Here is a 55,734-nt window from a genome sequence, read left to right as displayed (position 1 = left end):
ATTAATATCTCTTGCCATATATATATATATATATATGAAAAATTGACTCAAAATGGATGATAGACCTACTTGTCAGCTTAAGAAAATTCTAGAAGAAAACATATGGAAACCTGTTCTTATTTTGTGTTAGGCCACATTGTCTTAGATACAAGTCTTATCAAGGGCTGTTATCCAGCATATATAGAGAGAGGACTTTCAAAACTCAATATTAAGAATACAAACAACCGAGTTAAAAATAGACAAAATATTAGAACAGATACTTCACCAACAAAGATACATGGATAGGAAATAAGCACATGAACACATGTTCAACATCCCTGGTCATTAGGAAAAGACAACTAAAAACCACAAATCAGTACCACTGCACATCTATTAGAATGGCTAAAATGTAAAAAGTGTCTCCATTACAAGTGTGGGCTAGCATTTGAAGGAAGTGGAACCGTCATACCAATGATAGGAATGTAAAATGAGCAACCATTTTGGAAAACTGTTTTTGCAGTTTATTACAGTTAAATATACACCTACCATATGACTCAGCCTTTCCATTCCTAGATATTTACCCAAACCAAATGAAAGCATACATCCACACAAAACTTATACATAGAAGGCCATAATGGCTTTATTTGTAAGGGCCAAAAATGAGAAACATCCGAAATGTCCATCAGCAGGTGAAGGGATAGGTAAGCTGTTGTACATCTACACAATGGAACACTGTCTGCAATAAACAGTAATGAACTATCGATGCATGCTACAACACGGATGAATTTCAAAATAATTATTTTGATTGAAGGAAGCCAGACCAAAACAAGTTCATATTGTGATATGTGTGTGTGAGTGTGTGTGACAATCATCAGTAATGCACAATTCTAGAAAATGTAAAATAATCTAATATATGATAGAAAGCAGATCAATGTTTATTTCTGGTGATGGGAAAGGAAGTGTCAGAGAGAATCGAGAGGAGGTGTTGCAAGGTGCGTGAGGAAATGCTTCTTATCTTAATTGTGAAGATAATTTCATGGGTCATATGTGAAAACATATCAAATTGTGTACTTTAAATATGTAAATATGTACATTTTGTTGTATGTCAGTTATACCTCAATAAAGCTTTAAAAAAATCAAACAAACAGAAAGGATAATAGTCTCATTGACCTGTGGGACAATATCAAGTTACTAAACCTACATGTAATTGGTGTACCTGAAGAAAAAAGAGGGAGAGTGGAACACAAAAATATTTGGAGATGTAATGGTAGAAAATGTTACAAATATGAAACAAACCATAAACTCAGAGCTCCAAGAAGATCTTTAAATACCAAACTGGAAACAGAATGAAAGGCTTGCCAAGGCCCACCATAAACTAATAGCTTTAAAAACAAAAATAAAAAGATTAAAAAAAAAAGCAGGCTAGGAAAAAAAGATACATTACAGAAAGGGGAACAAAGGTAAAAATGACTTCTGTCTTTTTGCCTGCAAAAATAAAATATCTCAAGCAAGCAGGACATTATTGTATAAATTGCAGTTTGTCTTTAATGCAGGTTTTGTTTTGTTTTTAACAATTTAGGTGTTTTTTTTTTAAACATATTTATTTTAAGTGTGTTTTTCCAGGACCCATCAGCTCCAAGTCAAGTAGTTATTTCAATCTAGTTGTGGAAGGCGCAGCTCACAGTGGCCTATGTGGCATTGAACCGGCAACCTTGTTGCCAAGAGTACCAGAGCTAACCAACTGAGCTAACGGGCCACCTCTAATGCAAGTTTTAATAACAATTAATTTGGTCTACATGTGTTAACCTGTTCTGTGAATTTAGGAAGTCACAGAAAAATGTAAAGTGCATGGTGCCATTTTTTGACAATGTTACAAAGAAAACCAACTCAGAAAAATGTCAATCTGTTTATACAGATTTGCATGAGCTTCAGAAAAGTATAAAACATAAACCCAGATGATTTTGTTCTCTGTAACCTCTGGGGTCTGGGACTGGTGGAAGTTGTGATAATATGGAGTAGATAGATCATCACCATTATTCCTACATCTGTGCACTCTTCCACCTGTTTTAACAGCATGGGTTCATTTGGTAATATTTATAGATTCTGATAAACCAAAAGAGAGAAGCTTAGTGTAGAATAACATAGTGGTCACCAGGATCAACTCTGGAACAAGACTGCCTTTCCTCAAATCGAATTCCAGACTCTGCCACTTATACTATGTGAGACCTTGGCAGGTTATTTAAATACTTGGCTACCAATGTGATCCCAGGTGTAAAATGGAGGTTATAATAAGGCCCATTTCATAAATTGTTATAAGATTAAATGGTTTAATGATCAATTTCCTGGCAACTATTTAAATGTGTGTGTGTGTGTGTGTGTGTGTGTGTGTGTGTGTGTGTGAGAGAGAGAGAGAGAGAGAGAGAGAGAGAGAGAGAGAGAGAGAGAGAAGGGGGGGAGAGGGAGAGAATTGATGCATAAATTAAATATAAATCAAACTCAAATATGACAGACCTTTCAGAAGTTAGTGGAATAACGAAAAAGGTTCTGAACTAGATTCCAGGATTAATCTTCTAGTGGCCCAGCCTACATCTAGTGGCCCTGTGGTTAACATTATTAAGAGATTCAGTAAAAGGTAAAAGACTCATTGCTTTTCAAAGCAAAAAATATTTGATTAGGATTCCAGAAGTGTATGTAAATGATTATGAATCTGGTTAGAAGAGGATGTAGAAAGAAGGAAGGTTGAGGGAAAGACAGGCATGGCAATATCCTCATTTTACAAAAAGTCAAGGTAAATTTAGGTATATGTAAGAAAATGAGGGATAAGTATATTATTTAAAGTTACAAGAATCACCAATAGAGCAACTAAAAATCAAAAGAAAGTATAAAATCTGAGCGAAAGAAAGTGAGGGCAGATTGAAGATGCTATGAGTTAAATTTTCCTCTCTAAGCAGAATGTGGTCACTTGATGATGTCTGAATTTGATGAATTATGGAAACAACAGATTAAGCACTTTATTTATATGTAGGAAGGTAACTGGCAGAACAATGCAAACAGGAATTATGAAAATGGTCTACCCTGTGAAGCACAACTGGGGAGTGGGAAGTAATGGGGTCTGGACCTTTGCTTTTATCATAAACTCCTTGGATCTTTCTGGTGAGCACTATTTTATTTACATGCGCATGAGTTCCTTTCATTTTCAGTAAGAACAGTTCTTTTGGAGAATGGTTTTTAAAAGATGATGTGTATGGGAGGAGGTGCCAAGGTTAATCACCAAGACTTTATTTTACCGCATGGAAGGCGATTTCATTTAGTATGCAGAGTGAAAACTTCAATTGCTCAGCAACTGACAGTACTGAAGATAAGCCACTCACACCTCAAGACCCACGAACGTGTCACAATACTGTCATGAATGTTCCAGAGACATTATGGAGACGTCAGAATGCATTCAGTATCCTGCAGCAAAGAAGTTGAAGAAGTGCATCACCTCACAGAAATTTATCTCCAAAACGACCCCAAAAGGGTGCTTGAAGGGATGAATAGCAGTTGAACGAAAATTCACTCCTGGCTCAATCCTCCATTTTGTTGACATAGTACTATTATCAAATCTGCTGGGTGGTTTTCTTGAGTATAGAAAATGGCATACTTTCATGTGTTGACTTGCAAGATCCTTGGACCTCAGGGAACATAAATAAATGGATCATAAAAAGGTTCTAAGGTCAGAAGAACTAAAGGAAAGCTGAATGAGGGTGTAAGCTAAGCGAGTTAGGGCTGGAAAATCAGGCAGTTGCTTAGAGTAAAATCCAGCCAAAAACTGGGATGTAACCCAGAGGATCAGACTCCCTGATCATCCCAAAAGTGAACTGGCACTTTGCTCCTGGTTAGAGAGAAAATGCCAGGCTTCCTTGGGCACCAGAAAGGAAAGACACTGGGCTTTGAAAACCCAGCTGAACAAGAATTCCTCAGGACACAGGGAAATGACATTAATATGGAGTCACTGAAGGCCTCCCAGGCACTGTGAAAAACATTTACCATACGTTCTCAATTCTTTTCATCCTTAAACGAATGTCCCTTTGTACAGATGAGGACTCCAAAGCTAAAGAAACAAACAAAAAAACTAAAGCAACTTGACCAAGGTAAGCACAGCCAGTAAGTTATGGCCTGGCTATAGGGGCATATCTATAGGGATATTTTTATAAGACCATGTCTGTAATTTGCCTAAGACTATGACAAAGAAAGGTGTTAGTTAAAACTTGAAGCATAAGAATTGGTTCCCAGAGAGAAAAGTATCTGCAATGCTATGTAAAAACCATCAGTGGAGGCAGCTCTTTGTTCTTGTTTCCTAAGCAGGGTTGGGGTAAAAGTACTTGTTATAAAGATAATTCCTAAGGACCTTAATAGAATTTCTGAAATTCAAACTCAAAGCACATACTGAGGCTTAGGGTCGTTAAGTGTTCTGCTCTGGAATTCTGTCCACATATCCGTTTGACTCCAAGGCCCATCTTTGAGGAATTTAAACCCAGGAATTTAGGAATGTGCAAGAACTGCTGAGAGTATAGACTTCTTCATTTTTCACAACTATTCTAAGTGCTAATATCACCAATTAGGTTCCTTTTGTGGACCATGTCTTCTGAGACTCGAGGAGCAAAAGGTCAAAGAAATTTTCAATCTCAGGGAACAAGACGGAGAGAGAAAAAGAAATTAGAGGCAAATCAAGGACTTGCTTGTCTCCTGCCTTTAATCACACCCAGAGTGACCTAAGTGTGTGCCCTCTGGAGTGGGGGGAAAGAAGAGAATGGGATTGGGGGTGGTAGCTATATTTTGTATTGTTTTAGCACCATAAATATCTAAACATCTGAAGTAAAAGTAGGACAAATATTATTTTTGTTGTTCATTCTGAGGGATGTGTACTTGGGTACGTGTTCTGTGATTTGCTGTAATTTTCTGTATGTTTAAAAACCTGTTCGTGATTTTAAAAGGATGGAGAAAGACGGTTTCAGATAGGTGGAAGACATCAGGAAAGGTTAAGCTTGGATCCTGGAGTAGGCAGAGTATTCTAAGAAGGCCCACAATGACCAGGAGGATATAGAAAGTTGAGAATGGTGAAGTTGGCAAGGGCCACGTCATGCAGTTCATTATATGTAAGGAGCTTGCACTTTACTCAAAGTGAATGGGGAGCCCTTCCTTCTGGGCTTTTGTGTAGGGGAAGCAAAAGGCACCACCCATTTTCAGAAAGATCACTCTGGCTACTGACTGTAGAAGGGAGTTTGGTGGAAGCGGATGACCACTTAGGAGGCTATGGCAGGAACCCATGAGAGACATAATGGTGGACTCCACTGGAGTTAGAGATTCAAGTGGTGTTTGGGAGGTTGGGTGGACAGGAATTGCTGAAGGATGACATGGTGGCCAGAGGAAGATGGAGTGGGAGAGGAAAGAAATAAGGGTACTTCTCCATTTTTATTTCACTTGAATACCTGGATGGATGGTGATGCTATTCATCGAGAAGGAGAAGACTTCTGTGGTAGGAGCAAAGTTAGGGAGAGTAGAAGGCAGGAAGTGAAAGAAGCTGAGTTTTAATTTTGCCTTTTAAGGACGAAGGCCTGAGACATCCAGGTGGAGATGTCAAACAAGTAGACAAATAAGTGTGAGATCACAACCTCATATTTGTTTTCCACCCACAAAAGTGGGACCATACACTGTTCCCTTGTATGCAATCTGCTTTTTTCATTTAATAATAGCGTATTTTGGAGGTTCCCCTAAATCAACCATATGAACATAACTCTTGCTTGTTAATGGTTGCATGATAATCCATGGAATGGCTGCACCACAATGTCTCCAGTCGTTTTCCAACTGATGAGTGCTTGCTTTGTGTCCTAGTTTGTGCAATACAAATCCTCCTGTGATAAACATGCTGGAGCAAATGTACTGATATCCTGGGTTCTTGTGTCTATAGGCCGAATTCCCACTCCTTCTTTGCCCCACATATCTGTCCCCAAAGGACCATTCTCTAAATGTGTCATATTTGTTCAAGACAATGTCATCATCACTGTTAATGTAAAATAACAGAGGCACATCCAAACACTTTACAATCCTCACTGAATAAAAGCCTAACGCTACTCTTTTGTTGGCCTTCATGCCATAATTATTTTCTTTTGGGGGAATTTGGGGGAACAGTGTGAATTGACAATTTCCCTATTCTAAGATACAGTTATGCGTTCATTCTCTATTCCCCTGAGCATCCTTCCTACAATTATGTCAACGAGAAATTCATGGAAAGAGACTTCTTTATGTAGATTCTCTTTTTCAGCATTTTGATTCATTTTTGCATAGAGAGTCGATCTGTCTCTCTCCCCATTCATACCTCCCACCCCCTATCTTCTTCCATTGTTTTCTACTCTTTTCACCTGCTCTCTGAACACTATCTCCACTCCTTTCTATTTCTTCCTTTTGCTATGAAGAAGAGCGTGGGCCATATTGGAATGGAAGACGAATACCCGTTCCAAACACTCTTTGAATGTCTCCGTATCTGAACCTATCTCTTTTTAAAGCTCCACTGAGAAATGAACAGAAAGATAAGTCCAAAGTTACAAAGTCTTTATTGTCCCATTTTAAACCAACACCCATGTACGTGCAGCCAGGAGCACTGAAGGGAGGACCGAGTCAGGACACTGGGGCTGGACCATGGTTTAGGGCTGGTCCTTCTCAGTCTCTTCTGCTGTCATGTCTCAGGGAATAGCCCTGCAACTTCTGACTGTACTCTTGTTAGGAGATACTGCCTTGTCTCATGGCTTTAAATACCATCTGCATCCTGTTGGCTCGATAATTCTGTTTCTCCAGCCTACATGAATGACATATAGACTTCAGACACTTAATATGTGCAAATAGGAGCTCTTGACACTCACCCCCAACTGTCTTCTTTCCCCACACCCACTGCCCATACTGTCTGTGACCATACATAACATCTCCATGATCAAGACTTGCAAGAATATACTCACAAGTAATCATTCACTTATTAATTTTGTTCACTGACTGCCTTCAATCCATCAGCAAGTGATACGTTTTCTCTTCCTGAAGTGTCATGTGGACCCAGGCACTATTCTCCAAATTCATACTGCCATCTCTCAACTGCAAGAGGATCCAAATTGGTGTCCCTACTTTCCTTTGTATCCTGCCCACTTACAGTATGTTCCACAAACAGCAGCCAGAGAGAAATTCTTGAATATAATTAGATCATGACACTCCCTTGATTCCATACTTCCTCTGGCTCCCCAGAGCACTTGGAGTAAAAACCAAACTCTTTATCATAGCTCCTTCCCACCAGCACCTTCCCCTCTCTCACTGGCTCCAGTCACACTGGCATCCTTTCTGTCTGTCTGGTGCCCCTCTTTTCTGCCACAATGCCAGGGGAGTTACACTGCTCTCCACTGGGCAGGTTTTCCCCTGGTTCCTACCAGAACTGGCCACTTATCATTGTCCTCAGAAAGGCCATCCCTGAAGTTCACCACTTCTCTTGGGTTCTAGGTAATATGTACCAAATCATCTTATTTATTTCTTTGAGGGAATTTGTAGGAACCTTTAAGTGCTTCCATATTTTCTGACTTGTTTATTGTCTATCTTCTCTACCCGAAAATATGCTCCTTGAGTGCAGTGACTCAAGGAGCCTAGAAGAATGCCTGGAATCATTGAGTGAATGAAATGAATAATACTTCCTCCCATAAGAAAGGGACCTGTCCCTTCTGGAGCTAGGAGGAAGAGAGAATAAGTGCTAGGCATATAGAATTCCGTACCACCTAATGCCCTCCACCAACATTTCTGTTATTTGTATGGGTACCCTGAGCTTTCGTAGAGGGAGACATTCTGAAGGGGGGCACTATGCTTTGATCGTTTTGTATATCTGACCCCACAGCCCACAGTTAAATGCCTGGCTCATAGTAAATGTGAAACCCCTATTTGTGGAAGGAAAGGAAGATCAGAGGGAAAGGTTGTTCTGAGTCTTCACAGGAACTGGTCATATTGGACTGCCTTCTTTATGTTCTATCAACTCTCAGTTGCAGATGAGGGGCACTCATGCATTTATATGTGTATTGATGAGATTCCCCACAGTTTTGTTGAGATATAATTGACATATAACATTATATAATGTTAAGGTGTACAACATAATGATTTGATACATGTATATATTGTGAAATGACTACCAGAATCAGTTTAGTTAACATTCATCACCTCACATAGTTATACATTTCGCCCCTATGATGAGAACTTTTAAGATCTACTCTCTTAATCTGTTTTTGCAGATGACATGATTCTTATATAGAAAACCCTAAAGACTCCACCAAAAAGCTTTTAGAAACAATAAATGAACACAGTAAAGTTGCCGGCTACAAAATCAATGTACAAAAGTCCATTGCATTCCATGTTCATGGATTGGAAGAATCAACACAGTTAAAATGGCCATATTACCCAAAGCAATATACAGATTTAATGCAATCCCCATTAAAATTCCAATGGCATTTTTAAAAGAAATACAACAAAAAAATCATCAGATTTGTATGGAACCACAAAAGACCCCAAGTAGCCAAAGCAATCCTAAGAAAAAAGAACAATGCTGGAGGTATCACACTCCCTGACTTCAGCTTGTACTACAGAGCAACAATAAGTAAAACAGTATGGTATTGGCAGAAAAACAGACACACAGACGAATGGAATAGAATTGAAAACCCAGAACTAAACCCACATAGATATGGACAGATAATTTTTGACAAAGAAGCCAAAAACATACAATGGAGAAAAGACAGCCTCTTCAATAAATGGTGTTGGGAGAACTGGAAAGTCATGTGCAACAGAATGAAACTAGACTGATATCTGTCATGGTGTACCTAAATTAACTCAAAATGGATCAAAGACCTAAACATAAGACCTGACACAATAAACTGCATAGAAGAAAACACGGGTACTAAACTTATGGACCTTGGGTTCAAAGAGCATTTTATGAATTTGGCCTCAAAGGCAAGGAAAGTAAAAGCTAAAATGAATAAATGTCACTATACCAAACTAAAAATCTTCTGCACAGCAAAAGAAACCATCAATAAAACAAAGAGGCAACCAACTGAATGGGAGAGGCTATTTGCAAAGAATGCCTCTGATAAGGGGCTAATATACAAAATATATAAGAAACTCATAGAACTCAACAACAAAAAGAAACAGTCCAATTGAAAAATGGGCAGAGGACCTGAAGATACATTTCTCCAAAGAGGACACACAAATGGCAAATAGACATATGAAAAAATGCTCAACATCACTAATCATCAGAGAAATGCAAATAAAACCCACAATGAGATATCACCTCACCCCAGTTAGAATGGCTATCATCAACAAGACAAATAATAACAAATGTTGGAGAGGCTGTGGAGAAAAAGGAACCCTCATACATGTTGGTGGGAATGCAGACTGGTGCAGCCGTTATGGAAGGCAGTGTGGAGGTTCCTCAAAAAATTACGAATAGAATTACCATATGACCCAGCAATCCCTCTGCTGGGTATCTACCCAAAAAATCTGAAAACATTTATCTGTAAAGATATATGTGCTCCAATGTTCATTGCAGCTTTGTTTACAGTGGCCAAGACATGGAAACAACCAAAGTGTCCTTCAATAGATGATTGGGTTAAGAAGTTGTGGTATATATACACCATGGAATACTATTCCGCGGTAAGAAAAGATGAAATAGGACCATTTGTGACAATATAGATAGACCTTGAGATTATTATGGTAAGTGAAATAAGTTAGAAAAAGTTGAGAACCATATGACTTCACTCATATGTGAGATATAAAACTGAAAACAAAGAAACAAGACAAACAAATAAACAAAAACTCATAGGCACAGACAACAGTTTAGTGGTTACCAGAGGATAAGGGGGGAGGGGTGATAGTAGAAGAGAGTAAAGGGTGTCAAATATATGATGATGGAAAGAGAACTGACTCTGGGTGGTGAGCACACAATGTGAGATATAGATGATGTATTACAGCATTGTACACTTGAAACTTATGCAATTTTAGTAACCATTGTCACCCCAATAAATTTAATTTAAAAAAAAAAAGATCTACTCTCTTAGGTGCTTGCTGTGCTGATGTTCAATTTATACTCTTTCTACAGATCTGATCATACCGATTCTCTCTTTGACCGTGTTGAATGGTGCCAGTTGGTTTGGATATAGTGTCAAAGCACCTTACCTTGCTTTTCAGGGCCCCACACCTTTCTGTGCCTTGTCCTGCCATATGCTCTTGGAGACCATGAGTTCTGTTAACTCCAGGTTATTAGGCATGACTAGAAGTGACCATGTGTGCAAGCATGCCACAGGGCCCTGGACACAGACTCATCCCTCTCTCTGGAATGCCTTCCCTTTTGCCTCAATATGGTGGACTCATTGTTCAGAGCTCACCTTGGGGTTTCATCTTATATGCAGTCTCAGTTGATTACTACCTGGGAGAGTTAGTGCCTGATTTCTCCTTTCTGGAGATAGTGGGAATCTAGTGTCTGTTACGTTGTACTCCAATCGTTGCTCATTACTTAGCCCTGTGCTGCCTTTATGCTCCCACAATGCACAGTGTTCACCTGTATTTACTCCACTGCACAGTTCCAACGGAGCAACACTCATTGCTCACTTAGCACATTGCGTATCCCTTAGGCTCCGGTGCCAAGTACTTGATAAAGCTTACATAAATGTTAGCTGGTGAACAGGGATCAGGCATTTAATTGTAGAGAGATTTCAGGTTTTGTTTTTGTTTTGAATATGGATGTGCATTTCTTGGTTGACGTTGGGAACCTCAGCACCTTGAAGGTACAGCCAGGCCATGGCGTAGCCCTTGGTTCTGCTTTCGTGATGGTATCCTTGAGGATGGAAGTAGAGATGGGGTACTGTTAATTCCTCTACTTCCAGGCTGCATATATTGAGGTGATTGGGAAGAGCTGGAGGGCTCGAGAACCCCAGGTCCATAGTTTGGAGTAGGGACAGGGTTTGCAGCCCAGAGTGGGACTTCACAAAGCGAGGGTCAGAATTAGTTTGTGTTCTGCTGCCTCCCCGACCCATTTTTGTGGGGATTGGCAGCAGCTCCATAAATACTTGTGGCATGGCATGATGAATAAGTGAATACGTGATCTTGTGTTCACATTCCCTGTTTTGCAAGTGTTGCGGAGGAGGAAAAAAGCTGGAAAAGGGGAAGAGATCTCTGTGAAAATGGGTCAGGAGGCTGCCAGAGGAGTTTGCCCCAACTGTGGCTCAGAACAGGAGTTGTTCCGTTTAGTGGTCCTGATGTAGGAGGGTGTGCTCGTTGAGGTGGGGAGAGCCCGTGGCTGAGCGCAAAGCCTTTGGCTCTGCTTCGCTTCGGCCGGGGCGAGCGCCTCGTCCACGGCCGCCACCCACCGTGTCTGGCATCGGTCGTTAAGATTTGATCACGTAGGCGCCCTATGGGTAGAGGAGCGAGGAAACGCAACTCCCCCCACTGGAGCCGTCCCCACTGCGTGCACAGTGGAGCCCTTTCCCCGCTTCGTCCTCACAAATCTCTAGGCGACCTGAGCCACTGAGGACTCACACTCCAGTCCCCAACACCCCCGCCCACGCCCCGCCCGCGCCCACCCCAGCCTCCCGCTCCCGCCCCCTCCCACCGCCCACGGCCCCGCAGCCCCGCAGCAGCCACAGGGGGAACCAAAGAGACAGAAGCCTTCCCAGCTGCCCGGACCACAGACGCCAACACCCCCTGCCCCCCACCACACGCCGCCCGCGCCCCGCACGCTAGCCCACGACTGAGCGGCGGCGGCGGCGGCGGCGGCGGCGGGCTGCGGCGACTCGCACAGGCGCGCTCCTGGCCTCGCTCGTCATCCCAGGTGACTGGGACTCGCCAGATCGCCTGGCCTCGGGCCCCCCGCCCCAGCGCCCGCTCGCGCCCCCGGCCGGGGTTCCGGCGCCCACCCGGCCTGCTGCCCTCTCCCGCCTGTCGGCCCCTCAGCTTGCAGGAAGGGAGGTCGCGGCAGCGGCCCGGCGGCACCGGCGACCGTGGCGACAGCGGCGACAGCGGCTGCGGCGGCGGCGGCTGCGGCGGCGGCGGCGGAGGCTGCGGCGGCGACCGTGGCCGAGGCGGTGGCGGAGGCCTCCGTGGCGGAGGCGGAAGCGGAGGTGGAGACTGAGGTGGAGGCCGAGGCCGCGGTAGACGACGCAGTGGCGGAGGCCACCCTGGCGGCAGCGGCCGTGGCGGGGGCAGAGGCCAGCGCGGCCCAGCCCGCCGCGGCCGGAGCGGCAGAGGCTGCGGCGCCCCCCTCGGAGGAGGACGACGGTGCGGACGCGGACGCGGACGCGGACGCGGAGGTGGAGGTGGCAGCGGCCGTGGCGGCGGCCACCGCGGATGCGGGTGCGGGTGCGGGTGCGGGTGCGGACGCGGACGCGGAGGCGGACGCGGACGCGGACACGGGCGGCGGTTCCGACGGGAGCCCAGACTTTCCCATGGCCTCGCTGTACGTGGGGGACCTGCACCCGGAGGTGACAGAGGCGATGCTGTACGAGAAGTTCAGCCCGGCGGGGCCCATTCTGTCCATCCGCATCTGCAGGGACAAGATCACCCGCCGCTCCTTGGGCTACGCGTACGTCAACTACCAGCAGCCGCTGGACGCCAAGCGGGCCCTGGAGACCCTGAACTTCGATGTCATCAAGGGCAGGCCGGTGCGCATTATGTGGTCCCAGCGGGACCCGTCGCTGCGCAAGAGCGGGGTGGGCAATGTCTTCATCAAGAACCTGGGCAAGACCATCGACAACAAGGCGCTGTACAACATCTTCTCGGCGTTCGGCAACATTCTCTCCTGCAAAGTGGCCTGCGACGAAAAGGGGCCCAAGGGCTACGGTTTCGTGCACTTCCAGAAACAGGAGTCCGCCGAGCGCGCCATCGATGCCATGAACGGCATGTTCCTGAACTACCGCAAAATTTTCGTCGGCAGGTTCAAGTCGCACAAAGAACGAGAGGCCGAGAGGGGGGCCTGGGCCAGGCAGTCCACCAGTGCTGACGTCAAGAATTTCCAGGAAGACACCGACGACGGGGCCACCTTGCGATGAAGACGGCCCAGGAGCGAGCCAGCCAGCAGAGCCAAACCTTGGCTCCCACCCGGTTTACAAGCCCCTCTTTTTGCCCCCCTAACCCAACCAGCAGTGTATTGTATTGGGAGTGCAGGTCTCTCTCTCGGTCTCTGTCTCTGTCTCTCTCTTGCCCTCTGTTCCCCTACCCTCCCCCCTCTGTCTCCTCTCTCCCCCGCCCTCTCCCCTCTGTCTCCTCTCTCCCCTCCCTCTCCCCTGCCCTTCTCCCCTCCCTCCCCATCTCTCTCCCCTCTGCCCTGCCCCCTCTTCTCCCTCCCCCTCCCCTATCCTTCTGCCCTGCCCCCCTCCCCGCCCTCCCCCCTCTCCCCTCTCCCCGCTCCCTCTGCCCTGCCCCGCTCCCGTGTCCCTCTCCCCTCTGTCTCTCCTCTCCCCTCTCCCCTGCCCTTCTCCCCTCCCCCCTTTCCTCCTCCCCCCCCCCACACACCCACCAAGGGCGTTGTGAATAATCTTGCTCATCTGTACCACTTGATAAATTAGAGGTTGCCTCTTCTCCTTGCGGTTTGGTTTAAAAAAGCACTTTCTTTCTCTCTTTGTTTACTGCACAGGTGATACAATTTCATGGTAGACACATCAGAAAGGAGAAGGAAATCAGATGAGGGGAAACAACCAACAGAGTAATTGCTCCCCATGATCCTGCTACCCAGAGAGAGAACCACTTTTACCTTTTGGTGTGCTGTTTTTCCAGGCTCTCTTCTCTCCCTCCCTCTCCCTCCCTTCCTCAGCCCCCACCCCGGCCCCAGCCCCACCTCCCCTTTTAACAGAATGGTTCATGTATGTGGGGTTTCTTAACCTGCTTTTTCAGAAACTAAAACCAAACAAAAACCAATCCACTGAACTTCTTTCCGTGTTATTCAACAGGCTCCCCCAACGTCATCTTCAGTGCCTGCAGAGTGTCTCCATGGACCTTAACATTTCTGTAACCATTCCCGCCTTGTGGGACATTCAGGTGGTGCCTAGGTCGTTCCCTATGTCTAAGCCCAACACCGCGTGCTCTGATGAGTGAACCCTTCCCTGTCCAGCCAAATCTTCGCTAGCATAGCAGATGGTCATCCAAACTGTGGACTTGCAGGGTCCACATATGGACACACCTTAAAGACTTTCCCTGTGTGTTGCCGAATGGCCCCTTCATAACTATTGTACCAGTTTGCATTCATGCCAGCCAGCACAGCTACTAAAAGACAGTATGCCCATTCCCCCTGCATAGTCTCCTGGTCCCTGTAATTTGGTGTGCTGTGTGCTGTGTGCTGTGTGCTGTGTGCTGTGGTGTGTGTGTGTGTGTGTGTGTGTGTGTGTGTGTGTGTGTTGGCCAGCCTGATGGGCTACAAAGGGCATTTTGCTGTCCTTGATTGTTTTGCTGGATTGAAATACTCTTTATCACCTCCCTCCCCTGTGCACACTTCCTGCCCTTCTCCTCCTCCCACCCCCCACCCCACCCCACCGTCAGAAAAATAACAGCTTCATTGCAGGAAAAAAATAAAAAATAAAATCACAAAGCAGACAAGTTAACAGAAGAAAATTAATGTCACCAGTCATCGATCCTAATGACCACTCATACCTTCCTGAAATCATTTCCGTCTGCACCTGCCCAGTGTTTTTCATGTGACAGATACGTGAATTCTGATGTATATACTGTTTCAATATCTGCTTTTTCACACATAAATATATAACATAGATACAGATGTATAGTTAGATATTCTTGAACTTCCTTTCATGTCATTAAATATTCTTCTAAAATAGTTTCCATGGCTGTTTAGTGTTCCAGTGGATGGCCTGACACAGGAACAGATAGGGGTATGTGTGCACCCCTATGTGTATTCAGATCCGTAGCCCTATGGGGCTGTTTCTTTTCACTGCTTCCTCATGGTTGAACATCTGGGTGGTTTCTGGTTTTTCTTTTTCTTTTTTTCTTTCTGTTCTTATCCAAACCCAAACTGCTAATAATATCATAGTGCACGAACCTTGCTTACATTCAGCATTCTTTCCTGAACAGACATTGCTAACAGAAGAATTGAGCGGTCCAAGGATATGGAAGGTTTGGCAGGGAAGTGTATTAATAAATGGCCATATAGAATGATAAGTTTATCTTTGTAATATGCACCAGCATTCAACAGGACCCAGTTTTATCTGGGAAAGAGGAGCTTTTTTGTTTCATTTATTTTAAACATTTTATACAACTTGTACATGATTATAATAGAAAATATTTTTACGAACTTGTTAATGTAACAAAATAAAGTCAATATCCTAATACCATTCCTAACACCACTACTTGACAAAATACATTTTTAATGAATAGATATCTACATACCTTCATATTTGTAATGAACTATGTGTTGTTTCACTTTACCAGTCCTGTGGCACCACATTTCTAAATCCCTAAATATATTGTTTTAATTACATTGTTTCATAATATTCCACCACAGAGATGAGCTATAATTTCTACCAGCAAGTTTCCTAGTGGTATGTTTAAAATTGTTCTGACTTTTTACATGTAAGATCAATTCTATGATGAACAGCTTTGTACCTGAATGTCTTGGAACATTTTATTGCTTTCTATTCCTTACTGTTGTAATTTCAGGATGATAGTTGTGGACGTGCCAAATATTTTTCTTGGTCTGTTGCCAAATGTTTCTCCCTTAAAGTTTATATCAAGCAGTAGTTTAGAAGAGTGCACACATCCCTGCCCAGCTTTTTTAATTGTTCAAAATAATTTTCAAGTTTTGTGAAATTGAAATGGTTTAAACATTTTTTTTTTAAAGATTTTATTGGGGAAGGGGAACAGGACTTTATTGGGGAACAGTGTGTACTTCCAGGACTTTTTTTTCCAAGTAAAGTTGTTGTCAAGTTGTTGTCCTTTCACTCTTAGTTGTGGAGGGCGCAGCTCAGCTCCAGGTCCAGTTGCTGTTTTCTAGTTGCAGGGGGTGCTGCCCACCATCCCTTGCGGGATTTGAACAGGCAGCTTGTGGTTGAGAGCCCACTGGCCCATGTGGGAATTGAACCGGCAGCCTTCGGAGTTGGGAGCACGAAGCTCCAACCGCCTGAGCCACCGGGCTGGTCCCTAAACATTTTTTATTATTTCATTTTCAAGTACATTTTTAAATGAGATCAAACACATTAAAATATAGATAAGAAGTACTTCAGATATATTATTTTTTTACCTTTGCAAGCTTTCATTATCGTAAGCATTTCAAACAATAATAGATTCATACTGAATATATTTTATCCCATAATTTGCTGTTCAATATATTGTAAACATACCTAAAACATCTATGGCTATTCAGGTTTCTTCTACAACTCACCCTCATTGTCTAGGACTGGAATTTTTTTATCGAGTGTCCCCATTTTGGATATTAAAATAGTTACTATGTTTTCCCCATTAAACTGAACTCTATGGTGAATAATTTTGCAGTTGAATTGTTTTTCCCCCAGGGAAAAGCATTCCATGTTCTTTTTCCCAGCACAGGTGTGAGTTAACACTTAAAAATCAAGACAAGGGTCAGAAATGTTTATTTTAAAAGAAGAAAAAGGACTGACCATCTTTAAGGAACCATTTAGAATTAAAAGACATTTTTACAAACTCTATAAATGTAAGAAAACAAAGTCCCTGCCTTGGTAGAAGAAAGAAGCTTATGCATATTCTTTAAGACTGTTAATGTAGGTCCTCCTTTGACATCAAGGTGGCTTTGATGATTTGGCAAAGACTGAAAGACATACTTGTTTTTAGGATTTATGCTTGTAAGCTATGGATTGCTGTTTATGCACAGAAATTATATATTTAAATTTGTTATATTTGTGTATCCCATTACATAAGGGATTCAAAAGTAACCTCCTATGCATAAGGGTGGATAGCCATTGGCAGTCCAACTTCAGCGCAAGAAAGGATCTGGCCTCACCTTTGATCTAATCAAGATAAAATCTGTCTCATCAACTACTGCGAAATTGAGCTGAAGTAGTGAGGGGGTGGGAAAGAAAAGTGAGGGCAGAGGAGAGAGGAGAAAGGGGTGGGGGGAGAGGAGAGAGAGAGAGAGAGAGAGAGAGAGAGAGAGAGAGAGAGAGAGAGAGATAACTAGGAGAAACCACTGTCAGAGTAGTAATGTAGTAATACCTGGAAAAAGCCATTTAACAGCTATCACTGTAGGAATCCAACTAAGTACAAATACAATGAAGATTATCCTGAGAATATGTAATAAGAGCAATTTCAGATAAAGAGGAAAAAATGTTGTAAGAAATGTTATCCTCGTAATTAAGGTCAGAGAGTACAACAGAATTAAAATAAAAATTAACATTTTTTGAGCACCAATATGTAAAACAATTGCATATATTATGGTTTTTAATCCTTGCAGAAGTAGGTATTTAGCAAGCAGGTGACTGTTTGCTAAAGTATAAGATTTAAATAGCATCTAGTGTCTCATAGCATAATACTAAAAATGTCCGGGATATAATAAAAAATCAGTCATCATATCAAGAAGCAAAAACTCACAACTTGGATGAGCAAAAACAATGAACAGATGCCAACACAAACATGAATCAGTCAGATGTTGGAATTGGCTGGTAAGGATTTTAAAGCAGCCAGCATTAAATGCTGCAGCAAGCAATTATGAACACTTTTGACACACATGAATCATAGAAATAAAAGTAATAAAAATGAACCAAACAGAAATTATAAAATTGAAAAAATAAAATAGCTTATTTTAAAATGCACTGGATGGGTTCAATAGCACAATGCAGATGGCAGGAAAGAATCAGTGAACTTAAACACAAATAGAATCGACCCAAGCTGAACAACATAGAGAAAATGCACAGAAAAAAATAAGAACCATGACACCTGTGACAATAATAAAAGAACTAACATTCATGTCATCCAGGTCCCAGAAAGGAGAATGAATGTGGAGCTACAAAAATATTCAAAGCAATAACAGCCGGAAATTTTCAAAATCTGGTGAAATGCACAAAGCTACAGAGCTCGTGTGATTCTGCATTCTGTTTTTGCACCTGCCAGTGAGTCTAATTATTTGAAATATAAAGTTTTTAAAAAGAGAATTACATTTAATGACCTCACATCTTCTGTTTGTGATCATTTGGGGATATAAAGTTATAAAGGAGTAGCTATAATTTATTTATTAAGTCCCTATTATGTACCATGTGCATTATATTGCAATTTTATCCCCGTAATAATCCTAAGGACTGATGACGATGATTACAATAATAATCAATTAATGCTTTAGGGCTTAACATGTGCCAGGTGTTGTGCAAAGTGCTTGACAGTCATCACAATGGATCATCAAAACAATCTTATCTTCTACTAATTATCTCCGTTGTACAGATAGGAAACTGCTAACAAGTGGGGTTTATTATTAGGTTGTTGCAAAAGTAATTGTGGTTTAAAAGGTTAAAAATAATTGCAAAAACCGCAATTACTTTTGTGCCAACCTAATAGTTTGACCCAAGTCACATCATATACAAGTTTCACAATAGGGACAAGAACCCAGAGAAAAAATAGAAGTTTAAAAAACAATAAATTTGAATTAAATCTATGATTATGTGAGAAAGGATAGATCACATTAGCAAAGTGGAAGTTATAGAATATTTAAGAGAAAATGAGATTTAATTCCAAGACTTTCACATTGTTAAGCTGCAATGGGAAGTTTTCTTCAAAGGTTCAGCCTAGTTCTATGACCATATATTCTAAGTCAATGAGATAACAGTCCTCGCTAAGGAATATAAGTTAATATCTCTTCCTATGCCAGTACCAAGCAGCTTTAATATGGGACGAGACATTTTACTATTCAGCAAACCAGCAACATCATTCAGTTTCTCCAAAGCCAGCACACTCATAGTGTGATGAAAAGAGCACAAGCAATGAGACCAGATCAGATTTCTCCCTCTACTAGTTGAATCACAATGTCTGTATCTCAGATTTCTCACCTGAAACATGAAGATAACTACCTGATCCGAACTCTAGTGACAACTCAATGCTGAAATGTCCTACAAATATCATGTTAACTTACAGTAAGAGTATGCAAGTTTAATACCATGAAATGCAAGTGTCTTAAATTGGCTGATATGTGTCTTGGCCAGCAAAATCACCTTTTCAATTCCTCTAAGCTGTAAAATAAAAAGTACTTCATCATAGTGAGGATGGGAACACATCACAAACCACTCCCTTTTCCCTTATCTATAGGAATCCTGGCAAACTAGGTGATATTTTGGACAACAAAGATTATTGTCTAAATATAATTTCCATGTATTACTGGCATATTCTGCATTAAAACATGCACATACACCCACACACTACCAGTTTTTATTACCTCCTTTCATCTTGATAGCTGATGGAGAAATATTAAATGATAAATCACTCCATATTAGTTCTATCTGTTGTGAATCTCTCTGACCATGAACTTCCTCTCACTCTGGATCATCCAGTCATGTGTATGTGCGCACGTGCATGTGCATACATGCCTGAGAGCATGTTAAGTGTGAAATAGAAAAATTAATTAAGATCAGTCACCTTTTAGCATTTGCGTGAAGTTCCCTTGTGAAATTTTTATTTCAGCACCATTCTTACCAAATAAGACTGCCTGGAAAGCTTTCTTCTCATGGCCAAGTGATACTCTCAAAATGCAGAACCTTTTGTATGAGGTTTAAATTAATACATGGATTCTTTCATTTACAAAGGCAGTGGGTTACAACTAGATTATTAACATATCATTGACTGATCTCTTCTTCCATATACACCTACCCTAGTAACTAACAGAAGTGCTCAGTACGTGTCAGAACCAATGATATGCCTTTTACATACACCACTTCTTACATACTTGTACGTACCTGCATTTATATACACTCGAGCTCCAAATCTGGCCATGGCCCAAGGTGGCATTGTAATTCATCAACCAAAAGGATATCTATTCTATAGGTATTTGAAATTTGAGCCACCACAAGGCTGAACTCATCCAAAACGTCCCACACTGTCATTTCTGGGACTCTCCCCACGCCATCTATTTCAGTGTTTCTTTCCCAGGTGTCAAACCAAATGCTAACTAGGCCAGGACGCTCCCTTTATGCTGCCACCTATCCTTCCGTTCCCTCTGGGTACCTCCACGTTAGCAGACAGACAAGCTCACTTTGACTTCAACGTGGGCGAAAGGGCCTCCACTCCAGCCTACTTCGAAGCCACTTACCACACCAGACCACCTCGGCCAGAATTGCCTTCTTTCTTACTGGTCACAAGTACCCTTGCACATAGAATATGGTTTCATAAAGTAGCAGAACCTGAAAAACGATCACTTATTCTTTTGATTGGCATGTGCACGCACGCACACATACAGGCACACACGCACGCACATGCACACAAAGGCCAAAGAGACTTACACACTAGATGCCTCTTTGACCATCCAACCTCGCCTCCCCTTCTACCCGACCCTCTACTCACACGCGCACATGCCCTGGGAGAGAAGTTAGACAAGAGTTGGTGTCCTTTATGATGAGTGACACCTCCCACCCCCCACACTCCCATCCCACTTCACCCTTCCCACCACACGTGTGAGCACACGCAGACACCAACATACACACACACAGCCAGTAGGAGTGTGGAGATGTGTGCACATGCAGAATGGGGCTGAGTGGTTACCCATTGGCTGTATGACCTGGAGAGCTTTTATTGTCTTAAAACACCCTGAGAGTAGATCAAGAAATAGATCATCAGTGTGATTAAAAAAAAAAAAAAAACGGGCAGAGATCCTTTTAGACATTCTTTTCTCTTTCATTTTAAAAAACTGTATTATTTGGCAAAGAATTCAGAGAAAATACATTTCAGAAATGTGTTTCATGAAAAAGTATTCTTTATATTTCTTTTTAAAAGATTCTCTGTTTTAAAATAATCAACTACATGTTGCATGTATCTTTTTGCTAACTGAAAAATCAAACCTGTTGTGTACTTATGGATGATACATAATTTCATGTGATTTTTATTTTCTATGTTATATTTTTCTTTGCTTTCCAAATATTTGAATTTAACGATACATTTATTGGCCAGTGAACAAACGGCCTGGCATGTGTACTGAGCTTGGCATACACAGCTCCAAGGCTAATGGATGCACTGGGGGTGGGGGTGAGGAAGTAACAGCATAGTCACTATATTTTCCTCTTCATTAACCAGGCTTGTCAGTACTTTAAGTACTGTTGCTGTCCTTCTTAATACTTGCAAAAATCTTGGAAATTCTGTTGTTAAAATACAAAGTATGAGCTTTCACTTTTTGGGAATTAGAAACAAATTAGGGGGACAGCTATTAATAATTTAATAAGAATTTACTGCACCCTTATTGTAAAGCAGACAGTTTTGAGTATTTTACAGTTATAAACTTAATAAAAATAATAAAGATAGATACACCTAGATAGCACTTGCGTACCAGGCATATTTATAAGTACTTTATATAAACAAATTCAATCTTCATAATAATCTATGAGGTAGGGCACAATTATTACCATATTTTTCCAGATAAGAAACAGACACATAAAGTAACTTGCATAAGGTTACCCAACTAATAAATTACAAAATTGGCATTTGAATCCAAGCAACCTGGCTTCAAAGATTAACCACTCTGCCATATGATATATAAATTGTATTATAAATAATAAAATTGACATTATAAATTATGTATCCCCAACTGGAATTATATTTACATATTTAGTATATTCCCTAAAAATATCAAAATTCTAGCAAAGCCCAACAATCACCTCAACAACCCCTCCAGGACTGTATGAAGGGTAAATTTTTTAAAGAACAATTACAAAAAGAACTAAGGTGAAACTCTATTTTGAGTCACAGTTGTGCCCTAAACCCTAGTATGGGCCTCTGTGGTATGTGGACTGAAGTTAATGACCTACCCTTAAGGCCTAAAGGGTCTTTACACTAGTCTAAACTCAAATGTACCTCCATCCCACCACAAGCTATGGGAGAAATGGCAGCCTCAAACTTCATTCCTGAGAAGGGGTAAAAGACAAACATAAAAAGCAATCCCTGACATCAGGAAGTGGGCCTGATATTCACAGCTAGGCCATGCTTTTATCCTACTAGACATAAACCATCTCATAGAACGGCAACCTCAGACAAAGTTACTCTGGGAATACAATAAAATGAGACAAAGCAAGGCTAGTTAATTTTGCCTAAGCATAGACAAAAGCAAGGTCCCTATGCCACCCACAGAATACTAAACACCCCTGCCATTCTACCTAAATTGAGTGGCTTTCTACTAATTATTACAGCCTTATTCTTGTTCCAGTCTTTCCTCCCTATAAATAAGATTTATTGAACTACCAATTATAAAATTTTCCCTATATAGAGCAAACCTCCACTTTGTTAGACCCTCCACCAAATCACACAACCAAAACCCAAATCCTGCAATATGTTTTCTAACACCCACTTACTGATAACATGTAGCATTTCCGCATGATGCATGTTCTCCTCACAGCAATGATGAAAACCCAACTTGTTCAACTATGGGTATGTCCCTGGTGGTCTTTCGCTGGAGGTCACCGACATGAGAGATACAGCAAAGGGGACTGGCCTGCCCTTACAGAGAGCCCAGAAGCAGTTTTACTGCTCTGTGTCATGAAGGCAAGAGAAAGGGGCAGGAGGGAGAGATACAGCCATGTTCCTGACTTTTTAATGCACAGCAACAGTAACCACAATTAAAAGGGGCCTAATCTTTCTGTGTGAGAGAGGTTGGAGGGGCAGAGTGAATCAGGAATGTAATAGAGGTCAACATTTATGGTGATGAAGAGTGTGAAAAAGTCTACATTTATCAAGTATTCATTGAAGTGTTTCCATATTTAGGTTCCCCTATAATAGTAAGTTGTGTTTGTTTCCCTATACACTATCAACTCTTGCAACCCCAGAGAAAAGCAAGTGCACATCTACCATTGTACTTGGGAGAAACACACCATAAAAAGGAGGGACCTGTCCAGACAGGAAGAGGAAAGAAAAAACCCATGCCTTCCTCTGCAGTTGATTGTAGAGATATGAGACAGAGGTAAGAAAAGCAGGCAGTGTTATCAACGTACGTCTTTGAGCTCAAATCTGAAGGAGGAAGCATGTTCAATAGTGGAAGAGTAAGTCACGAGCAGAGGAGCTTTTGTCCCACTTTCATTTAATAATTCTGTAGGATCACAACCACCTGGGATGGAAGAGTGGGTGCCAGGCAGCCATAACGAGACAGAGTTATCACTTCCCAGCCACTCTCAGCTCTCACAAGGCATTATTAAAAAGATTAAGAAGTTCCCTGTTGTCCTACGGGGATACATGTGACATTCACAGTCTGCTCAAGGGGAAAGCCAAATCTCTGGGTTTCCACACACAAGGAAGGCAAAGTCAGCTCTGGGACAAGACAGTTCTCTGACCAACCACATCCCATTGTCCCCAGTCAGTGTACCCCCCTCAATGTCATAAAGGAATATAAGCCCCTGTACATTCCAGATAACATTGTAGAAGGGTAGGGAAATCTGAAATACAGACTAATGCACAGGAGCTTGTTATTTATACAGAATATTTAAATTACTAAATAGCAATGAGTTTACTGGATTGATTCAATTTGAGGTTTTTGTTTCCCCACAATCTTGGACAGTGGAGGTGGGCCCAGGATTGAGATTAGATCAGTTATAAACAATAAAGTTATACTTTCTTTGCACATCTAAGTATAGTGTTAGCAAATTTGCATCATATGTACACATAGAAAAACAATAGTAAAAGTAAATCAAAGCATTAACAGTGCTTTGGGGAGTGGAAATACGGATTTTAGTTTTAATTAATGTATTTTTTAATATTTTCCAAATGTCTTCCAATGAACATATTACTTTTATAAACGGAAAAAGAGATCAGTTTTAAAACATGAAACACTGTGAAATTTTTATTCATTTTATTTTTAAATGAAAGAACGTGAAAAATCTTTTCAAAATGGTAAAGTGATTACTTTCAATGAATGACTAAATGTACTATAGGAAAAGAAAAATTGTATACTGTAATTACTGCTTACACAATTACACAGAACAATATGTGGCAATCTTTTGAAAATACTGTAATAAATACTTCACTGATAAACAATAACTTCAGTATAAGTAAGTTGCATTACTTATTATGATCACATAACATAAGAGCATATGAACAAGCTGTTATTAACAATAAATTTGGTTTTGCCTGAAATTCTCAACATATGCAGGCTTCCTCTTAAGCATTCAAGTTTTAAATTGTACTGCATTTTTATTACAAAATGAAGCAGGTACAACAAAATGAAACCCACTACCTAAAGGACTAAGAAAACAAAACTACACAACAACAACAAAAAACCTTGGGTGGGTTCTCCAAGATTTTCTTTTCAAATAAATATTGATCTCATTTATCAGTTTGGATAATTTTCAGGTTAATAGCTACATAAAAAAAGGACTTCAGAAGGATTCAAGCACACCACAATATATTATTACGTCTTAAACCACAGTCTACATTTTTTTAAAGCATTCTACTACTACTAAAATGCAAGGTCAAATGAATTAGTATTTGAACTTCTCTTACATTTCTGAGCCATATGCTTTCACTAACACTAAGAAAATTCAGAACACAAGACTAGTTAACTTCTTTTGAGTAACTAGATCTAGGGCTGTTAATTTCAGGGCCATGTACACCCTGCTTTAGCGATCAATGTCTTCTACTATTGCCTCAAGATTTTTGCAACAGGCTTTAACCTCCTCAATTGCAGCCATCCAGTTATCGTAAATAATTTTGTCATAAATTGCATCATTAACTTCCCTAACTACCCCCTCCTGCTGAGATTCAAGTGCATCACCTGAGAAAAATAACACTGACCTTGGGATTATGTAAGTACGTAAATTGTGACCAAGTAAAAAATCATCATTTCCATCCTTTCCATTTAAGTTGATTCCATAAGGAGTAAAGAAATTGAAGAATGAATCCTTGGGGAAATCTTCGGTCACAGTTCGGATTGTTCCCCAGATCCGGTGTTTCTGCTTCTTCTTGATGGTTTTCAAAGTGACGTTTTTTCCTTCATTCCAATCTATGTCACAGCCTGTGCAATACTCAATTGCAGTTCCCCTGTAGGGGTGAGGATCAAAATATGCCAGCCTTGACTTCAGCACATAGGTCTTTGTCAACAGCTCATTTTTGAAATATACATTGGGATTGAAGTGAAATTCTAATGTGAAACTGAGAGGCTCACCAGGATCTGAAAGCTTCACTTTAATATCCGTCAGGAGCTTCAGAATAGGCTCATCATATTTCTTAATCAAAGGAGTGAGTGTGTCAACATTTTTTAAGACAGTCAGCCAAAAATCAGGAATTCCTTTAGGATCTTCTTCTTCTTTATTATCTTCTCCAGCAGCCTCAATGTCATCGTCATGGCCGTCGTCGTCGTCGTCGTCCTCGTCTTCAACAGCGTAATCATAATAATCGTCCTCGTAACCGGTATCCTCATCCATGCATTCATGTACCAGACCCTTCTTATTACCACACATCTCTTCCTCATCATACATCTCCTCGTCGTCAGAGTCCTCAGAGTCTGATTTATATTCACATTCCTCTTTTGTAGGTTCATAGATTGCATTGATGATCTGACGTCTTTTTTCCAATAAGGGTTGATACATTTCAGCAAACTTTCTTTCAATTCCATGAAATTCCCTCAGGAATTTGGATTCTAGATTTGCCACTCTAGTTTGAAGCTTTTTAAGGGCTAACACACGCAACTTCACTTTCACAGGTAGACTTTCAACGAAGTCCGTATCTAAAAGATAACCGATAAGTCCTCTTGGACGGTCTGATCCTGAGTCCTCATCAGCATCTTCACCTTTTTCCCCGCCTTCCCCAGACCCAGCGGCGGCTCCTTCGCCGCAGTCCGCTATTTTCCCCGGCCCCTCCATCATCATCTTATTACCAATCTCTTCTTGGCTGGATTCTAACAGTTCCTTGTGGTCGGCTGACTCGGCCATTTTTCGAAGGACAGTACACGCGTTTAAGTTGGCTATCGCCAAGATCAGATCTGACCGCCACAGGGAGACTCACTGGAATATCAGAAGCGGCGGCGCCTGAGGCAGAGGCGGAACGAGCGGCGGCAGCCAGACTGCAGAGATGAAGGCGGTGCTGAGGATGTGAGAACCGGACAGAGGCAGCGGTACCCCAAGCTGAGATGCACAGGATGGTGATGGGCGCTGTGGCCGGTCCTGCAGGAGCGGGCCACAGACTGCAGACATCCGCAGTGGTTACACCTCCGCAAGCAGGGGCTGGTGACAAAAACAAAAAACAAAACAAAACAAAAACAACAAAAAAACGGTGCTGCAATATGATTACGCAGCTGCCTCTTCTTGGCTAAATTTTTCTTGGTGCCAATAGCTTCCTGCGTCACTCCCTCCCTCCCCCCACAACTCTGCTCTAATCTCATTTGCTGGGCTGTAGTAATTGACAAACCCTGAGCCAATAAATTATTAGATTATCAATTTTCTAACTCCACTCACCTTCCCAGAATATGGCTGATTCATTCACCTCCCACTTATCCTCCACCATCCCCCGAATTTTCTAGAAACCCAGATTTTCTTAGTTTATACGTTCAATTTTTAACTACATTATACTTTTATCATTTCAAAAGAGCTAAGAGAAAATTGTAACTAAAATGTCAGACAAGGAGAGACGAAAGGCATCCACCCATCCTAAATCTGTCCATTTCATTTTAGCTCTGGTCTCTGGGACTGAGAGTGCTGGTTGCTGGAGGAACTCATAAAGAGAGACTAGAACGAAAACACTGAAAAATTAGCAATGCTAGTCTCAGGGTGGTATAACTAGCAGTGATTTAAATATATGTATTCTGTTTTCTGCATTTTCACATGCTATATGATAAGTGAGCAGTACTTGTAGATTGAGAAATTCTTGAAACATTTCTCCGGGTGAATGGTGAAGCAGTGCTGGAGGACGTTAGATGACCATTAGGGTGAAAGAGGTCCTTGTATGAAGAGCCAAAGTGCTGTATGACAACTGAGCACAACAAAAAAGTGAACAATAAAAATAAATACACACAATAAAAGTTAAAAAGTGAAGACAATAAACCAGTTCCCTGGCTTATCAGTAACCCAGTCTTTAACACTGACTTGCCACTTCACCTTTCTCGATGCAGGCTTTAAAGTTCAAAGACATTTTAAAAAGAAAGACTCAAATATAAAGTAACACTTCTTTTAAAATTCATAACACTTGCTTGACACTTGAATTACTGAAAATAATCTAAATCTCAGCATTAAAGTCATAACTAAATATATGATGGAGTACTCATAGCGCGGAATACTATGCAGTCATTACAAAATTTCCTCTGAATAGGAATCATTGGTGATGTTTATTTTATCCACATTTCCAATGCTGATTATTGATTAATTAATTTTTAAAACTTTATTATTTTCCAGATTTAAACAATAATTTATGTTGTTAGTATCACAGAAATAAATACTGTTTACGTATTACTGTATTTCTTTTCAAAAGATTTTTATTAAAATATAGCTAAAATATGTTTCAGATGTACATCATAGTTATTCAACAGTACTATACCACCAGCACTATACATAATTATTACCATATTTTTGATTATATTCCCTATGCTGTATGTTACATCTCCAAGAATTACTTGTTTTATACCTGGAACTTTGGACCTCTTATTCCCCTTTATCTCTCCCCCTTTTTAATTTTTCAATTACAGTTGACATTCAATATTATTTTATATTAATTTCAGGTGTACAGCATAGTGCTTAGACATTTATATAATTTAAGGAGTGACTCTCCTGACTAGTCTAGTACACACCTAGCACTATACATAGTTATTACCATATTATTGACTATATTCCCTATGCTTTACTTTATACTTCCATGACTATTTTGTAACTACCAATTTGTACTTTTTTAAAAAAATTTATTGGGGTGACAATTATTAGTAAAATTACATAGATTTCAGGTGTACAATTCTATATTACATCATCTATAAATCCCATTGTCTGTTCACCACCCAGAGTCAATTCTCCTTCCATCACCATATATTTGATCCCCCTTACCCTCATCTCCCACCCCCATCCCCCTTACCCTCTGGTAACAACGAAACTATTGTCTGTGTCTATGAGTTTTTGTTTCTCATTTGTTTGTCTTGTTCTCTTGTTGTTTTTGGTTTATATACCACATATCAGTGAAATCATATGGTTCTCTGCTTTTTCTGTCTCACTTATTTCGCTTAGCATCATACTCTCAAGATCCATCCATGTTGTCACAAATGTCCCTATATCATCTTTTCTTACCGCCAAATAGTATTCCATTGTGTATATATACCACAACTTCTTTATCCATTCATCTATCGAAGGACATTTTGGTTGTTTCCATGTCTTGGCCACCGTAAACAAAGCTGCAATGAACATTGGAGCACACGTGTCTTTATGGATAAATGTTTTCAGATTTTTTGGTAGATACCCAGGAGAGGGATTGCTGGGTCATGTGGTAATTCTATTCGTAATTTTTTGAGGAACCTCTACACTGCCTTGCATAGCGGCTGCACCAGTCTGCATTCCCACCAACAGTGTATGAGGCTTCCTTTTTTCTCCACAGCCTCTCCAACACTTGTTACTATTTGTCTTGTTGATGATAGCCATTCTGACTGGGGTGAGGTGATATCTCATTGTGGTTTTTATTTGCATTTCTCTGGTGATTAGTGATGTTGAGCATTTTTTTATATGTCTATTTGCCATTTGTATGTCCTCTTTGGAGAAATGTCTCTTCAGGTCCTCTGTCCATTTTTCAATTGGGTTGTTTGTTTTTTTGTTGTTGAGTTTCATGAGTTCCTTGTATATTTTGGATATTAGCCCCTTATCGGAGGCACTGTTTGCAAAAATCTCCCATTCAGTTGGTTGCCTCTTTATTTTGTCGATGGTTTCTTTTGCTGTGCAGAAGCTTTTAAGTTTCATATAGTCCCATTCGTTTATTTTAGCTTTTACTTCCATTGCCTTTGGAGTCAAATTCATAAAATGCTCTTTGAACCCAAGGTCCATAAGTTTAGTACCTATGTTTTCTTCTATGCAGTTTATTGTGTCAGGTCTTATGCTTAAGTCTTGATCCATTTTGAATTAATTTTGGTACATGGTGACAAATAGCAGTCCAGTTTCATTCTTTTGCATATGGCTTTCCAATTATCCCAGCACCATTTATTGAAGAGGCTGTCTTTCCTCCATTGTATGTTTTTAGCTTCTTTGTCAAAAATTATCTGTCCATATTTATGTGGTTTTATTTCTGGGTTCTCAATTCTATTCTATTGGTCTATGTGTCTGTTTTTCTGCCAATACCATGCTGTTTTGATTATTGTTATCCTGTAGTACAAGCTAAAGTCAGGGAGTGTGATACCTCCAGTATTGTTCATTTTTTCTTAAAATTGCTTTGGCTATTCGGGATCTCTTGTGGTTCCAAACAAATCTGGTGATTTTGTGTTCTATTTCTTTAAAAAATGCCATTGGGATTATGATGGGGATTGCATTAAATCTGTATGTTGCTTTGGGTAATATGGCCATTTTAACTATGTTGATTCTTCCAATCCATGAGCACGGAGTGTCTTTCCATTTCTTTGTGTCTTCTTCAATTTCTTTCAAAAATGTCTTACAGTTTTCAGCGTATAGGTCCTTCACATTCTTGGTTAAGTTTATTCCTAGGTATTTTATTCTTTTTCTTGCAATTGCAAAAGGAATTGTTTTTTGTATTTCTTTTTCTGAGATCTCATCGTTATTATATAGGAATGCAATGGACTTTTGTACGTTGATTTTGTAGCCAGCAACTTTACTATATTCGTCGATTGTTTCTAATAGCTTTTTGGTGGAGTCTTTAGGGTTTTCTATATATAGCATCATGTCATCTGCAAAGAGTGACAATTTAACTTCTTCATTCCCAATTTGGATGCCTTTTATTTCTTTCTCTTGCCTGATTGCTCTGGCAAGGACTTCCAACACTATGTTGAAAAGCAGAGGTGATAGGGGACAGCCCTGTCATGTTCCTGAACATAGAGCAAAGGGCTTCAGTTTTTCACCATTAATTATGAGATTAGCTGAGGGCTTGTCATATATGGCCTTTATTATGTTAAGGTATTTCCATTCTATACCTATTTTATTAAGTGTTTTAATCATAAGTGGACTGTTGTATCTTGTCAAATGCTTTTTCTGCATCAATTGATATAATCATATGACTTTTGTCCTTTATTTTGTTTACGTGATGTATCACATTGATGGATTAGCGGATGTTGAACCATCCTTGTACCCTGGGGATGAACCCCACTTGGTTGTGATGAATAATCTTTTTAATGCATTGTTGTAGTTCGATTTGCTAGAATTTTGTTTAGAATTTTTGCATCTGAATTCATCAGAGATATTGGTCTGTAGTTTTCTTTTTCTGTGTTGTCCTTACCAGGTTTTGGTATCAGGGTAATGTTGGCCTCATAAAATGAGTCAGGAAGTACTGTCTCTTCTTCAGTTTTTTGGAAGAGTTTGAGCAGGATTGGTATTAGATCCTCTTTGAAGGTTTGGTAGAATTCACTAGTGAAGCCATCTGGTCCCGGACTTTTGCTTTTAGGAAGGTTTTGGATGACTGATTCAATTTCGTTACTGGTGATCGGTCTGTTTAGATTTTCCAGTTCTTCATGGCTCAGCCTTGGAAGGCTATATGTTTCTAAGAACTTGTCCATTTCTTCTAGGTTATTGAATTTGGTGGCATATAGTCCTTCGTAGTATTCTTGGATGATCCTTTGTATTTCTGTGGTGTCCGTGATAACTTCCCCTTTTTCATTTCTGATTTTGTTAATTAGTGTCTTCTCTCTTTTTATCTTAGTGAGTCTAGCCAAGGGTTTGTCAATTTTGTTAATCTTTTCAAAGAACCAGGTCTTTGTCACATTAATTTTTTCTATTGTCGTTTTGTTCTCTATTTCATTTAGTTCTGCTCTGATTTTTATTATTTCCTTTCTTCTTCTGACCTTGGGTTTCACTTGTTCTTCTTTTTCTAGTTCTTTAAGGTGTAACATGAGGTTATTTATTTGGGATTTTTCTTGTTTCTTGAGATAGGCCTATAATGATATAAATTTCCCTCTTAAAACTGCTTTCGCTGCATCCCAAAATTTTGGTAGGATGAATTTTCATTCACTTGTTTCTATGTATCTTTTGATCTCTCCTCTAATTTCTTCTTTGACCCAGTCTTTCTTTAAAAGTATGTTGTTTAATCTCCATATATTTGTGTTTTTTCCTGCTTTCTTTTTGCAGCTGATATCCAATTTCAAAGCCTTTTGATCAGAGAATATGCTTGGTATGATTTCAATCTTCTTAAATTTGCTGAGGCTGATTTTATGTTCCAATATATGGTCTCTCCTTGAGAATGTTCCATGTACACTAGAAAAGAATGTATAGTCTGATGTTTTAGGATGAAGGGCTCTATATATGTCAATTATGTCCATTTCATCTAATGTGTCATTTAGGGCTGCTATTTCGTTCTTTATTTTCTGTTTGGATGATCTATCCATAGCTGTCAATGATGTATTTAAGTCCCCTAGTATAATTGTGTTTTGGTCAATTTCTCCCTTTAGTTCTGTTAGTAGTTGCTTGGTATATTTCGGTGCTCCCTGATTGGGGTATAAAATTGATGACTTGTATGTCTTCTTGTTGTATATACCATTATGAAATGTCCATCTTTGTCTCTTGCTATCTTTTTCACCCTGAAGTCTGTTTCATCTGATATCATTATGGCTACACCTGATTATCTCTGGGTACCATTTGCTTGAGTGTCAATTTCCACCCTTTCACTTTGAGTCTGTGCTTGTCCTTGTAGCTGAGATGTGTCTCTTGGAGACAGCATATGGTTGGGTTTAGTTTTTGGATCCAATCTGCTACTCTGTGCCTTTTTATTGGTGAGTTCAGTCCATTTACATTTAGGGTGATTATTGATATGTGAGGATTTCCTGTCATTCTATCTTTAGTTTTCTGGTAAGGCTGTGTCTCCATTGTTTCTTTGCCTTTTGTTGTTGTCTATTATTTCTGTGTGGTGGTATTCCTATGATGTTTCCCTCTGTTTCTTCTTTTATTACAGTATATATTTCAGTTCTGGATTTTTTTTTGAGTGGCTACCGTTAAGTTTATGTAAAAGAAAGTTTGATATCTAGAGTATTCATTTTCTTCAGCACGCTTACTTTCTGCCATTCCCATATTCTGGTTCAGGCCTTTACTCTCCCCCTTTTTATGTTTTGGTTGCCACAAATTGTCCCTGTTGATGGTGGTCGAATAGCCTCCTTTAGTATTTCTTGTAGTGCAGGTCGTATATTTGAAAATGCCCTCAGCTTCTGTATGTCTGGAAAGGTCTTTATTCCTCCTTCATATCTAAAGGATATCTTTGCTGGATACATTATTCCTGGCTCGTAATTTCTCTCTTTCAATAGTTTGAATATTTGGTTCCACTCCCTCCTGGCTTGTAGAGCTTTCTGCTGAAAAATCTGATGATAATCTAATGGGCTTTCCTTTGTAGGTTACCGTCTTCTTTTCCCTGGCTGCCTTGAGGATTCTTTCTTTGTCGTTGATTTTAGACAGCTTCAATACAATGTGCCTTGCAGAAGGCCTGTTGGGATTGAGGTAATTAGGTGTTCTAGTTGCTTCTTGGATTCGAGGATCCAGTTCTGTCCACAGGTTTGGGAAGTTCTCATCAACAATTTGTTTGAATATATTCTCTGTTCCCTTCTCTCTTCTCCTTCTGGTATGCCCATTATTCTTATATTGCTCTTTCTGATGGAGTCAGAAGGTTCTTGTAGAGTTCTTTCATTTCTTTTACGTCTCACGTCTCTTTCTTCTTCCATCTGTGTAATTTCCAGGTTTCTATCTTCAACGTCACTGATTCTTACCTCCATCTGGTCAACTCTACAACCTAAGCTGCTTATTTCATTCTTAATTTCTTCTACTGAGTTCTTAATCTCAAGAAATTCTATTTGTTTCTTTTTAAAATTTCGATCTCTTTTGTAAAATGCTCATGTTGTTCTTTGATTGTGTTTCTGAGTTCATTAAACTGCCTTTCTGTGTTTTCTTGCATCCCGTTGAATTTTTTCAGAACTGCAATCTTGAATTCTCTGTCATTTAAGTCACATATTTCCATATGTTTAAGTTGGTTTTCTGGAGACTTTTCACTTTCTTTCTGAGCTGTCTTGTTGCCTTGGTTATTCATGGCAATTAATGATTTATTATTTCTCTTTCTAGACATCTACAGGAGTGGCTTCTGCAACAGGTTGATAGGAAGAGGTCTTTCTTTTGTTTTCCAGTACTTGTTGGTAGAATGTTTTATTTTCTCTCCGACTGCAGCCTTTTTTTCTCTCTCACATGGTAGTGCTATGTTTTCTCTGCACTATTCCAGCTTCTCACACAATGGGGGATTCCCTGGGAGACGGGCTTCTCCTCTGTTAATAGTTTGCCTGGGTCACAGGGCGCAGTGCCCGTGTGGGTATGCAGAGAGCGTTTGAAGTTCCAAAGCTCTTCCTGCACCAGATTCAGAGCCCGTATGTTTCAGCAGTTCTGTTTACTCCTGCAGGGATCCGCCCAGATAGGTGGGGCCAGGGGCGAGGTGAGTTGTGAGAGGTGGCCCAGAGCAATGGCGGTGACCACCACCACAGCCGGTCCTGCTTCCACAGCTCCCTCCCCTTTGCCGGAACTAGTTGGGCTGCGAATCTGTGTCTGCGGTCCACAGTTCTCAGAACAGCAAGTATTCTGTTCTTTTGATCTTACACTGCTACTGTTCCGCTTCTAGCACCGGGCAGGTGGGGGCAGGGCGAGCTCTGGGAGGGTAGGGAGGGGGCGGCTAGTCTCAGTGCCTAAGGCTTCCGTTCTCTGCTCGGCAGTGAGGGCTTAAACCACCATTTTCAGCCTTCTTCCCCTCAGTCTTTTCTCCGAGGTCCCTGCTGTGAGCGTTGGGTTCAGCCGTGTTATATGCTGCCCCCTCAGCCCTGTGGGCCATAAGCGGAGCCCTAGCCGTCCGAGTGCTTCCCTCTCCCACAGCTGCGGTAGTTCCGGGATGCAGCAAGCTCGGAGCACTGAGCTAGGTCTGTGTCCTGCGCCCGTCCGCGCGGCTCCGTCTCCGCGCTTCTCCCTTCCCTCCTTCCCCGCTCGTGCGATTCGCCCACCTTTTGGTGAATTTAGTAGTGGGCCTCTTCGTCTTGCCTGTCTGCTGTGCAGGGAGTCCTTTGTGGAGTTATTGTTGTTCGATTAGTTGTAAATTCCAGGGGAGCTTTACAGAGGCTCACTCATGCCGCCATTTTGATGACGTCTCTTTCTCCTTTTTAATGCACAAGTTTGTAGCTATATATTTCCCTCTGTTTATTATTGCTTTTTATACTGCTTTTATTGCATCCCATCAGTTTTGGCAAGTTCTGTTTTCATTTTCATTCATCTCAAAGTATTTCTAACTTTCCTTGTGATTCTTATTTGACCCACTGGTTATTTATAAGTGTGTGGTTTAATTTCCACATATTTGTAAACTTTTCAAATTCCCTTCTATTATTGAGTTTTTATTTTCATTCTATTGCAGTCAGATAACATACTTTATTATTTCAATCTTTTAAAATTTATTGAGACATGTTTTAGCCTAACATATAATCTATCCTGTAGAATGTCCCATATACACCTGAGAATATGTACTTTGCTGTTATGTGGAGTATTTTATAGATGTCTATTAGGTCTAGTTGTTTTATAGCATTATTCTTCTCTTCTGTGGTCTTTTGATTCTTTTATTTATTATTGAAAGTGGAGTATTGCATTCTTAGACTATTATTGTTGAATTGTCTATTTCTTCCTTCAATTCAGTCTGTTGGTTCACATATTTTGGGACCCTGATGTTAGAGCATATATGCTTATATTTTTTATCCCTCCTGACTAAATGATCATTTATCATTATAAAATCTCTCTTTGTCTCTAGTAACATTTTTTTCTCTTAAAGTCTATTTTGTATGATGTTGTTGTAGACACTCCAGTTCTGATTGTTGTTTATCTGATATATCTTTTTTAAATTAAAGTTTATTGGGGTGACAATTGCTAGTAAAGTTACATAGATTTCAGGTGTACAATTCTGTATTACATCATCTATAAATCACATTGTGTGTTCACCACCCAGAGTCATTTCTCCTTCCATCACCATATATTTGATCCCCTTTACCCTCATCTACTACTCCCCTCCCCCCAATGTATCTTTTTATCCTTTTACTTTCAACTTATTTGTATATTTAAAACAAAAGTTTTTATTCTATACATAGCATGTAGTGTTGTTTTTTAACCATTCTTTCAATCTCTATCTTTTAATTGGAGAATTTAATCTGTTTTATGCACTTACTGTATTACTTGTAAGGAGGGACTTATTGCTGCTATTTATCATTCCTTTTTAGCTCCTCATTCCCTATATTACTGCTTTTTTTGTCTTACATATTTTCTACTTTACCAATGCAATTCCCTCATCATTTCTTTCACTATGTTTTTGAGGGTTTTTTCTTAGTAATTAGGTAGTTTCTTATAATTACCATATGACCCAGCACCTGTACTCAGGCGTTTTTCCCAGAGAAATTAATACTTATGTTTACACAAAATCTTGTGGATAAATATTTTTATCAGCTATATGTGTAACAGTAAAAAACTGGACACAGCACAAATGTCTGTTCAACAAATGAATGGTAAACAAACTATGGCACATACCGTATATGTCATGTATTGCTATTCATTGAAAAAAAGAAAAACTCTTGTTGCACACATTATCTTGATTGAATCTTCAGAGAATTATGCTTAGTTAAAATAAAAATGTCTAATTCCCAAAACTTATCTAGAGGAGGATATCATTTATATGACATTTTTGAAATGATCACATTTAGAAATGAAGGTCAGATTAGTGGTCCCAATAGTGCAGGGAGAGTTAATGGGAGAAAGATAGGTGTGGTATAGAAGGGTTACATGTAGGGTTCTTGTGGTTATGGAACTGCTCAAGGTCTTGACTATGATACTTAATAACACAACCCACACAGGAGATAAAATTTTATGGAACACAACACACATACACACAAATGAGTACAAATAAAAGGGGAAATTTGAATGTTTGGTAGATTGCATCAATTTCTATATCTTGGTTGTGATATTGTACTACAATTATGCAAAATATTACTATTGAGGGAAATTGGGCAAAATGTCCATGGAATCTCTATATTATTTTTTACCACCACATGTGAATTTAAAATTAACTCAATGAAAATTTCAATAGTACTCTGAATATACAGTTACCATATGACCCACCAACTGTACTCTTAGACATTCACCCCAGAGAAATTATAATTTATGTTTACACAATAATGTCCATAGCAACTATTATTTGTAGTAGTAAAAAACTGGAAACAACCTAGGTATTCTTCAATGTGTAAATGGTTAAAGAAACAATGACACATCCATAACTTGGAGTAATGACTGAGCAATTAAAAGGAATTATTAATATATGCAATAATTTGGATGAATTTGAGGGAAGTATGCTGAGTGAAATAAGCCAGTCCCAAAAGCTCACATACTGTATGATTCCATTTACACAGCATTTCAAAATGACCAAGTTGTTGAGATGGAGAGCAGATTAATATTTGCCAGGGGATAGGGACATGGTTCTGGTGGCAAAGGAGTGAATTAAAAGATGACAACATGAGGGGTCTTTGTAGTGATGGAACTACTGTGGAGGTGTATACATGAATCTATATGTGTGATAAAATTGCTACCTAAATACACACATATACACAAATGAATACAAACATAACATAGGAAATGTGAATAAGATTGGTAGATTATGTCTATGTCAATATTCAGATTCTGATAATGTACTACAGTTTTTCCAGATCTTACAATTTGGGGAAAGTAAGTAAATGGTACTTGGGATCTCTCTGTATTATTTTTTACAACTTCATGTGAATTTAAAATTGTCTTGAAATAAAATTTTTAAAAAACAAGACTTTAAAAGATGAAGTTGATCTGCATGTAACTTATGTGTCCACGAAAACAAAGTCTAAACCTCTTAGAGATGGTAAAATCCAGTATACAACAATATCTCATTCACAAAACCAGCATCTATTTTTTTTACAGTTGATTGTGGTTTTACTGTTTTGGAATGTGATGAATTTTATTTGGTTTGCCATTAGAATGAAAAATATTTTAAATTGAGGTGAGGCCCGATATAGTTTCAAGGGAATAAAAGCAACTCTCTTAATAAATGAGTGAGCTTAAGTCTAGATAAGAACTCCTGTTTATGTCTACCTCATGTTACAGATACTTTAGGCTAAGACTGAGTATAAAAATCCAACTGTCTTAGTTTCAGGTTGCATATGAAGTTCCATGTCAGTTCCACGTTGTGTCACAGATCCAAATGAAGATTGAGCTTTGGATGGAGTTGTAATAGATTGAGCTTGGGATGGAATTGTAGTATATTGGCCTTGCGATGAAGTTGTAGTAGGTTGATCTTGGGATGGAGCTGTAGTAGGTTGACCTTGGGATGGAGTTGTAGTAAACTGACCTTGGGAAAAGGCAATTTTAGCCCCAGAAGCAGCTTCTAGGGATTCATGTGTAACCATTTTAGAGGGAGCTGAAGATTCACCCATGTTAGCTATTGGTAGAATCTGGAGTTCATCTGTATTAGTTACATCATGAATGTGAGATCTTACTGAATCTGTCACAGATTGATCCTTGGTCCTTCCTGAATAATATACGGAAGAGGAACCCCAGGGCTCAACCATACCAGTTGGTAAAGGAACCCATTTGCTATCAGTAATGTGCGGATCTAAAAGTTCCATTGTATTGACTGCTAGGGAATCCTGGGACTCAGCTATTCTATTAGTGGGTTTACCTGTTGAAAAGGTGCTCCAGGGTCCCACTGTATCATGTGAAGGGAAAGTACTTTGGAGAGCACTAGCTGTATAAACAGTATGTTGAACCCAATATCCGCCTGTATTTGTAATGGGTTGAGCCCAAGATTGAGCTGTATTGTCCATCAGGGAACTGAAGTGTCTAGCTGTATTAGCAGTTGTTTGAGCCCAAGATCCAGTTGTAATAGTCCCGTTGGAACCCTGGGGTTCAACTTCATAATCTCCAGAAGGACTCATGATTTGATCCAAAGATTTAGCTCTATCAGCCACTGGGTAATCCCAGTGTTCAGCTCTCTTAGCCTTAGAAGGATCATATGATAAGGCTCTGTCAAAAATAGTTTGAGCTGAAGAAGGCTCAGTTGTTTTAGCTACTAGGGAATTCCATGGATCACCTGTGTGAGGTGAAGGGGAATCCTGATATTGAGCTGAATTATCTCTAGGATATTCTCGTGGTCTGACAACAGCAATTGTGGTCCACAATTGTTCCGCTGGAAAGTTTGTATCTTGGGGGACGTGGCTTTTTTCAGGGAAAAACTTAGAACTATCAGAAAAAGTGTCTGCACCATTGTAGTTAAGGAATGTTGGAGAAGAATTTTTGAGATGTTTGGTTTGTGGAGAAATCCCTAAGCTCCCCTCCAAAGGCTGTATAGAGGACCTATGTGAGGCCAGGTTCAGAATGTAGTTGTGGCCCTGCCTGTCTTGAGGAACATTCTCACTCCCAGGAGAAGTCTTGCAATGTAGGGATGTAGTAAGATTCAATTGCTTCTTGGATGCCTTGATAAACTGTTTCATCCAGGTAAAGTAGGGGGTTGTCCTGATGACAATTGTGGGGTCATAACATATATTTGAGGTCTCATGTATCAGGCCCATCAGTTCCCAGTGGTTCTTTAGAAGACATAAGACAGGACTAGCTTGTTGTACCTGAACAAGGAAACCAAGAAATTAAATTTTATACACACACACACACACACACATATATATATATACTTTTATAATACTTATAATAAATATTGTAATTTATTATATATATATAAGCTATGCAGTCTATGTGCATACAGCTCATACACTCTATGAAAGATGGAAATAAATGTAATATGATGTCTATTGTCAAGGATCTCTCAAAGGTTAACAATTTAAGATATGGGCACAAATAATTGAAACAGAGATGATAAAGGGAGAATATAGGAAGTGCTAGGACTATTTAGATGAAACAGGTTTTCATACTTTCACAGCTAACTACCTAATAAGCATTTCAGTTAGATGTCTATGAGTCATCTCAAACTTAGTATTTAAGAAGAACAAAAAACAGAACCCCTGATCTTCTTCATACAAAATCTTCCCTACACCTTGCTCTTCCGTTAATGTCCACTCCATACACCCAACAGCTCAAGTCAAAAACCTGGAAGTCATCCTTGATGCTTCCTCTTCTTTCACCCTCTGCCACCAGTCCATCAGCAAACAATTTCCTGTGTTATTTTCAGTATTTTTTTTCCAAGATGCTATTCAGGACTGCTGGTGCTGCTACCACATATAGTCTTTTTATGAAAAGTCACACTTCTTGTTCCCCTTCAATCTAATCTTAGTGTAACATTAGAATTATCCTGTTAAGAGACGTCATCAAAATGGCGGCATGAGTGAGCCTCTGTAAAGCTCCCCTGGAATTTACAACTAATCGAACAACAATAACTCCACAAAGGACTCCCTGCACAGCAGACAGGCAAGACGAAGAGGCCCACTACTAAATTCACCAAAAGGTGGGCGAATCGCACGAGCGGGGAAGGAGGGAAGGGAGAAGCGCGGAGACGGAGCCGCGCGGGCGGGCGCAGGACGCAGACCTGGCTCAGTGCTCCGAGCTTGCTGCATCCCGGAGCTACCGCAGCTGTGGGAGAGGGAAGCACTCGGACGGCTAGGGCTCCGCTTATGGCCCACAGGGCTGAGGGGGCAGCATATAACACGGCTGAACCCAACGCTCACAGCAGGGACCTCGGAGAAAAGACTGAGGGGAAGAAGGCTGAAAATGGTGGTTTAAGCCCTCACTGCCGAGCAGAGAACGGAAGCCTTAGGCACTGAGACTAGCCGCCCCCTCCCTACCCTCCCAGAGCTCGCCCTGCCCCCACCTGCCCGGTGCTAGAAGCGGAACAGTAGCAGTGTAAGATCAAAAGAACAGAATACTTGCTGTTCTGAGAACTGTGGACCGCAGACACAGATTCGCAGCCCAACTAGTTCCGGCAAAGGGGAGGGAGCTGTGGAAGCAGGACCGGCTGTGGTGGTGGTCACCGCCATTGCTCTGGGCCACCTCTCACAACTCACCTCGCCCCTGGCCCCACCTATCTGGGCGGATCCCTGCAGGAGTAAACAGAACTGCTGAAACATACGGGCTCTGAATCTGGTGCAGGAAGAGCTTTGGAACTTCAAACGCTCTCTGCATACCCACACGGGCACTGCGCCCTGTGACCCAGGCAAACTATTAACAGAGGAGAAGCCCGTCTCCCAGGGAATCCCCCCATTGTGTGAGAAGCTGGAATAGTGCAGAGAAAACATAGCACTACCATGTGAGAGAGAAAAAAAAGGCTGCAGTCGGAGAGAAAATAAAACATTCTACCAACAAGTACTGGAAAACAAAAGAAAGACCTCTTCCTATCAACCTGTTGCAGAAGCCACTCCTGTAGATGTCTAGGAAGAGAAATAATAAATCAGCAATTGCCATGAATAACCAAGGCAACAAGACAGCTCAGAAAGAAAGTGAAAAGTCTCCAGAAAAGGAACTTAAACATATGGAAATATGTGACTTAAATGACAGAGAATTCAAGATTGCAGTTCTGAAAAAACTCAACGAGATGCAAGAAAACACAGAAAGGCAGTTTAATGAACTCAGAAACACAATCAAAGAAAAACATGAGCATTTTACAAAAGAGATCGAAATTTTAAAAAGAAACAAATAGAATTTCTTGAGATTAAGAACTCAGTAGAAGAAATTAAGAATGAAATAACCAGCTTAGGTAGTAGAGTTGACCAGATGGAGGAAAGAATCAGTGACATCGAAGATAGAAACCTGGAAATTACACAGATGGAAGAAGAAAGAGACTTGAGACTTAAAAGAAATGAAAGAACTCTACAAGAACCTTCTGACTCCATCAGAAAGAGCAATATAAGAATAATGGGCATACCAGAAAGAGAGAAGGGAACAGAGAATATATTCAAACAAATTGTTGATGAGAACTTCCCAAACTTGTGGACAGAACTGGATCCTCGAATCCAAGAAGCAACTAGAACACTTAATTACCTCAATCCCAACAGGCCTTCTCCAAGGCACATTGTATTGAAGCTGTCTAAAATCAACGACAAAGAAAGAATCCTCAAGGCAGCCAGGGAAAAGAAGACGGTAACCTACAAAGGAAAGCCCATTAGATTATCATCCGATTTTTCAGCAGAAGCTCTACAAGCCAGGAGGGAGTGGAACCAAATATTCAAACTATTGAAAGAGAGAAATTACGAGCCAGGAATAATGTATCCAGCAAAGATATCCTTTAGATATGAAGGAGGAATAAAGACCTTTCCAGACATACAGAAGCTGAGGGCATTTTCAAATATACGACCTGCACTACAAGAAATACTAAAGGAGGCTATTCGACCACCATCAACAGGGACAATTTGTGGCAACCAAAACATAAAAAGGGGGAGAGTAAAGGCCTGAACCGAAATATGGGAATGGAGAAAGTAAGCGTGCTGAAGAAAATGGAATACTCTAGATATCAAACTTTCTTTTACATAAACTTAAGGGTAGCCACTCAAAAAAAAAATCCAGAACTGAAATATATACTGTAATAAAAGAAGAAACAGAGGGAAACATCATGGAATACCACCACACAGAAATAATAGACAACAACAAAAAGGCAAAGAAACAATGGAGACACAGCCTTACCAGAAAACTAAAGATAGAATGACAGGAAATCCTCACATATCAATAATCACCCTAAATGTAAATGGACTGAACTCACCAATAAAAAGGCACAGAGTAGCAGATTGGATCCAAAAACTAAACCCAACCATATGCTGTCTCCAAGAGACACATCTCAGCTACAAGGACAAGCACAGACTCAAAGTGAAAGGGTGGAAATTGACACTCCAAGCAAATGGTACCCAGAGAAAATCAGGTGTAGCCATAATGATATCAGATGAAACAGACTTCAGGGTGAAAAAGATAGCAAGAGACAAAGATGGACATTTCATAATGGTATATACAACAAGAAGACATACAAGTCATCAATTTTATACCCCCAATCAGGGAGCACCGAAATATACCAAGCAACTACTAACAGAACTAAAGGGAGAAATTGACCAAAACACAATTATACTAGGGGACTTAAATACATCATTGACAGCTATGGATAGATCATCCAAACAGAAAATAAAGAACGAAATAGCAGCCCTAAATGACACATTAGATGAAATGGACATAATTGACATATATAGAGCCCTTCATCCTAAAACATCAGACTATACATTCTTTTCTAGTGTACATGGAACATTCTCAAGGAGAGACCATATATTGGAACATAAAATCAGCCTCAGCAAATTTAAGAAGATTGAAATCATACCAAGCATATTCTCTGATCAAAAGGCTTTGAAATTGGATATCAACTGCAAAAAGAAAGCAGGAAAAAACACAAATACATGGAGATTAAACAACATACTTTTAAAGAACAACTGGGTCAAAGAAGAAATTAGAGGAGAGATCAAAAGATACATAGAAACAAGTGAATGAAAATTCATCCTACCAAAATTTTGGGGATGCAGCGAAAGCAGTTTTAAGAGGGAAATTTATATCATTACAGGCCTATCTCAAGAAACAAGAAAAATCCCAAATAAATAACCTCATGTTACACCTTAAAGAACTAGAAAAAGAAGAACAAGTGAAACCCAAGGTCAGAAGAAGAAAGGAAATAACAAAAATCAGAGCAGAACTAAATGAAATAGAGAACAAAAGGACAATAGAAAAAATTAATGTGACAAAGAGCTGGTTCTTTGAAAAGATTAACAAAATTGACAAACCCTTGGCTAGACTCACTAAGATAAAAAGAGAGAAGACACTAATTAACAAAATCAGAAATGAAAAAGGGGAAGTTATCACGGACACCACAGAAATACAAAGGATCATCCAGGAATACTACGAAGGACTATATGCCACCAAATTCAATAACCTAGAAGAAATGGACAAGTTCTTAGAAACATATAGCCTTCCAAGGCTGAGCCATGAAGAACTGGAAAATCTAAACAGACCGATCACCAGTAACGAAATTGAATCAGTCATCCAAAACCTTCCCAAAAGCAAAAGTCCGGGACCAGATGGCTTCACTAGTGAATTCTACCAAACCTTCAAAGAGGATCTAATACCAATCCTGCTCAAACTCTTCCAAAAAACTGAAGAAGAGACAGTACTTCCTGACTCATTTTATGAGGCCAACATTACCCTGATACCAAAACCTGGTAAGGACAACACAGAAAAAGAAAACTACAGACCAATATCTCTGATGAATTCAGATGCAAAAATCCTAAACAAAATCCTAGCAAATCAAATACAACAATGCATTAAAAAGATTATTCATCACGACCAAGTGGGGTTCATCCCCGGGGCACAAGGATGGTTCAACATCCGCAAATCCATCAATGTGATACATCACATAAACAAAATAAAGGACAAAAATCATATGGTTATATCAACTGATGCAGAAAAAGCATTTGACAAGATACAACGTCCACTTATGATTAAAACACTTAATAAAATAGGTATAGAATGAAAATACCTTAACGTAATAAAGGCCATGTATGGACAAGCCCTCAGCTAATCTCATAATTAATGGTGAAAAACTGAAACCCTTTGCTCTACATTCAGGAACACGACAGGGCTGTCCCCTATCACCTCTGCTTTTCAACATAGTGTTGGAAGTCCTTGCCAGAGCAATCAGGCAAGAGAAAGAAATAAAAGGCATCCAAATTGGGAATGAAGAAGTTAAATTGTCACTCTTTGCAGATGACATGATGCTATATATAGAAAACCCTAAAGACTCCACCAAAAAGCTATTAGAAACAATCGACGAATATAGTAAAGTTGCTGGCTACAAAATCAACGTACAAAAGTCCATTGCATTCCTATATAATAACGATGAGATCTCAGAAAAAGAAATACAAAAAACAATTCCTTTTGCAATTGCAAGAAAAAGAATAAAATACCTAGGAATAAACTTAACCAAGAATGTGAAGGACCTATACGCTGAAAACTGTAAGACATTTTTGAAAGAAATTGAAGAAGACACAAAGAAATGGAAAGACACTCCGTGCTCATGGATTGGAAGAATCAACATAGTTAAAATGGCCATATTACCCAAAGCAACATACAGATTTAATGCAATCCCCATCATAATCCCAATGGCATTTTTTAAAGAAATAGAACACAAAATCACCAGATTTGTTTGGAACCACAAGAGACCCCGAATAGCCAAAGCAATCTTAAGAAAAATGAACAATACTGGAGGTATCACACTCCCTGACTTTAGCTTGTACTACAGGGCTACAATCGTCAAAACAGCATGGTATTGGCAGAAAAACAGACACATAGACCAATAGAATAGAATTGAGAACCCAGAAAGAAAACCACATAAATATGGACAGATAATTTTTGACAAAGAAGCTAAAAACATGCAATGGAGGAAAGACAGCCTCTTCAATAAATGGTGCTGGGAGAATTGGATAGCCACGTGCAAAAGAATGAAACTGGACTGCTATTTGTCACCATGTACCAAAATTAATTCAAAATGGATCAAAGACTTAAGCATAAGACCTGACACAATAAACTGCCTAGAAGAAAACATAGGTACTAAACTTATGGACCTTGGGTTCAAAGACCATTTTATGAATTTGACTCCAAAGGCAATGGAAGTAAAAGCTAAAATAAACGAATGGGACTAAATGAAACTTAAAAGCTTCTGCACAGCAAAAGAAACCATCGACAAAATAAAGAGGCAACCAACTGAATGGGAGAAGATTTTTGCAAACAGTGCCTCCGATAAGGGGCTAATATCCAAAATATACAAGGAACTCATGAAACTCAACAACAAAAAAACAAACAACCCAATTGAAAAATGGACAGAGGACCTGAAGAGACATTTCTCCAAAGAGGACATACAAATGGCAAATAGACATATAAAAAAATGCTCAACATCACTAATCACCAGAGAAATGCAAATAAAAACCACAATGAGATATCACCTCACCCCAGTCAGAATGGCTATCATCAACAAGACAAATAGTAACAAGTGTTGGAGAGGCTGTGGAGAAAAAAGGAAGCCTCATACACTGTTGGTGGGAATGCAGACTGGTGCAGCCGCTATGCAAGGCAGTGTAGAGGTTCCTCAAAAAATTACGAATAGAATTACCACATGACCCAGCAATCCCTCTCCTGGGTATCTACCAAAAAAATCTGAAAACATTTATCCATAAAGACACGTGTGCTCCAATGTTCATTGCAGCTTTGTTTACGGTGGCCAAGACATGGAAACAACCAAAATGTCCTTCGATAGATGAATGGATAAAGAAGTTGTGGTATACATACACAATGGAATGCTATTCGGTGGTAAGAAAAGATGATATAGGAACATTTGTGACAACATGGATGGATCTTGAGAGTATGATGCTAAGCGAAATAAGTGAGACAGAAAAAGCAGAGAACCATATGATTTCACTGATATGTGGTATATAAACCAAAAACAACAAGAGAACAAGACAAACAAATGAGAAACAAGAACTCACAGACACAGACAATAGTTTAGTGGTTACCAGAGGGTAAGGGGGATGGGTAAGGGGGTGGGAGATGAGGGTAAGGGGCATCAAATATATCATGATGGAAGGAGAACTGACTCTGGGTGGTGAACACACAATGGGATTTATAGATGATGTAATACAGAGTTGTACACCTGAAATCTACGTAATTTTACTAAGAATTGTCACCCCAATAAATTTAAAAAAAAAAAAGAAAGATCAAGCAATATTGAAAAGTAAAATATAAAAAAAAAAATAGAGGTAAAAAGATCTATAGATCCTTTTTTTTTTTTTTTTTTTTTTTTTTTTTTTTTTTTTTTTTGTATTTCTTATTGGTTTCCAAGGTCTTCCTTTTGGTAAACTCTACACCTTTAAAATATTTAGTGAAACTTCCTAGATTCATTTATTTTCCTGGGACCAAAGAACAAACTTCCCTATGGCCTGTTATCTACAGGTTACCTGCACATTTGTGGAATTCTACATTTCTACTTTCCCCTCCCACTCTTGATGTTGCCCTAGTGAAATGAATACCCAACAGTCTTGTTGCAGCTGGCTCTGAATGCACAAGCCCTCAGTCTCAGCCAAGTGGGAATGTTGGTGGTGGCACATTGAGAATTCCAGCAGTCGTACTGACAACTTCTTTACTTTTGTGGTTCCAAACTCCTTGTAACCTGAGGGGATGGATGATGAATGATATTGTGAGACCCAGACCATCTAAACTCTGGCTTGATTTGGCATATTATCTTGAATCAATCACACAGGTTTCCCAAGGCACTCTCCCCTCACGTTTCTCTTCTCCATTCAGATCATATATTCTTCCACTGTGCTTTCTGAACCTCCCACACCTCCCTTAACCAGGAAATAAAAAGAGTTCTGTACTGAAAGGTGAGAGATTTAGCCCTGAGAACATCCCCTTCCTTTCTTAGCCTCAATTTATCCTGCAATAAAATGGGGTGGTGTGGAATTTAGAATTTTCAATATTTCCTCCAGATACTTTTGCCACCTTCACAGAAACTTAGTTTCTTTGCAAAACCAATTGTTAGAGTTAAACTCATTAAGCAGTGTACCCTGGCTCCTTTTACTTACTCTGATATTGATACACCTGGCATATTTCATAATGACAGCTAGAACAACTCTTCAAGGAAATATTGGGAGCCTGAGATAGTGACACATCATCCTCATATATAGGCTCTTCCAGAAGGACCACGCCTATATCTGCTTTGGCTGGATGTTTTTCAACTTGGGGATCAAAGCTAGGATGGAGGCAGATTTTGTGGCTGTGTAGGATGCTCTCTGAGTCAATGATTCCTGAAATGTTCAGGTGTGAAGCCTCCCTAAGGAAAGAGAAAGAGGGACAAGAATACGCTCTTTAAAAATTAAAAAAAAAACACATAAGGTATCCATTACATCACCTTATGAAAGGCATTGTTTGACAGCTTATGTGAAAGTCAAAGGAATGAGATGACCCAGCTTTACCTGTATTTGAAAACATAAGATTACCTTAATTGTAGAAACTTATTGAATACAGCGTGATATGTACCACACTGTGCCTGTGCAAGTTCTTGTTCTGGGCTTTTGGCTCCTCCACAGCTCCACTTCTCCCTTACCAAATAGTTGATCCAGAGAAAGTTGCTTTATGTGCCTGGTTTTTAATACCTTCTTCTATTGGGAAGAAGAAATTGGGAAATTGGGAAGGGAAGGACTGCTTATTCAAACTCTATTTGTAATTGCTTCTCAGCCTTTTGGCTAAGATCAAGTGTGCAAACTCTACTTGTATACATGTATAATATTTTTCATACTAAAATGTTAAATACAAAATCCCATGGAGGAAGAAATGCTAACCTTTGTACAACTCTAGTGGGTAGTAACATACAATTGTGAAAAAACATATTATTAAAAACTCTGGGAGGAGAGACAGAGATTTCACATTCAGTTTTAGAAATTACAGAGCATAGATTAGACAATGGAGAGCTGTTAAGGTACAGAATCAACATCATGAATACATGAAATAGAGCCATAGCAGTGAGGAGTGAGGTAAGGAATAGAACTTAAAGACATTATGGAGGAAGAAATCAGCAGGATTTTGCAACTCAGTTGATGTGACATTAAATAATCATGGACAGATTCTAGTTTAAGACCTTAGTGATGGGTAGAATGATGTTGCCCACAATCAAGATGGAAAAGCTTCTACTTATTATATTTGTGATAAAATCCAATTTCATCAGATAGCAGAGAACACCTTCCTTTATATTTTGTTAAATACGCTGTATTCCCCACTAGAGCTAACAAATCCTCATCTGTGACTCCTCAGAACTTAGTTCTGAGCCTGACAAAGAAAGACAATATCTGTTTATTGAGGAAACGAAGAAGGTAGGGAAGGAGAGACAGAAGAAAAGAGAGGGTAAGAGTGAAAAGGAGGAAAAGATGTTAGCTAGGGAGTAGGACCAAGACTATTACCTGACTTCAGGACCAGAAAAGTGTTCATATCAACATGTTCTTCACTCTGTTTCTCTGGAAGGATCCACGAGTAGGAGTACTGAAAGGAAATGTCACCCAACACTCACCCTAGACCCAAGACCATTGGCTCTGCCCCTACTCACATTTTCTGCAGACAATTAGCTGTAGAGAGAATCCACCACTGACTCAGGACAATGCCCTGGCAATTTCCAGACATGGACACCAGCCATGGTATGTCATTGAAGATAGCCAATGGCGGTATGCTTGGGGTCAATGAACTTGAGCTAAGCCACTGCTTCTGAGTTTGCGGCACTGCAAAGAGTATGATAGGGAGAGGGAAGGGTTAAGACAGCATGAAAACCAATCTCTTCTCTCAAAGTTGACAACATTTATGATTTTAGAGTTAACCGTTAAATTTGATGGCTTCAGCTAGAAAGTTTCTGCTACGCACCAATGTGGCCTAAATTCCCCCACATGTGTGACTGCGTATGTGTGAGTGTGTATGAGTGTTGTATTGTACCATGATCACAACCTGATGCTACTGTTTCCCTCTTCTTCTCTGAGTATTTATTGAAGGAAATCTAGAATTAGAAAAAGGAATGGTATCAAAAGATGTCCCACCTGATTAGGGGATAATAAAAGAGAGGGGAGAAGGTGCAGAGAAAAGGGGACAGCAGAAGAAATACATGTAAAAAGAGGAAGAGGAATTGTACAAACGAAAGTGGGGAAAGGAAAATAGGAGAAAGAACTGGAGGAGAGGTGATGAAATAGTTTGGAAATGAGTAAAAAGTAAAACAAGGAGAAAAGGAGGAACAGGACATAGGTCTTAGAAATTCAAGGAGAAAAGAGGTTCAAGTGTCTATGACTTACTAGCACAACAGCAAGGAACCCAACATAAAACATGGTAGAGCCAAAGTAAAGCTTTCATCCTGGCTTAAGTGGAAGAGCTGTGATGTGTAGCCGCAGGGACAAAAGAAACACTAGTAGTCTAGAGACAATGTTTATAGGTTACAGAATATCTGACATCATAAAATCTACTGTGAGGTCACTGCTCTCCCTGTTCTGTGGTCACTTTAGGGCTATTTCAGGTGGGGAATAGGAGAAAGTAACATGGTTTAAAATCAAACATAATTTTATTTTTAGGCTCTAAGTTTTAAAATTTTTCTTTTACATAGAGAAGAGGTGATATTTGCCTCAGTCTCTTAAAACATCTGGCACCATATCATGCTATCACAATATTATTGACTATATTACCTAAGCTGTATATTTCATCCCCATGACTTCTTTGTTTTATACCTGGAAATTTGGACCTATTATTCCCCTTCACCTATTTTTCAATAACATTTGACATTCAATATTATTTTATATTAATTTCAGGTGTATAACACAGTGGCTAGACATTTATATAATTTAAGAAGTGATCCCCCTGACTAGTCTAGTACTCAACGGGCACTATGCATTGTTATTATCATATTATTTACTATATTCCCTGCTTTACTTTACATCCCCATGGCTATTTTGTAACTACGAGTTTGTATTTCTTAATTCCTTCCCCTTTTTCACCCATACCTCCAAACCCCCTCCCATCTGGCAACCATTAAAATGTTCTCTGTATCTATGAGTCTGTTTCTGTTTTGTTAATTTTGTTCTTTAGATTCCACATATAAGTAAGATCATATGGTATTTGTCTTTCTCTGTCTGACATACTTCACTCAGCACCATACTCTCCAGGTCCATCCATGCTGCCGCAGATGGTGAGAACACATTCCCTTCCATGGCCAAGCAATTTTCCATTGTGTGTATGTCACCTCCTATTTATCCATTCATCCATCAATTGATCACCTTCCACAAGGTAGTTGGGTAATGCTCTGGACCAGTGCAAAGCTGGCCTCCTGGGAGGGGCCCTGCCACAGGCCAAGTTCAGCTGCAATCTGTACCCTGCCTGAGGACACCTGGCATGTGAGCCACAAAGCAATCCATAGATGGCCACTGCCCACACTGTGCTTAGAGGTGCCTCAAGAAGTTAAGCTGTCAACCAAGGCCGACTGTCACTACTGCTGGACTTGGGGCTGCTCAGTCAGAGGTACGGGACACTCTGAAGCCAGATGCTGATTGTCTGGGATTTGTGAACCTTTGAGAGATTTTAGGAAAGTCTACAGCCTGAGCCAAGACAGGCCGTTTGTATGGAAAAGTCTTGGAAGCAGCTTGGATGTGCCCAAAAGTTGGGTGGGGCAGGGTCTCAGGGAATCAGGGCCAATGAACAGTGTTAGCCAGTTTGGTGGAGACAAAGATGTGGCAGCCGCCTGCGTCTGCATGCAGGGAGGGGAACGGTTCAACAAAGAAACAATATCTTCTGCTAGCTCCTCCTCCCGGGAGAAAGCTGCCCCTCCAGCCCTCGTCCTGAGGCCAAACAACTCATTTCCTCCCCATATGGCCCTGGCACCTTTTGAGCTGCTGCCCCAGTGCTGGAGCTCAGAGCGAGTGAATCCATCATCAAGTAAATCTGTGTGTGGGCCCTTTAAGAGGAGGGTCTGGGAACGCAGCCGCCCTCCATCTCAGTCAGCCATAATCTCTACTGGTTTTCACAATCAGAAGTTATGGGGACTTCTCTCCCCAGCACTGGAATCCTGGGCTGGGGAGCCTGGTGTGGGGCTGGGACCCCTTGCTCCTCGGGGAGGGGTGGGGAACCTCTGCAGCCAAAATATCCCTCCCAATTTTTAATGGTCACACTCGGGTGTGGGATCAGCCCATTCTGCATCTCTGCCCCTCCTACCAGTCTTGAGGTGGCTTCTTCTGCACGTCCATAGTTGTAGGGCTTCGGTTCAGCAAGATTTCAGGAGGTTCTCAATGATGTTTTGTAGTTTAGTTGTAATTGATGTGGTCCTGAGAGGAGGTGAGCACAGCATTTACCTATTCTGCCATCTTGACCAGAAATATGTTTTCATTTTCTTTGGATAAAACCCAGAAGTGGAATTTCTGAGTTGTATGGTATATCCATTTGTAGTTTTTCGAGGAATCTCCATAGTGTTTTTTATAGTAGTTGCACCAGTTTGCAGTCCTACCAACAGTGCATGAGGGTTCCCTTTTCTCCACATCCTTGCTGTGGGGACAGAGCCCCAAAAAGCAGTTTCCAGGCTCTCGGCCTCACATAGAAAGGTGCTGGCTCAGGTAGTAAATGGCCATCGACTGCGATCAAATGGCCAGCAGCTGTGGCTAGTTGGCCGTCAGCTGTAACCAGTGAGCCATTGGCCATGAATATAACTGCTGTGGCTAGGCTAGCAGAAAAAGGGGGAGCTAGCAAGAAGATGGTGGCTGAGTCTGCAAGCGGCACAGTGAGGGTTGAGAATTGTGTTGTTCCTGGTTCCTGTGTCTCCAACCCAGCCACCAGTGAGAGTATAGTGGTGTGACTCCCCTACCTATGGCTCCGTGGGTGTTCCTTTTTGGCCTAGCCATATCCTGCGTTCTTGTGTGGAGAGCAGGACCAGAGACCCCGCCTGACACCCCGCACGACACTTGCCAACACTTGTTGTTTGTTGATTTATGGATGATAGCCATTCTGACAAGTGAGTTGATATCTCATTGTGGTTTTCATTTGTATTTTTCTGATGATCAGTGACATTGAGCATCTTTTCATATGTCTGTTGGCCATCTCTATGTCTTTAATGAAGAAATGTCTTTTCATGTTCTCTGCCCATTTTTCAATCATATTGTTTATTTTTTCATTACTGAGTTGTATGAGTTTCTTACATAGCAGGCATGCCAAAAAAATGTATACAAGTGGACACTTTGGTCAACATTACTCAAGCAGTAGTTCCCCATAATCAGAAGTGTCTGGACGCTGATGGTAACCACTTTGAGCACCTCTTGTAATTGCAGAAGTCAAACGTGATTTGTATTCATCTTTTGTTATCAGTATATATTGAGTATTACAATTTTAATAGTTTTCCTTTCTTAAAATGTGTATACATTTTTTTGGCACCCTCTGTATTTTTGGATATCAACCCCTTATCAGATATATGACTTGCAAATATATTCTCCCATTCAGTGGGTTGTCTTTTTGATTTTGAGGGTTTTTTGACATAATTTGTGGTGGTACATTCTTCTTTTAAGCATTACAGTCATCCTGGTGAAATTTGGGGTCCCTAGCACTAAATTTAGTTATACTTTCAGTTTTCCCTCAATTACCCCCACTGAAAATCAAGAGAACTTACACTGGCACTGTTATGATTCTATAAAGAGAGTTGGGTTTAAAGGGTACACCATGGGATTTGGCAAAGTACCTAGAATGTAGAGGGTCAGTACGTTCAGTCTATGGTGAGTCTATGCCTCAGTGTTGCTTAGAGCCCCCTTGTTGTCTGTTCTTCTGGTCTTCATATAAATGTAATTCTCAGCTAGGAGACAAAATCTGCATATAAAAATCATCCCAGAGGCCAGAGTTCTCCAGGTTATCTGTATTTAGGTGAATTCTAGTAGTGGTAATACCATATCATGCCACTAGACGGCAATTCTGTGTAATCCCTTGGCTGTGCTTGATGCTGGGATATGAAAGGAACTGATATAAAAGAGAAGATGCATGCAAAGAAAGTCAAACAGTACAATTTCTTAATGGACATAAACAATGTCCATTAAGGATAGGTAACTGATTCTTTTTTTTTTTTTTTAGTCACATAACATTTTATTTACTGACCTCTCTGAAACATGTCAAAATTTGTAACAGCTAATGGAACTTTCCATCTTAAAATGTTGCTCAACATGACAAATTCCTAACAAAAAATATTTTAATGTACGAATCAACATGTGAACATTACATTCAGGTTACAAATATAAGCTAAATATCAAACAATATACTTTTGGTTTAATGGAAAATATTAAGTTTGTACCAGTCATGCTTTAACACTTTGGTTAAGCAAAGAGCGAAATGAGCAGGGAGGTGAGAGGTATGCAAAGGTTTAACAGTTTACATAATCCATAGCCCTTCTGAGAAACTGGAAATATATGGCAAATATTTCTGTAATATGGTGCTTTCAGTCCATCAGTGATCGTTCTCTTCGTGCATTTAAAGGAACTCTTCGGTGTTTTGGGCACTGAAAACTAGATTCAAAGTAAGTCTGCTCAACAAGATAATACTATGAATCCTTTATATTCAAAAATATTGTTTAAATTTGGAAAGTTTAAGGTAAAGCATAGGTTTTCCTAATTACTTTGGGGTACAATCGAGACACTACTGTACATTATCAGTATACTGCTGTACAGTAAATTCTAGTTATTATATATTTGGTGGTCATCAACAGCACAAATTGTATGCTCTAAAAGAAATCTATTAATCCAGCAAAACTGGTTACATTTAATGTTTTTTAAAGATGGATATACTAAATTTAAGGAAGAATATGCTTTTCTTGACATCTCAATTTCAATTACTGATGCAAATTTACCAAAAGAAATAATAATATATTTTGCCTTGCATCTAATAATCTGCAAAGTTTCCGAGATAGATGCATTTCTTGTTCAATTTCCAAAAATAAAGGCTTTCTAACTGAAAGCATTTACATTCCTAGCTCTCTAAAGTAAACACTTTTTAAAAAGTACAAAAAGAAAAAGAGAAGAAAACAAAAACAAACAAAAAAAAGTACAAAAAAATGATCTCAGGTCTTCTGAATAACCCACTTAGTTACATAAAGTATTTTCGGTCTCAAAGTTAAAAGACATTTACTTCTAAGAACGTGGCAAACAGTCTTCATTTCAAACCCTTCAGTCTGTTTCCATGGCAACACTGCGGGATTCCTTGGCTACCATAAGTCGCATTAGTTGACTGTGGAATTTCTCAATCTTCTTTACATCTTGAGCTTGGTCTGTTCTATACACCAAACAAACTAAATCATCTGTTACTTTCATACACAAACTCCCATCAGCATGTCTATATTTGAGAACCACACGTGCCTTCATAGGGTCGGCGAGGTAGAGTTTCTCGGCCGCGCGACTGAACTCCTCCCAGGTCTGGTACTGCGGCATCGTGGGCCCCGCGGCGCAATGGGAGAAGGAGGCAAGGTCGGGACCAGAGCCGGCGCAACCCGGCCCACCTACTACCCTAGGTACCTAGCTCCCACCACCGCCACTACCACCACCTCCACCCGACACAGCGCCGGTAACTGATTCTTGCTTCCCACACTCCTTGCTTCCCACATTCCTTTTCCAAAACTCTAAAGGACACGCCTTGCTCCTCCTTCTTGGAGAATTTTTTTAATATGTGAAGTTTCTATCAACCATGTATAAAATAGATGAATATATCAATAAATAGAAAAAACCTTATCCAAAGATGACTTTCTAATGGACATTTGAGTTGCATAATTACCAATGTTTACTTTCAATTTTTCTTTGAAACATTGAAGCTGTTATATTAAAAAATAGACCAAACCATGGAAATGATTGAAAAGCTAACAAATTTCAGGAATCAGAGAATTCACCTGTTTTTTCTACTTCATTACTTTGTATGTATAGCTAGCTTTATTAAGCTCTTCAAGTTTCACAAGATAATGTCAACTCTATTCTCAGTTCGCTAATTGTTAAAGAACGTTTTGATTGGCATTTGAAAATAATGTGCTTCAAGTACTTGTACAAGAGAATAATTTGATTTTACACAGAGTTTATTTCCTCAAAAATTTCAATTTTATTAGTTATCCTTTAAAGAATTTAATACATTTTATTTTTAGAGCACTTTTAGCTTTACAGAAAAGTTGATCAGCAAGTACAGAATATTTCTGCTGGCCTAAAAATGCTCTGTGCTTTACCTACTCATCCGTCTTTTCTCTCTCTGAGGCTCTGGAAACCACTGATATTTTTTATTGCTTCCATAGTTTTACCTTTTACAGAATGTCAGATACTTTGAATAATAGAGATCAGTGAGTTGCATGATATTGTTATGTTTAGTTTTGTAAGAATCTGCCAAACTGTCTTCCAAAGTGGCTCTACTATTTTGACACCAGCCATTTTTGAGACTTCCTGTGGCTTTGAATTATCTTTTAAAATGTGTATATTATCTCTACTGATGTCTCCTGTTATAAGTTATTTCTTCCTATTCTTTTTATTTTCAGTCCTAGCAGGTGTTCATAAATTTTGTTTGCTCTTTTAAATAAACATTTGGTTTTACCGATCCTCACTTTTGTATGATTTTCCTATTGTGTTAATTTCTATTCCTGCCTTTAATGCTGTTATCCCTCTTTCTACTTTAACTGGGGTCATTTGCCATTATTTCTTCTAATTTCCTAATACAGATATGTAGAGCATTGATTATCAATCCTTTCTTTCTCTTTGTATATATGCACTTAAATATATATACTTCTCTCTAAACACTATTTTTGATGCATGTCACAAGTTTTGGTACATAATAATTTCACTAGTATTTAGTTTCAAACATTTTATAA

The 55,734-nt window shown here is 39.9% G+C and overlaps 3 protein-coding genes across 4 annotated transcripts; 1 reads left to right on the top strand and 2 right to left on the bottom strand.

The window, feature by feature from the left end:
* Positions 1-12,397: 12,397 nt before the first annotated feature.
* Positions 12,398-15,893, top strand: PABPC1L2A (poly(A) binding protein cytoplasmic 1 like 2A). Of its 2 annotated transcripts, XM_033122079.1 has the most exons (3): positions 12,398-13,122; positions 13,655-13,777; positions 13,968-15,893. In XM_033122079.1, exon 1 carries the CDS (start codon positions 12,468-12,470, stop codon positions 13,068-13,070), a length of 603 nt encoding a protein of 200 aa, XP_032977970.1. In that variant the 5' UTR covers positions 12,398-12,467; the 3' UTR covers positions 13,071-13,122; positions 13,655-13,777; positions 13,968-15,893. The 2 variants fall into 2 exon arrangements, with proteins under 2 accessions (XP_032977970.1, XP_032977915.1); XM_033122024.1 differs by having other exon boundaries at positions 13,655-15,893.
* An 8,193-nt stretch (positions 15,894-24,086) lies between these two features.
* On the bottom strand, positions 24,087-26,498 carry NAP1L2 (nucleosome assembly protein 1 like 2). The gene has a single exon (XM_033112355.1). The coding sequence runs from the start codon at positions 26,091-26,093 to the stop codon at positions 24,783-24,785; it is 1,311 nt and encodes a 436-aa protein (XP_032968246.1). The 5' UTR covers positions 26,094-26,498; the 3' UTR covers positions 24,087-24,782.
* A 26,698-nt stretch (positions 26,499-53,196) lies between these two features.
* LOC117024548 (signal recognition particle 9 kDa protein) lies at positions 53,197-54,451 on the bottom strand. The gene has a single exon (XM_033109933.1). The coding sequence runs from the start codon at positions 54,323-54,325 to the stop codon at positions 54,065-54,067; it is 261 nt and encodes an 86-aa protein (XP_032965824.1). The 5' UTR covers positions 54,326-54,451; the 3' UTR covers positions 53,197-54,064.
* Positions 54,452-55,734: the final 1,283 nt, after the last annotated feature.

Source organism: Rhinolophus ferrumequinum, chromosome X, assembly GCF_004115265.2.
Source record: "Rhinolophus ferrumequinum isolate MPI-CBG mRhiFer1 chromosome X, mRhiFer1_v1.p, whole genome shotgun sequence".
NCBI lineage: Eukaryota > Metazoa > Chordata > Mammalia > Chiroptera > Rhinolophidae > Rhinolophus > Rhinolophus ferrumequinum.
This window is presented reverse-complemented; position numbering and strand designations above follow the sequence as displayed.

Coding starts and splice junctions, on each gene's coding strand:
- LOC117024548 (XM_033109933.1), bottom strand. CDS start 54,325: ATGCCGCAGTACCAGACCTGGGAGGAGTTCAGTCGCGCGGCCGAGAAA.
- PABPC1L2A (XM_033122079.1), top strand. CDS start 12,468: ATGGCCTCGCTGTACGTGGGGGACCTGCACCCGGAGGTGACAGAGGCG.
- NAP1L2 (XM_033112355.1), bottom strand. CDS start 26,093: ATGGCCGAGTCAGCCGACCACAAGGAACTGTTAGAATCCAGCCAAGAA.